Source organism: Mercurialis annua, linkage group LG7, assembly GCF_937616625.2.
Source record: "Mercurialis annua linkage group LG7, ddMerAnnu1.2, whole genome shotgun sequence".
In the NCBI taxonomy this organism is placed as follows: domain Eukaryota; kingdom Viridiplantae; phylum Streptophyta; class Magnoliopsida; order Malpighiales; family Euphorbiaceae; genus Mercurialis; species Mercurialis annua.
The window spans coordinates 38,231,342-38,281,809 of record NC_065576.1 but is presented as its reverse complement, the minus strand read 5'-3'; the positions used below and the strand labels follow the sequence as shown (position 1 = coordinate 38,281,809).

Here is a 50,468-nt window from a genome sequence, read left to right as displayed (position 1 = left end):
AAGTGCAAAAAAAATGCAATAACAACGAAAAAGGAAAACAATTCCCTAAAAGGAAACAGCCACTATATTGAGAAACATTTCTCTGGGAAAATAAAAATAAACAAACGAAAAATAAAACATATGGGAGACATCTCCCACAATAAACTCGAGGAACATTTCTTAGAGGCAAAAAGACAACAACAACAATAAAACAACATGAGAAGCGATAATTGGCGAAGTGAGTTAATTAATATAAATCGCACTGGTAAATAAAACTTAAAATAGATACAAGAAGTAAAATAGCAGTCCAATATTCCCTACAAAAAGAAAACTACAAAGCTATTACAAGAACAATCAACCATTGTTGGGCGTATTAAAAAACCCAAAACCTTCAGACAGGAAAAGCATGCTGGGAAAGCTAAATACCGCGAGGTAAAAGGAGAAGGGAAACCCAAAGACAAAGGAGGAAGGCATGGATGACTGCCAAGAGTGGAAGGAGCGGCAACAGAGGTAGAAATAGGAGCAACGACTTTAGGCACAGGATTATCTCGCTTCAGCAAACGAGCATCAACAGTAATGAAGGAAGTATCGCCACCCGGATGCAAAGTAAGGTATTTATCATGAATAGCCCTCCGATGAAATCTCAGTAATCAAGAGACGAGAAAAACAGAGTCTTCCATACTCTTATCCGCCGCAGCATGATCGGCTTCGAGACGAGCAAGCTCAGCTCGGAGATCAACGTTCTCCCGCCTCAACAAATCTTTGTCAACAGACGCCTCTTTCGCCTGAAGATCAGCAAAGGAGTGATCCGCCTGTTCTGCTGCCAGCTCACACTCCTTAGCAATAAAATGCTGCTGGGAAATACAAACACCGTTAACAGCAGTCAGCAGCGTCTGACACACAGAATCAAAAAGACCTTCATCCTCTAACTGTTGGTAAAAGGACTGAGGCTCCATCATCCCGATGAAATCACAAATCTGGCGAAAGATGCCCAGATCATGACAGTTACAACTAAAGGGAAGAATCAGGTGAGAACCCCTATGAGGAGCAGGGGGGAACAACAACTTCCTCTTTTCCATCTTCATCATCCTCCTGAAAAGACGAAGACGTAGCAGAGGGATCCAAGGTTGATCTGTGAAACTCAGCCAAAACTGGAGGAATGGAGGACGGAAGAGTCGAAACTACACCGAGCCCAAAAAAGAAAGAGGGCAGAACCATTGAGTGATTACTGGAAGGAGGAACCCCCGACGGAGATAAGGGAAGAGACAGAGCGACATACATGGAAGCACATATCTCTGATTTCTTCTTTGGAGGAAGGTCACTCTCACCGCTCTGAAAAAGCTTCCGAGAAACCGTGGCAGGATTGGTAGTAGCAGGCAAACTACCAGCACGCCCTATCAACGCAAAAGTGAAAAAGGACACAAACTAGCACATAGGAAAATAAGGACAAAAAGAAAACAATGGACATACCAACAGCAGGAGAAGCGCCCGACAATGAAGCAACAGCAGCAGATACAATAGGGAGAGGGGGCGCAGTACGACGCCACAAATATTCACTAATAAAATTAGTTAATTTCTAGGAGCCCTCAGTATAGATAGTCCCGAGCCGCCGCATAATAGAATTTTCATCCGCCGGGACCTCATAAGGATCACGTGGCTTAATATGGGAACGCCAAACAATAGGACCCAGAGACACAGTCACATGAGAGATGATGAATAACTAAGTCTTACATTGCCTCTTAATCGATTCTGGAAGATCATCAAACAACTTCAGACCAGAACGAAACTCCAAAGAAATAAAGGGCAAGTGTTTTTTTGGATAGGGAGAGTTTATTCAATAATGCACACGATAAAGAGTCAACCGCTCACCGTTAAGGTTATGAAGCGACTTCAAACAAATAAAGTGGCGGATGGCATTGGGATGCAACTGAGACAACGCGATATTCCAAGACTCTAGGAACTGGAGCAGCAACGGATCCAATAGAAATCGAACACTAGCCAAGAGTTGTTCTTCAAAAATAAAAGAAGAACCAAATGGCAGACGGGAATTGACAAACTATTCATCCACCAGAAGAGCCATAAGATAATCGTCTGGGATACCGTAAGTTTCCCGTAGTGAGACCAAAGATTCTTCAGTTAAAGAACAACGCCATTTCTTCAATGAGGAAACCGCCTTAGAATAACCGTCAGCCATAGTTAAGGAAGAAACAGATCGACAAACGGAGAGTAGAGCAAGAAGATGTAAGAAAAAAGAAAAACAACAGAGAGAATAAAAAGGGAATAACAGGACAAATCCGTCAAATTTTGAAAATAAAAGAAAAACGAAACGACGACAGGACACCAAAAGGTGCAAGACGCATTAAATGACGCATAACAGGCTGTCAGTTAGGCGCAAAAAAAGAGAAGAGGGCCGATCCGGCCCAAGAAAAGCCCGTTTCACATTACAGACATAAATATCTATGCAAAACCGGAATTAGAGGGGGGGGGGATTAATGATGAAATGAGCCTACAAAGCACTAAAATTGGCACAAAACTCACATTGACTAAGAAAAATAAGGGAAACCAGCGCGTCTATAAATAGACCAACCCCACACACATACAGGGGGCGGACATTCAGACACCTATTCATATGTTTAAGCCAAACGAAATACTATTAAGTATAATTCCATAAACTCTAACATCATCACATCTATCAATTATATCAAAAATATTGTTCGTATGTTTCTCAATTTGTTATATGTGCTAGTCATTTTTTAATGATTAAAATAGTTTGGTAATTTCTTTTAAATATTTTATGTATACATGCCACATTCACCACATAACAATTTAAAAACAATAAAAAATACATAAATAAATAAATAAAATAAAATAATAGAAGTATAAAAAATTATATATAAAATTGTTCGCCCGAAAATATTCCCGACTCGAATTTTTGAATTTATAAGTGGGATCGGTTTGAGCCTTAATGCTTTAACAAACTTGCGAAAAGATATTCACAGAGCTTTCTTGGTTAAAAGACTTAACCAAAATATCTAACGGTATTAATCTAGGAGTTAACAAACTCAAGCGAGATTAATGTCAAAACTACTCCTAAGTTAAAACAATCTGGAGATTGCGGGATAAAAAGCATTGAGCTTATTTTTTGATTGATTGATTTGTTGATACAAAATTATGAAAGCTCTAAGCTATTTATAGCTCTACAAAAATCAGGATTCCTAATCTAATTATAACTAATATTTCTAAAGAGAAATATTCCTAATGAGTTACAAACTCTTATTTAAAAATCAAAAAGCTAATCTAAAAGGCTCTGGTTGGGCCTGATTTTCTAAATAAGCCCATGTGATGCTCTGAACCATATTATTTTTGGTCCGGTGTAAACAAAAATATCCAAATAACAGTATTTAAATAGTTTGTTAGAATTTTAAATAAAAAGTATATAAAATATACAAAAAGTAAACGGTACATATAATAAATATACAAAAATATAAAGATAATAATATAAAAACAGCTACAATTAATTTCATATGAGACATCACTAAATACACAATACAACCGGAAAGAATAACATTTCATATCAAAATAAAAAGAAAAACAAACAAATCAAAAATATTACTAGTTTAACTACTTTTCTTTAAGAAAAGACTTATAAAATTTGACATCATCAACAACTAATAAAACAACTAATAGCTGAAACTAAACGCTAAATGCAGCAAGTGATCGGAAGAGGCGGTCAAGAAGCAACAATAAAAAAAGATGACCTAAGTAAGGGTAGATCAGATGACAACATGAGTAAATAGGAGAAAAGCGTTAGCAGTAGGTCGGAGGACAACATTAGTAGAAGATCAGAGGTACGAATCAGGCCACTGCCATTAACGACAATTAACATTACTTAAAAATTACAGTCCACGCAACAAAAAGAACAAATAATTATCGATGATAAAAATAATTGTGGAGTAAAAGTGGAACAGGTGAAAGAGTAGAGATGACAGAAAGAAAGGAATAAGAGAAAGAAAATAAAGGAGAAGGGAAAAAGAAAGAGAAAGAATAGAAAAAAATAATTCACTTGTTAGCTGCAAATGAAAAGAGTGGACCACGTGTTGGTTATAAATAAATAGTTTGACTACAAAGGAAAAGGAGAGCACATATATTGAGATTATTTTCAAAATGTACGTGCTCTCAAATAAATATATTCCAATATATAAATATAAATATATTTTTTTAATTTAACGAGTTCAATTTTTGAATCGTTGGTTTCAGTTTGAAATAGATGATTCATGGTTCAAAATATTTGGAACCGGTTGGAACCAACCTTCATACTGTTTCAGGTCGGTTTTCTTCCATTTTGAGGTTCGACCAGTTTCGGACTAGATTTGACCAGGCTAGTTCCGGGCCGGTTTACGGGCTGACCCCGCTCATGTCCAGTTCTGTGATTACCGATCTTGGGAGTATATATTTAAGCTATATTTTGAGTCTCACTTGAAGAGAATTGGTATTGCCAATCTAATCGATATTATTCTTGCTAACATTCCGTGCTTTAAACTGTTAGAAATAATGAAAGAAATACAAAATAATAGAAAAATGATGAACTTTTATTATTATTAATTGATGACGAAACATGACCTTTTATAAGCAATACATAACGAATAAAATCAAAATAAAATATCTCAATGGATCTTAACTTAGAAATAGTAGGACTAAATCAACTAGGTTTGACTAGTTTTTAATTCAAATAAATAACAACTATTTAATTTTTAATTATTTCAACATAAACACTATTTAATAGAATTATCACTTTTTTGGTCTTTGCAATAAATGGATTTGCATTCTGCTTCAATTTAATGTGCATCACCCCGCTCGACATAGCTTGCATACTTAATGTGTAGGTGTCATGAGATAGCTTACTGTGAACCCAATGGTCAGGCCTTATCATTACTGAGGGACAATATGTGATCATGTGTGAGTCGTGCCTCTTTGCATTGTCCCAAACTCTTTTTTTTTGCAGGAGTCTTTGAGACAAAGTACCATTTTTACAATTCATAGCAATTAGAAAAAAAAATAACATAGTATTAGATGTTGGTTTGAAACTAGAATGTAGTTATTTGAAATTCAGATACACTTGAAGTCGGACCATGACTTAGTCCATGGGCTAATTTAGATTTATTAAAATTACAACAACTGAGGACACAACAATAATTTCTTTCCCTTAGCCTCGCAGTCTTTCAAAGCATTTTATATACTAGTGACTGCTACATCCATTAGTTCTTCCTATAAAATTAAAGAGAACACATCATGATACTCAAATAGCTTAATTACTTGCAATCAAATTAGTTAAGAAATAAAAGGGGTAAAAGGCTTGCCTTCAAAGTAGTTTGACCGGGAGGTGGAAGTGGCTAGTATCATGGAAAATCCCAATGCAACTTTCAGAGTATCGCCTAATTACTTGCAATCAAATTAGTTAAGAAATAAAAGGGGTAAAAGGCTTGCCTTCAAAGTAGGTTGACCGGGAGGTGGAAGTGGCTAGTATCATGGAAAATCCCAATGCAACTTTCAGCGGAAGCACAAAGACCTTGAGAATCTAACAAGTCTATCTTAAAGAGTTTCAGATTCGTTGTAGCGTTTTTCAATTTCTCTGTATGTGTATTTTTGTCACGACCCAAATTATTAAGCCGAGACCGGCGCTAGGGAATGGGAGTGGTAGCTCCGAAACCCGTAGCAAGCCTAAAACCACTATTAATTTTTTTTGCATTTAAAATTATAATATCATATATAAACCTTTTTAGAAAACTCTTTTACATAATATAATTGAAGATATTAAAATATCATATTACAGTTTACATTCAAAACTAACTATTTGAAATCCAAATGTTTATCTAATACTGACATCTACTGACTACTGCAGCTCTAGGAACTCATGCTTGTGCAAGTCCAATGACTTCTGGCACAATGGAGATGGTTTGTCTGATCCGACTCTGCTTACCTGCAAACATCAGAGTGAGGGGTCAGTATTTGGGAAAATACTGAGTGAGTTTGCAAGTTACTTATAGTAGTATCAAAATATAGCGTTATACGCTTAATACATATATAAATTTATGATATAAGCAAACATTATTAATTTTAAAAGTGTGAGTCCAACTCACTAGATACGGGGACTTCCAGACTACACCGTAGCCGAGTGCTCACTCGTATCGAAATCATAAAGTGTGAGTCCAACTCACTGGTGGCCCAGCCACTGGTGGGCCCAGCCCACTAGATACGGGGACTTCCAGACTACACCGTAGCCGAGTTCACTCTCGTATCGAATTCATAACATATTATGCATAAACATATATTAACTCTTAATCATAAAGTCAGGTACTCTAGACTGACTCACCAATGATCATGTAGCCTATTGACACCCAATAGGTAGTTGGTCTCTTCGGACCGCACATAGACACTTATCTCCAAAATAACGAATACAACAACATTCATATAATCAAATCTATCAAACAAAACAGCTTATACGAGCAAATCATATAGACACGAGATATTTAATAACAATACTCATAATATAAGAAAATAACTTTTATACTAATAATACACGAAAGTAAATTTGCCACTCACAGTGACCGCTATCCAAAACTGCATTATTATAATCCCGCAAGCGTAAGCTCCATGCATTGTCCAATCACGTAACCACTCCGGCCCAATGGCTTGGTAGCTCGTCGATACGTCAGTTACTTAGTCGAGTTACCTGTTCGTTTAATCCATAAACGTAGGCTCAATATCAAAACCCTAAGTTATAAACTTAGATTAATATAATCGTAGTTCAAATACGACTTTTAACCTTAATCGTATTCTAATACTTAGTCGAGATACTTGTTATATCTCTTAATCGTATTCCAATACGTATGATACCTTCAAACTTTAGGGTTTAGTTTCATTCCGATGAAGTTTCAAGTAGTTTTCAGGACAATGCGCAGGTGCTGCCTGCGCACTGACACTGTTTAGTAAAACGACGATCTCTCCCAATTGAACCGTTGGATCGAGATAAAATTGGACAGAGGCGTTCCTAAGAGGCAAATCTATAAACTGACCGTAGGGTTTCTGAATCTGGCAACATTTGGGTAGTGTGCGAACGCACACAATGAGTGTGCGAACGCACACCCCAAAATTCAAGGAGTGTGCGATCGCACACTCAATGTGTGCGAACGCACACCCTTGACAGCCCCCGGAAAAGTCATTTTCCGGGCGCTGCGCCGCTTTCCGACACTCCCGACATGCTTACGCTTCATTTTAACACATAATCCAATCTATATCTCACCAAAAACGAGTATAGAAACGCGATTACAATTCGTTTAATTCGTTTAAACGAAATAATCCTAATTTACTAATTCTCACAATAAAAACGTCAAGCTTACCTCGATTTAAAGCTTAACGATGATAGAGAGTCGAATTCTGGACGAATCGATATAAAGAACTCGCGATTTGGACGAGAAACGGCGAAACCGCGACGGATCGAAAGGGATCGTCAAATCCCTCTGTAACCTTCCTTCTCCCTCTTCTGATCCTTTCTTTTCCTTATTCTTAAGGAATGAATATATATATATGATGGTTAATTGTCCCTTTTAATCCCTCATTTATTTAACTTAAACCAATTCTCTTTTAAACTTTCTAATTTAACCAAACGGTTAAATTATTCTTTTAACTCAATTACTTACGTATTATTTATATCCAAATAAATAATACTAATCTATAATTATTATTTCCCGTCAATAATCTTTTAATTACTATTATCGAGATTTATTTGGCTAATTTACATTTTGGCCCTTGAACTTTTCAAAAGTTACAATTTAGCCCAAAACGTATCCGCGTCCAAATTTTAAAAGGTCTCCGATTGACCCGAAACTTTTACCACATATACTATAAAACATTTCGCGGACCTTGGCGAAATAATTTCCATTTTAAGTCATAGTGGCTAAATTACCACTTTAGTCCATGTACCTCATTTCGAGCTTTTCTTGACATTTTTCTTTTCTAATTTCAATTCCAACTTTAGAACTGAAATATAATGTTAAGTCTTTGCTATAATCTCTTTCAAAGCCGATCTACTAAAACTTATTTATCTTATTTTTATCGGAAGACTTTCCGTTATCGTCACTCTGGCGACTCAAAACTGGACACGTGGTCCAATTAAATACTTAAATATTTTGGGGTATTACATTCTTCCCCCCTTATAAAAATTCGTCCTCGAATTTTCTTATTCTTTTCTTACTTTAATCCCATCTACATCTAGAATTCTTATTCATAATAGGAATACCGTGTTCGTCTTACTGACATTTGTCGGTGCATGAAATCATCATTTCAATTTCTGTACTTCTTACACTTTAACGTCAGTTATCACTGACAACCTTATCTTTGATCTTTTCTTCTTTATTCTATAACACAATCCTTGTGTTCGTCCTTTATCTAACATTCATTGCAATAAACTTTTATAATTGTAAATGAACTTTCAGCTTCTTACTGATGTCCAATAATAGTGCGTCTTAATGACGTCTTATTATCAAAGATGATAATCTTTGTCACTAGGCTTTCTCGTTTAGATGATCCGTTAATTTTCTCTATTTGGTCGTTGTCACGACTTGATCTTGTTTTCCGATATCGTCTAATCTTATCATCATTCCTTGTTCAGTGATATGGATACTCAAACAACTCGTGTTTCATTACTTATATAGTCTTTCTTTTCTCCGTCGTTTTCTTGATATTGTTCGTCTTTTGACTTTCAAAGATGCTTTTAGCATCTATTGTCATAAACTAACTCTTTCTTATCTGTATCTTCTTTCAAATTTTCAATCTTAGTTTGGATCTTAACTTCCAAATCCTTTCTCTTTATTATCACATAGCGTTAAGCTTACTCCTCATTACTATCCATGCTCTTTCCACTTCACTTGTTATTCCTACTTTTATTCATATCGTAGATGTACTTCTTGAAAATTTTCCTTTGACTTCTTGTCCTTAGTCAACCAATAGGATTCATAGTCTAAATGCTATGATCCTTTGGTGTTCTTCTTGCGTTCTTTATTTATGCTATTATCGGGTTTCTTCATTATCTTTCCTTGCATTCTATACTTTCCCCTTCAGCGTATCTTGCACCTCATGTACTACTTGCGTTTAATATTCACAACATCAATCATTAATAGAGAGTTGTGCCCTTCTTCATCTGAATTCCTCGATGTAATGCGCTCTCAGTCATATACGTATCGTCTTATCATATTTGTACTGTCATCATGGCCATCTGTAAAGCCGATCCTATGCTGATATCGTCCTTATCATGTCTCGCATATCTAACATTTCTTATTTCAGTACTCTGAACGTCGATCAATATTGTACTATTGTACCTTTATTGACATCTTAACTGTAAGTGGATTCGATCCTATGTCTTTGCCCTCTTTATCTTTCTTTATCTTTATATGTCTGCGACTATATAGAGTTCTATTCCTCTGATCTCCTTGTCAATTCTCCATATGACTTCTCTCTTTTTCTTTTCCTCGATCACTCTTATCGAGTCCCTTGTGTCATACGCAGGTTGTTCGTACTTTCCTTAACTCTAATTACCTTGACTGGTTTCTTCTTATCCATAATCTACTTTTACATCCTTATACTTTATCATACACGTTGCATACCTTTGGCATACTTTACTTTCATCTCCTATATCGATCACATTATACACTTTACTCTTTATTTGATTTAACTTGAAGTTCAAGGTTTAGCATTTCACAAGTATTCATTGCTTTTGTACCTTTCGCAGTCTACTATTTTATTTCGTAATCGATACCTTGAAGTGGAAGTTTCAACTCTTAATCCACTGATTGCAGTTCTTGTTATTTAACTCTTGATCTTTCTTATTATATACTTCACTTATTCATTTTCGTCATATCCTCTGATCTAAGTATCTTGATCTTTCACGATCATCTTAAATCAGAACTAATAGTAAAAAGAATTTTTCAAATCAGGTCACAACTTTGACCTATCACTGCTCTAATTGCTCGTCGCAACTACTCATGGATTGAACCTTTTATCGACATCTTGATTGACAATACTGTTTATCCTTTATCCGTTCGTTGTATACGAGCATCTTACTTTACCTTTCTAGTGGATCTAGCATACCGCTTGATCCATCAAACTCCTTCAGTCTTATATTATGTATACCATTATCAATCTCTATAGGTGTTCCTTCCTTCATGTTGATACTATCTTTATATCCATCGTCTTATCATTGGCACACCATTCCTTATATCAGTTGCTTTTACGGCTAACTGATTTATAATGACGTTGGGTACTGCGGCATTCCCGATGCCTGTACATTCCCACTTTATCGTGTTAGGTTCCCGTTGACCTTCATCACATTTCTGGCCTTTGTAGGCCAATTGGACTAGGTTGCATTCACCTTTGTCACCTCGATCTTCTTCTCGCGTCTCGTATACTTTTTGTGCAACAGCACGTGTTCGCGCAGTTCTTTGTTCATAGTATAGCGATTATATAAAGGAATACCAATAAATTCCTTAAAATATAATCCTTACAAATCATCACATGTAATCGATGTCCACGTACGTTGGACTCTAGGGACGTCTCCTTCCTTTAAGCCTGCTATGATTACGTCTCTTATTGGAAGTCTTCTGAGTGTTCTGACTCATCGTAGACTAGCCAATTGCCAAAACACATACTCGCGTTGTATATGTTAAACGCATATTACTATCGTAGCTATAAGCATCTATGTTGACCGGATTCAAGAAAATCAGTGTCCCCTAGATTTTCTTGATTACGTATCGCATCTTAAGTCTTGCGAGCATTCCACTCACATGGACTTAATCAAACATCAAGAGTATTAAAAACATAGCATACATATCATACATTGTTAATCAGATATGTTTTACTATCCGAACACATATCTATTATCCTAGTCATATACTAGTCTGTCTAATCAAGGCTAAGTTCATTAGCTAGAGGTACAAATCTTATGTTCTCACAACTATACGTATTCACTCGCCTCATAGCCTAGATCACAGCTTGCTCGCGAGCACTCTACTTCCTTTACAGAGTTCTGGTCTAGGTATACTCACATTAAAAACAAAACTCTTTGAAAACTCTTTCAAATAAAACGACTCATTTAAAAATTTCATTTAAATCTTAGCAAAATTGTGCACTAGGGTGATGACGTCTCTCATCCCCAAAGAGTTGCCACATCTCACCTCTTCGTCTGAACATAATGCATATGATGCATGTTCTATTAATGCATGAATTGATGTATGTAGTGATGCATTCCTATCAATGTCGTGGCAATTATCAATGGCTATTACGGGTCTAGGCACAATTATGCTTTTAGAATCGTTAAACAAATAACTTTTAAAAGTTATAAACTTCGAGTTTTGTAAGTTCTCTAGACCTTTAAACTCTGCTTCTGGAAAGTTCCTCAACTTCTTTAACTTTGTAGTCTTTCTTCTCACTCTTTCTAAAATTTCGATCGATCGAATCCAATAACATCTCTTCTGCTATTTGATGCTAAACACCTATATATCTAACATCAAATCACATTCACATCAATCATATTCTATTCATAGGAGGCAATACCTCTCCTAGAAACTTTATTTCAAAAAGCATATTATTCTTAATATCTTTCGTCTGACATCGATAGCGAAGCCAACCGATGTATCCTATATCCCTGACATCGATAGCAAAGCCAACCGATGTATCTTATCTGTCTGACATCGATAGCGAAGCCAACCGATGTATCTCATACGTCTGACATCGATAGCAAAGCCAACCGATGTATCGGATATGTCTGACATCGATAGCAAAGCCAACCGATGTATCCGATTCAATTCATACAAATCAATCTCATATCATGCAAGCACATCTTATTGAAAACAAAATTATACGTATATTTATCTCGTATATACGTGTCACGAAAGTCAACCAAACATTTCACAAGTTAATCTATTATACTTATCACAAAACACTTAACGTAAACAACTGGGATCAGACAAAGCTCAACTCTATAGCTGCAGTAGTTCCTAGATTACTTAACCGACAAACAAATCATAGCAGAGGTAACTGGACCAACTGCTCTGATACCACAATTGTCACGACCCAAATTATTAAGCCGAGACCGGCGCTAGGGAATGGGAGTGGTAGCTCCGAAACCCGTAGCAAGCCTAAAACCACTATTAATTTTTTTTGCATTTAAAATTATAATATCATATATAAACCTTTTTAGAAAACTCTTTTACATAATATAATTGAAGATATTAAAATATCATATTACAGTTTACATTCAAAACTAACTATTTGAAATCCAAATGTTTATCTAATACTGACATCTACTGACTACTGCAGCTCTAGGAACTCATGCTTGTGCAAGTCCAATGACTTCTGGCACAATGGAGATGGTTTGTCTGATCCGACTCTGCTTACCTGCAAACATCAGAGTGAGGGGTCAGTATTTGGGAAAATACTGAGTGAGTTTGCAAGTTACTTATAGTAGTATCAAAATATAGCGTTATACGCTTAATACATATATAAATTTATGATATAAGCAAACATTATTAATTTTAAAAGTGTGAGTCCAACTCACTAGATACGGGGACTTCCAGACTACACCGTAGCCGAGTGCTCACTCGTATCGAAATCATAAAGTGTGAGTCCAACTCACTGGTGGCCCAGCCACTGGTGGGCCCAGCCCACTAGATACGGGGACTTCCAGACTACACCGTAGCCGAGTTCACTCTCGTATCGAATTCATAACATATTATGCATAAACATATATTAACTCTTAATCATAAAGTCAGGTACTCTAGACTGACTCACCAATGATCATGTAGCCTATTGACACCCAATAGGTAGTTGGTCTCTTCGGACCGCACATAGACACTTATCTCCAAAATAACGAATACAACAACATTCATATAATCAAATCTATCAAACAAAACAGCTTATACGAGCAAATCATATAGACACGAGATATTTAATAACAATACTCATAATATAAGAAAATAACTTTTATACTAATAATACACGAAAGTAAATTTGCCACTCACAGTGACCGCTATCCAAAACTGCATTATTATAATCCCGCAAGCGTAAGCTCCATGCATTGTCCAATCACGTAACCACTCCGGCCCAATGGCTTGGTAGCTCGTCGATACGTCAGTTACTTAGTCGAGTTACCTGTTCGTTTAATCCATAAACGTAGGCTCAATATCAAAACCCTAAGTTATAAACTTAGATTAATATAATCGTAGTTCAAATACGACTTTTAACCTTAATCGTATTCTAATACTTAGTCGAGATACTTGTTATATCTCTTAATCGTATTCCAATACGTATGATACCTTCAAACTTTAGGGTTTAGTTTCATTCCGATGAAGTTTCAAGTAGTTTTCAGGACAATGCGCAGGTGCTGCCTGCGCACTGACACTGTTTAGTAAAACGACGATCTCTCCCAATTGAACCGTTGGATCGAGATAAAATTGGACAGAGGCGTTCCTAAGAGGCAAATCTATAAACTGACCGTAGGGTTTCTGAATCTGGCAACATTTGGGTAGTGTGCGAACGCACACAATGAGTGTGCGAACGCACACCCCAAAATTCAAGGAGTGTGCGATCGCACACTCAATGTGTGCGAACGCACACCCTTGACAGCCCCCGGAAAAGTCATTTTCCGGGCGCTGCGCCGCTTTCCGACACTCCCGACATGCTTACGCTTCATTTTAACACATAATCCAATCTATATCTCACCAAAAACGAGTATAGAAACGCGATTACAATTCGTTTAATTCGTTTAAACGAAATAATCCTAATTTACTAATTCTCACAATAAAAACGTCAAGCTTACCTCGATTTAAAGCTTAACGATGATAGAGAGTCGAATTCTGGACGAATCGATATAAAGAACTCGCGATTTGGACGAGAAACGGCGAAACCGCGACGGATCGAAAGGGATCGTCAAATCCCTCTGTAACCTTCCTTCTCCCTCTTCTGATCCTTTCTTTTCCTTATTCTTAAGGAATGAATATATATATATGATGGTTAATTGTCCCTTTTAATCCCTCATTTATTTAACTTAAACCAATTCTCTTTTAAACTTTCTAATTTAACCAAACGGTTAAATTATTCTTTTAACTCAATTACTTACGTATTATTTATATCCAAATAAATAATACTAATCTATAATTATTATTTCCCGTCAATAATCTTTTAATTACTATTATCGAGATTTATTTGGCTAATTTACATTTTGGCCCTTGAACTTTTCAAAAGTTACAATTTAGCCCAAAACGTATCCGCGTCCAAATTTTAAAAGGTCTCCGATTGACCCGAAACTTTTACCACATATACTATAAAACATTTCGCGGACCTTGGCGAAATAATTTCCATTTTAAGTCATAGTGGCTAAATTACCACTTTAGTCCATGTACCTCATTTCGAGCTTTTCTTGACATTTTTCTTTTCTAATTTCAATTCCAACTTTAGAACTGAAATATAATGTTAAGTCTTTGCTATAATCTCTTTCAAAGCCGATCTACTAAAACTTATTTATCTTATTTTTATCGGAAGACTTTCCGTTATCGTCACTCTGGCGACTCAAAACTGGACACGTGGTCCAATTAAATACTTAAATATTTTGGGGTATTACAATTTTTCTTATCCTATGAAATAAGAATCAAATTGGATAACAGTAAGATTATACTGAACAATCAACACGGCAATGGAACTAAAAAAGAGGATGAAAATTTTATAAGAATATTAAAAAAAACGAAAAAGTAGAGAAGATGTCATAAGAATAAGTGGGAAAACATTGACATTATCTCTTATTTTGCAGTTAACGTTACAATTAAAAAAATAGATCAAGCAATGGTCCAAAATAGACCTGTTCATGGGCCGAACTCGGACAGGACCCGCCAGACTTTTTCATTTTTTTATAGAAGTCAAACCCCAGCCCGAGCCCGGCTCGGGATTTGTGTTTCCTACTCAAATCCGGCCTTAAAATCATATATTTGCGAGCTCAGACCGGACTTAGGCGAGCTTACATGCAAAATATATAAAAATAAATGTCCGAATCCGCCCATAAAATAGCAGACTTTTTTCAGACTCGGACTCGTACTGGAATTAGAACAAAAAATAATTATTCAAGCCCGGCCTTAAAAAACTGGGGTTTGGACCGAATTTAGACGGGTCTGTGCGAATACTCAAGCCGATGAACAAGTAGTTTAGAGTGAGGGTGTTGTTATATTCAAATGGTATAATTTTTGCATGTGCAGTTAAGCAGGTAATAAAAAAAATTTATACTAAAATTTATTATATTAAAAAAATATTATGTTAGCTCTTCCTCGATAATTTCTATATCAACCCTCTTCAAACCAGATTCTATACATAAGAGCTTTCCTATTTGTTTTTCATTACTTTTAAAATTTATTTTCTCAAAAATCAGGGTAATTAATTCAGACCATCACTAAACTTTCCAAATTTTTTATTTCAGTTATTAAACTATTTTTTTTATTTTCGATCATTGAATTTTCATTTTTTTATTTTAATATTTCAGTACCAAAAACTTAGTTGGCAGCCGGAAATTGACATGTGGCCACTAAAATTTGCTAGTTTTACTTTGAAAATTTATCACATATACATAATTTCATTTTGAAAATGAGTTTTAGGTCAAATTATGCATAAATGGCAAGTTTTCAGGTAAAAAATAAATACTTCAGGCTGCCATCTAAGTATTTTTGGCCGAAAAATATCAAAGTGAAAAAATTTGAAAGTTCAGTGATTAAAAAAAAATAGTTTAATAACTGAAATGAAAAAAATCGAAAGTTCAATGATCTTCAGAATCAATTACCCAAAAATCATGACATTTATCTTTTTTTTAATAATTGAAAAAAATATTTATTGCTTAATGCTTATAGGATTTGAGTTATTTTTTATAGTTATAATTTATAGCTTGTTTTTGGTTTTTATTGATCGTCACTTGCGCATCGCAATTTTTATATTTAATTTTGACGCTGGGAGTTCGCCCCCGCCCCTTTCAGACCATAATTTGCATGTCTAAAAAGTGTATAGTAGCACTAATTAATCTCCATTAATTTTCTGCTAATAATTACAGTAGACCCTTTAATAGTTAATATGCAATAAATTAATAATTTTAATAATTAATAAAAATTGAAAGAAACAATTTCGTTCCACGTCAATAATTAATAATTCAATTATTTAATAATTAATAAAATTTAAAATAAATTTCATATAAATATTAATTATTAGAGAAATTTTTTAAAGAAATATATATATATATATATATATATATATATATATATATATATATAAATAATAGATTGATTTTATTTATATATGAGACATAAAAATATTGTTCAATACTTAACCTAATTTTTTACTATTAAAATAAAAAGCTTCTCATATGCTTAGTTGGAATCTCATTCTATAAATAAGGAATGTTAATAACTTGGTACAGCTAGACTAATTTTTTTAGAAACAAATTATGTGCAATTTTTTGCATATTCGTCATTTCTATTGTATTTGTCTCTTGCTATTACCACTATATCTTTCATAAGGTGTCATCGTTGATGATCTATTAGTATAATATTATCCTTGATATGTAGGGTGGAAGCTGAAATATTATTGAATTATTATTTTTTTATTTATTTTTATTCATTTGAAAAAATTTTAAGAAAAATTATTAGATGAGCAACTAAAAGTAAGTCAAACATCCCTAATATAAAAAAAATTATAAATTATTTTATTTCATGAATATAACTTCTTGATAATCATTTATTAATTTAATATCAATTTAATATTTTTTTTAAACTGAATAAAAAATTATTTATTTTGAATTGAGTGATTGTAAAATGTATTTAAGTGATTTTTTATAATATAACATTAATATTAGATCTACGAATGCAATGCTTTAAAATATATTTTATATTTTATATAATTTTTTCTGTACAAATTTAATAATTTAATAATTTTAATAATTAATAAATTTTTAATTCACTACGTATATTAATAATTGGAGAGTTAACTTTACTTATAGATTTATCTCAAATAATAGTAATAATTATATTGAAAACTATTTAAAATATAAAAAGAAATTATTATAATATTAATAATATTATTTGTAAAATACAGTTTTTTTTCTAACCACCCAAATTCCTTCTCCTTTTTCTTCTCTTATTTTTTATTTCCGCGTCTGTCTTTTCGTTTTCATCCTCTCTAAAAATGGACACCAGCCGGCGTCCTCCGTCTGAACCATCACGTCCCCCCGTCAACCGCAACGGGCGGATCCACCAACGGAAGCCAGTGGAGGACCGTTCTCCGTCGCCGACTCGAAAAGCATCGGACGCTCTTCCAGTACCGCTGTACCTGACAAATGCAATATTCTTCAGCTTATTCTTCTCCGTCGCCTATTACCTTCTCCACCGGTGGCGCGACAAGATCCGCAATTCCACTCCGCTTCACGTCGTTACGCTCTCCGAAATTATCGCCATTGTCTCTCTCATTGCCTCTTTCATTTACCTGCTCGGTTTTTTCGGAATCGATTTTGTCCAGTCATTCATCGCACGCGCTTCTCCTGACGCGTGGGACCTCGACGATTCCGATCCTAATTACCTCATCAACGAAGATCACCGCCTTCTTACTTGCCCGCCTGCCGCATTGCGCATTCCGGAGCCCGGAATTACGCATGCAGCCGCCTCCGAGGAAGACGAAGAGATTGTGAAGTCCGTAATCGATGGAACCATTCCGTCTTATTCGCTTGAATCGAAGCTGGGCGACTGCAAACGCGCTGCCACAGTGAGGCGGCTGGCCTTGCAGAGGATGATGGGGCGGTCGCTCGAGGGTTTGCCGCTAGAAGGATTCGATTATGAGTCGATTTTAGGGCAATGCTGCGAAATGCCAGTCGGGTACGTGCAGATTCCGGTCGGCATCGCGGGGCCGCTGTTGCTAGACGGGCGGGAGTACTCTGTTCCGATGGCGACTACAGAGGGTTGTTTGGTAGCGAGTACTAACAGAGGGTGTAAAGCGATCTACTTTTCGGGTGGGGCGACCAGCGTGCTGCTCAAGGATGGTATGACCAGAGCGCCTGTCGTTAGATTTGGGTCCGTCACAAGAGCTGCTGATTTGAAGTTTTTCTTGGAGAATCCTGACAATTTTGATACATTATCCGTCGTTTTTAATAGGTTTGTTTCTTTATATAGGAATTATTCAAAATGCTTCAGTTTTAGTAATTCTTTTGTTGATGTTGATGCATATTCGGACATTAAAAAGATGTAGTTTTATTTAAAATATTATTTGCTATTGAAAAGAAAGTCAGCAAACTGAATTAGGAGTTATAAATTATTGATGATTTGCAGGTCAAGCAGATTCGCAAAGCTTCAAGGTATTCGATGCTCTATTGCCGGTAAGAATCTATACATGAGATTCAGATGCGGCACTGGCGATGCTATGGGGATGAATATGGTCTCCAAAGGGGTTCAAAACGTTCTCGACTTTCTTCAAAATGATTTTCCTGATATGGATGTTATTGGCATCTCAGGTAAATTTCCAGTATTTGACTGTTTATTTAGCTTCGGAAGTTGGCCTGTCTTGCAGTTTTGGCCGATAACATAAACAGAAGCTGTCATATTCTTCTGGCCTTAAAATAAAGTTTGTCCAAATCTGAAAATGGAATATTCATCTTTTAATTTCCTTCCCATCGATGGACGGGGGAATTTCGTGAATGACGTTTCATGTTTATATACAGTTTCGACTTTAATGCAGAGCTTCAAAAATTTCCCCTTCTGGCATATTTTGCATTACCATTGTTCTTATCTTGGTTCCATCATATTTTTTTTCTCTTTTCTAGCTTTCTTTCTGTGGAAGTAGTTAGTTTCATTAATTTTTGTGTCACTGACCATGCGGAAAATATAGTTGGATGACTGTTTGAGCTCTCCTTTGTCCGGGATTTTTGCAAGTCTGTAGCTTGCTGACATGATTTCATCTTATTGTTTTCATTTTTTCTTGCTATTAAATATACTTAAGTTATAGATTGCACATGCATCAAGTGGTAGTGAGCCGTATAATTCTAAAGGGTGGAACTTTGTTGGAATTTTGGTAGCTGTATGAGGTGTATTCCATAAGATTTATGGCTTGATTGGTTTCTCAATCTGCTAGGAAACTTTTGTTCGGACAAAAAGCCTGCTGCTGTAAACTGGATTGAAGGACGTGGCAAGTCGGTTGTTTGTGAGGCAATTATCAAGGAAGAGGTAGTGAAGAAGGTGTTGAAAACTAATGTTGCTTCCCTTGTTGAACTCAACATGCTCAAGAATCTTGCTGGTTCTGCTGTTGCCGGTGCTTTGGGTGGATTTAATGCCCATGCAGGCAACATAGTCTCTGCAATCTTTATTGCTACCGGCCAGGATCCAGCACAGAATGTAGAGAGCTCTCACTGCATTACCATGATGGAAGCTGTCAATGATGGACAAGATCTTCACATTTCCGTGACCATGCCATCCATTGAGGTTATTGGCCTTAAGACCTTTTTTTACTGTAACTATGGTTTCTTTTTCCTTTTTATTTTGCCTGATAATATAAGGCTAATGGATTTGTGTCCTTTCAGGTGGGTACAATCGGGGGCGGAACTCAGCTTGCATCTCAGTCTGCTTGCCTTAATTTACTTGGTGTGAAGGGTGCAAATAGAGAGGCGCCAGGATCAAACTCAAGGCTCCTAGCTACCATTATAGCTGGCTCAGTTTTGGCTGGTGAGCTCTCCCTGATGTCCGCCATTGCAGCCGGGCAGCTTGTGAAGAGTCACATGAAGTACAACAGGTCCAGCAAAGATATCACTAAAGCTGCATTGTAAAGTGGGGCTGGCAATGGAAATGAGCTAGAAATAAATATGGAAATGAGTCCGAGGGAGAGAAGATTTGCTAGGAAACAAAAAATCTAGTTTGTTGGGTGGGCATGTGAGGTTGGTTAGCATTTGCAGCTGTAAAGTTTCTATAATATGCAATGTTTATTTAGGAATGAAGCATTGTAATGATGCTCTGTTTCTCCCTCTTCGGCTGCACTTTCATTTTCTACTCTCCCCCACTTGTGAGCAAAATGTAACCCCACCTAAATGTTGGGTGGATGTAAGTCGTGTTCTAGTTGTTAAGGTTCTATTTATATGCTCTGTTCATTGTTGTTTAGTTACCTAATTGTGTTTGTAGTTTGGGGACCAATAACTCTAGTTTTTCTAAATGCTTTGATTTCACTCCTTACTGTCGCATTGTACACCAGAATTATGATACTGAATATTATTATGTATTTGAGTTTGTGTTAACATTTAAATTATTTTCAAGTGCTGTATAAAATGAGTTGCATTTTACAACCTAAGTCCTAGGCATTTACTGCTGTTAAACACTGGAAATTTGAAGTAAATAGAAGCTCTGACATATCTCAAATGGGATCAAGATTTTCACTGAAGAGAAGCAAAGCACGTGAACGGGATCAAGATTTTCAGCGAAGAGAAGCAGATGATGTTTTAGATCTGAATTTGCATGAAAGTACGTGGTGATTTGTGTTCTTTTGTTATTTATAACTGTTTCTATTTTCTCACTTTTCTTTGTGCAGGAAAGAGCAGCAATTGCAGCTGCTTCGGATCCTTATTGATATGTTGTGAAACGAAAACGAATACCTGATCCACAGGTAGACTACTTCAGTTATTGTATCCAACTGATTCTTTTGCATTGTTTGTACACTTGGAAATTGGAACTGAACATTGACTGAATGAATTCATTTGCAGGAAACTGGATTGATATATGGTAACAAGAATAAACCAAGCAAACCTGCGGAATAATATAGCTGACTTCACTTGCTCTTCTTCGTAAGTTAAGTATATTGAATATCTTATCAGTATATATTTATGTTACAATGTAATTGTATCTTTTACAAGTCACAATAAAACATAATTTCTTTTTTTGGTTACTTTCAATGAGCCTATATTACTTCTTGACTACTTATGTTGATACATAGAATAAGGGCTTCTTTACGAGTCGAAGACATTGCGCAGATTGTGGGCTTCGTTTCCATTTCTTTAGAATTAATAATATTTTTGAATTACTCTAATGATGAAAATCAAGCATTGCATTATGAGGAGTTGTACCAAAATTACCAGAAAATGTCAATGCCCTAAATTTGCATTCAAAATTACACCTTATAACAATAAAATGTAGACTAGTCGGAATGTCGATTTCAAATGTTCCAATGACTACACACTTTATAAGTAAGAGATGATAAAAGGAACTCCCTATTCTGTTTATGTTTAATCAGAAAACAGCAAGACAGACGTAGGACGTGGCTAATAAGAAAAGAATGTTGGATATGTTAATATAGATAAACACTTTTCGTTTCATTCAAACTTTTTGAATAAGTGTGTCCTCTATAAGAGTTAAATATGTTTTATGTTAACATTTTAATTCCGCTTACCAAAGTGATATAGTTTGCTACTTAATATTGAGTTGTTCAGCTTCAAAATCTTTTTATGGAAGCGAACCGATGAATTCCCATGGTCTTCCTATGTTGCCACAATTTTATTGATTTTGGATACTGCATATCTGCATCTAGATTTTGTTTTATGAGTTCAGGTTTAATTTGTTTCTCTTTTTTTGTTTTAGCTCTGTATGTTCTGCCTTGGAGACTCTCTGTTACTGATTCAGATGTAAAGCGTTGGTTTCCTGTTCCTATGTTTACAGATTCGGATAGTTATTTTGAAATTTTAAGATTGAAACATCAGATCAGGTTTCTTAATTAGTAATGAAAAATAATAGAGAAATTTTACCCCTTATATCATTGGAATAGTCACCTCCTCTTAGATTATTGGAACAATCGTAATACTGCCAATTTGCTACAATGCTAGAAGATCTGTCATGAAATTGCAACTTGAGAAAATATTTCAGATTTCGGATAGTTCCTGGTGCTGTATTTTTGGGCAGGGGTAATTTAGATCATCAATGTTCATTGATTATGTTCCTACATTTTTTAATAGAAAGGACTATCTAATTGTCTTGTCAAGGAATTCAGTAATCGCTTGTTTTTCCATTTTGTTTTGCTTGAAATTTACACTCTATTAATGATCGTAACAAAGAACGATTTCCGAGTTCCTAGGACATGTATTGAATACTATTATAATGGAGAACTGATGAGTAGATATCATTTGGTTCTCCTATTCCAGTCTATTGTTGTTAGCGTTTGCTTAGAATGGGCGGTGCTGTAATGGCGTCTGCCTAATGAAGCAATTGTTATCGACAGTTCGCTCTGAGTGAGGTTTACCGCTCACTGTTTGAGCATACAATTAAGCTTTAGGCTAGTCATCGGCAACTTTTCAAGAAGGTAGGATCTTAGTGAGGAGAAACATATTCAATTACAGCATGTGAAGGGCATAATCACATGTCTAAGTGATGTTCAATCATGTGAACCATTTGGAAGTGTTCCTCTGATCTCTGTCATTTTTTTATTAACTTTAATTAAAAAGCTTAATTTTAATCAAAAGATTAACTAAATTAATGTAGCATAGTAATTTTATTTTTATATTATCTATGACTTATTTAAATAAAATTATACATCATATAAGTAATTTCTAAGATTTATAATTTTATTTAAATATTTGATAAAATTAAATGATTATCAACTGTCTAATAAAGACATCGAATTAAAGCTTTTTACACTAATAGTGGTTAGAAGTTCAAAAGAAATTCAAAAAACAAACTAAAATCGTTGATCAGGATCTGGCATGGGATCGATGGTGATCCTGATCGAATAGTACCTTTGATAAGTATGATCGAATATTACTCAGGCATCATCGCTTTGAAAGTTATTATCAATTTTCGACGTCTTTTAGCTGGTGGTTTAGGTGATCGTATCATAAAAGTATACATTATAAAAGTATTAACTTATTTAAATAAAATTATATATCATAAAAGTAATTTTGCTGGTGGTTTAGGTGATCGTATCATTTTAGCTGAACAATCTGCAAAACATACTGCATATTACTCGAACATCTTTCTGTCGCTGCTTCAGAATTGACTTAATAGAAATTATATCTATTTCAAAAATAATGTATAGTATTTAGAAGTCAAACCGCTCGTATTGATCCTAATAACAACCAAATTAAACACTTAATATCATAGAAAGGTAAGATTAATTTAGCAGAAAAACAGGTCAGAAACCGAAAAGGATCCAGATCTTGCAGGCGCAAGAGGAAAATAGAAATAAACACACAGATATTACAAGAACTCCTTCTAACCGTTTACACTGCAATCATTTCCATCCAAGTGCCTCAACTGGTAACTACTACTTCATCGGAGAGGTTTTTGCTCGCCGAAAATGAGGAAAGTGATCCTTAAATGCATCAACGTCGATGATATCAACAACACATCTACAGTACCACACTTCTACCTTTAACAGAATGCTCCCAGTTAGCATACATAATTTTAACAAACATGCGAACACCTATATACACCACAATCTCCATGAAAAGAAACATTACGTAAGTCAGGAAAAGAGCTTAAGACTCCTTTTCTCTCATGGGGATATGACTTCTGAAATCTCCATTTCTGGATATCACGCTCTTGACACATTTTGATTCAGTGCATTAGTTTTGTCACCGCTGTTCAGCCCGTACTGCAATGCAAAATGAATGAGCACCATAAGATATACAATTCCCAAACAAAACTTGACACACATAAGCTAATTGAACAGGGATGAGAATGATACTTCATTTCATACAAATGGAATAAATAATAGTCATTGATAAACTAACTTAACAAGAGCGCAAAACCAGGTCGTTGAAACTTTTAGCTAGTATTGATACAAAGACTAGATAACCCCGTACTGATGGCTGTGCAAGCCGCAACTTTCCCCCTAAACTTGTATACAACACAAAATAAGTACTTATGAAAGGCCACACAGCCTAAAATAGTAGGGAAGAGGGTGATGTAGGGAATGGGATTGAGTGGTGGAGAAATTGACCAAAATAAAATTGAACTAAAGTGGAAATTAAGCTGCTGACATTATCTAGCCACTTGATTAGACAGTCAAACAATATCACATCTTTCACATGTTAAATAGTTATAGCGAGATTGAATACAGTGATAAAGTTGTCTCAGTTATGGCCAAACAAATTTTCAAAGAAGCTCATGTCAAAGTCAGTATAACCTCTTTTTTCAGCTAAACCACCAGCAAAAATCAGTCGCCTTCAACATGAGATCCAATCCATGTTGAAATTCATGCTTTATCAGCTTGTATAGCTTATAGGAGGTGGTCACAGAGATGTTTACTTCTAGTATCAGAAACAAGTTCAAGCAAGTAAATAGGAGGAAGAAAATGACAGCGATAGGGAGTGATTAAGAATGAGAAGGCCAAGTGAGATCAAAAATCAAAAGTGAATGATAAAAAAGGCTAAAGTGAGATCCAATGCAACAAATAATATTGTTGCTCAAGACATCCCTGATAAAAGCATGAATTGATGAATTGATGAAGTTATAGAGTTCAAAGGCTCAAATTTAGTGTATTTCCACAATTGAGATGACAATACTTCTTTGATTGCCTTCTTGAAATTCCATCTGATGAGTGCTGAGGCAGAACGAATTGCACAAACATTTCATGAAAACAGCCAAATTGTATTCTATAGGAAAAGGTGTCAGCTGAAACGTGAGGTTGTGCCATTTTCTTTCAACACTCGGGATCTATTATGCCATTGTTTATTCCCAATAATAAGTTTACCAAATAAATCAATTTCAGTAACATAATCAATTTTCAATTAAGATCAACAAAAATCAAAAACAGAATTGTGGGATTTTCATAGTTTTATAATTTAATATTTATATATACGCTCAAATAACGATCATTCAATTTATGAATTATGAGGTAGCAAATAATACCTTCTCTCGCATCCGTGAGCTCCAGATGTCTGAGTGAATCCCTGACCCTGAGGTTTGACCTGATTGATTTAGAAGCGGTTCCCAAGACCTACCTCTAGCACTCTCATAATCATCCTCAAATTCTGAATCTGATCTACGAGTTGAACTCATTGCTCGCAATACTATCGCAAGTAATAGAGATAGTGCCTGAAAGCAGGAAAACGTTGGACAGCAATTAGGTAGTGATGTATCAAAGGTCTTTAGAGAAAAACACATAAAAACATTCATCTAAACTTGAGAAACGACTTGATAATTTTCTTTTACAAGCATTGTAATGAGAATAGATGGAAAATGATTGTGCGTTGAACTCTCCAAAACTGATCAAGGAAAAAATTAAGTCTCCTTAACAGAACAAGGTCTTGTAACGCATGACCAATTATACTAATCTTCAAGTTAATGACATTGCCATTTATGGATTTTTGTCCTCAAAGATAAAGGGAACATACAATTCCACATATCAAAAGCATCAATATCACATCTACTTCAATTGACTTTTAATTATCACTGTCTCAAATCCTAGGGCATTGGAAGCAGTGGTTAATCAAACAGCTTCTCTTAGCAGTCCATCCAACTTAACAGGTACACAAAGTTTTTAGAAAATACAGCACCATATAAAGCCTCAAACCTCTGTCACAGCATCAAAAAAATTTAGGAGCTTATTTTGTGTTATAGAAGTACATAGCAAACAAGAGAAAAAAGGCTATCAAAAAATTTAGGAGCTTATTTTGTGTTATAGAAGTACATAGCAAACAAGAGAAAAAAGGCTATCAAGTCGTTCAAAGCATTTTCAATCCAAGGTAAATTCAGGCATGAATAAGATTGTCCAGTGTGGTAAACAACTTTTTAGGAACACAAATTACCAAATTATTGGTTGAACAAAAGATCAAGTATCATTTGTTAAGTCATATTATCATATACCTGTATTACGATCACTGTAATGCCAACCCATTTACATATATCCACATTTTCTTCAATAAAAGACCGAAGGCTTTCGAGTTCGCCAGTCGGATCAATAGGAAGATCCTGTTAAAGTGAGAATATATAAGTTTACAGATGACACAAATAGTGAATGATTCAAGCTTAAAGAACATCACCTTCTCCCAACGGCGATCAATAGCAATAAAAGCCACCAATGCTGATTCTAGCAGAATGAGCAATATTTTCAGTATAGTGTACTATTATTTACGAGGTTAAGGAAGATGACAAGAAGAGATTAAACCGAAAGCAGACCAAACAAGAGTTAAAATCAAGCAATGCAATTTTTTTATTTCTACTCTTGTCCTCCCAGAGGATAAAAGAAATGACTAAAAAAGAAAAGGAACTAATATATCATCAGTTCAATTGTTGAGAATTCATCATGTTTCATATCCAGGTTAAATTCCAAATACAAGAGATCCTATAATCTGATATAACTGTCTCAATTTGTTCGCTTACTAATAACCAAGGAGAAAATAGAGAAGAAAACAATTCTAAATCTTCTCCAATTTTGCTTACTCCTTCAGCTAATGCAATTATTGTGCTAAGATCCAATTGCATGAACTTTTCCACTAACTAATATAATACTAATATCATAAAATAATTTAAAGAGATGCACTTAATTGAGAATCAAGAATAACTGTAGATTGAGTTACTAGTCAAAACAAACCAAAGACAAATAAATAAAGATAGAAGCTGAAATATGCAGGATACAAAGCACAGGCAACAGCCGTTAATAGCCTCAGCTGCAATGCAACCGATGAGAGTAACACTACACAATATGACGCCCACTCCCATAAACGAATAAATAAACCTGCCATCCAAAGAAAAACAATACATTAACACTTACATAATAAGGGTCCCTCTAGTTCCACATTTTAGCCCTATAAACCCAGAATCATAACAAACCAAACACCCAACAAAAAATTTAAACTCTAATTTCATCAAAGAAAATTGCCAAAACAGTATTGAATTTCAATATGCATAATAACTCATTTGGACCTTTTGCTCTTTATAAATTGAACATCCTTAATTCACTCATGCATAAACAAGTAAAGGCACAATAGACTTAACACATCATTTGAAAATTTTAAAGAACGTACGTACGTAATTTAATTTCATTCTATTAAAACCATTCATTTCTACCAATGGGTTATAGCTCAAATGGTATAAGCGCTAAGAGATTGCTAGGTCGTGAATTCAATTCCTCTCACAGGCGCTCGCTCCCCTCCCCGATGATAAAAGAAACTATTCATTTTTTCTTTCTGAGAATAACTCTCGTCCTGGGTTTGAAAACCATAAGAGGAAATGAAATGAACTGCTACAAATAAAATAATTTTGTTTCCAAACAAGGCCTCACACAAAACAAAATTACCATGTTTAAAGTTTCCTAGTATTAAAAGAAAAAATCCTGAAGCATTGATTAAAACAACCGATTAATTTATTACCAAATTAAGCTAAATAGCCAATTTAACCTTGACTTTAAAACCCTTAAATTACCATGGAGCTGGAAGCTTGGCAGAATATAAATCAAGACCGAGACCATCATCATCGTCACCCAACCGAAAAGCCACGTCAGCAAAGAGATTAAGCGGTCGAAGAGAGTGAGAGTCAAAAGAATAAGGAGACGGAGCTATTGGCGCCGGCGGAGATGGAGGCGGCGGAGCTCGATGGTTCCATTGATTAAGCATCCATGCTGAGTATAATATAATTGAAATTCCTATGAATGCTTGAAGGAAATTGAAGAATTTAAGCAAGAATGCTAATGATATGTGACAGCAATTGCGTTTCATTTTTGCAATTTGATTGAATAAACAAAATTCAAAACCCTAATTCCCCAAATTCAAAAAAGAGGATTTGTCCTTAAGCTAAATGAGAAATAGAGATAACGTTCAAAAAACAGAAGAAATATGGAGATGATGATTGTTGTTTTTCATTTTGGCTTTATTTTTTTATTATTTTTATCTTCTAAGATAATGTTTTCTAAATTATTTTCTGTAATTACTAGTACTATTTGTTTTGCTTTTTTGTTTTTATATATATAATTTTTCTGGTCTAGGTGTAAATAGGGGGTCTAAATGAACCGAGTCAAGCCGAGTTTTGGAATGTTTATGTTAGGCTCGTTTAGTGAACAAGGTGTTAATGTTCGGTTCATGTTCGGTCGAGTTTTAAATGAAATGTTCATATTCGGTTCGTTTAAATTTTATAGTATTCATATTCAGTTCGTGATAAACTCGTGTTCGTTCGTTTAACCGCTAAACGAACAAACTCGCGAACGAGCTCACAAATAAGCTCGTGAACGAGCTCACAAATAAACTCGTGAACGAGCTCGATAAGTAGTAAACATTCTCGTTCGCGAGTTCCTTAGTTTAACAGCTAAACGAACAAACACAAATACGAATTAAATAAATTATAAATAAATAATATTTAAAAATTTAGTATATTTTTATTTATTAATTTAGGATTATTGTTTTACTTTTATATTTTAGTTTATCTTTTTTAATTTTAGGGTTATGAGTTTTCTTATATCAAAACTACGTAGTTTTGATAGAATATATCAAAACCACATAGTTTTATTTACTCTATGTAATTTTTGGATTATATAAAATAATTATATAAATTAATTTAAATATGAATTTTTCGCGAACACATAAACGAGTATCCAAGCGAGTTTGTTCGTGAATTATATACGAGCTTGTTCACATGCTCTTATTCGAGCTTGTTCACGAGTTTACTCACGAACTACTAATTGAGTTGTTCGTGAACGTAAACGAGCCGAACACAACTATATTCATCTTCGACTCGTTTATATTAACGAACATAAAATTAAACTCGAGCTCGGTTCGTCTAGAATACGAATGAGCACAAACCAAGCTCTTATCGAGACGAACACAGCTAGGTTTGTTTACAACTCTAGGCGTAATAGAAAAAACTTCAAATCTTTGCACTAAATTTTTAATTTTTATAATAATTTTAATTTGATAATTTTATTTGAATTTTATCAATTTTTTAACTAATTTAATTTTTTTCAATCTTTTATTTCAGTATAATACCTATCTATTTTATTTTATTTTTCTGATTATTTTTAATTTGAAACTTGTTTTTTTTTTTTGCTTCAACTGTTGAAATTTAGAGGATTTAAAATTAGACTTTAATGTTATTTTTAAATTTTTAGGTTATAATTTAAATTTTGAAAGTATGAAAAAATAAATTTTGGTAAGTTAGTAACAAAATTAAATTGAGTATTAAAATAATTAAATGGAATTACAACATAAAAACAAAAATTAGAAAAGTATTATAAAGATCCAAAAAAAAATCAATTCAAATTGCTAACACGCATAAATATTTGTATATTCTTTACAAATAAGCTTTATTTATTTAGTTTAAAAAAAACTTTATTTATTTATTTTTTGATAATCTCATAAAATGTCCTGATTGAGTTTCAAATATAAAATGACACCTTTAAACCTTCAATATTTAGATTAATCCGCATTCGAGCCGGATAGGTCTCTTGCGGGAGAGAAAGCTCTAGCCTTAAGTTTTAAATGGCTGCATATATAAAAATAGTTCGAACCCGCAACCTCACTTAAGTCAGAAAAATGTTTTATCAATTCATTTACGTCTTGAGATTAGTAAACTTTTTATTTTTGAGTGAAATGTAAGTAGTCTATTTTATTCCTTCGCATTATGTAAAAAAAAACTCGCAATTTATATAAAGAACGCTTAGTATTTTTTTTATCATTAAAGCCCTTAATATTTTTAAAAAGAAAAAAAATGGCAAATATGTTTTTGATATATATAAGAGAAAAATTGAAAACTAGCCAAATTGGCCATAATATTGTAAAAAATACGAATGTTTTTATTTTTTTGGAATCAACAAATTTAAAACTTTCAAAATTATTTTTCTACGTGATTCCTCAAACTTCCAAAATTTGCAAATGCTATTTAAAAATGGGTTAATATCATAAAAATTCAACAACTTTACACATTTTTTCATTTTAATCATGCAGTTTAAATTTTCTCATTTTCGTGCACGAACTACCACTCAAATTCATGCACGATGCTAAGGTGTCACGACTCCATTGGTATAATTCGCTGGGATGGAGGTTATTTTACACCAATGAATAAGTGTCATCTCAGCACCGTGCATGAATTTGAAAAAAAGTGGTAGTTCGTGCATGAAAATGAGAAAATTTAAACTTCGTGATTAAAATGAAAAAACGTGTAAAGTTCGTGATTCTTTTTTTTTTAACATTAACACTTTAAAAAACAGCTAAATAGTCGAATAAACATGAAGAAGTCTAGTTGCAGAAGAAAACTACTCACTCTAATTACCTAATGCTCTATTTCCAATTAATTTCATACAAAATTTGATCATATTAAGTATGTTATTTTTATAAAATAAAAGTCTTAGAGAAGGATCAGCAATATTACTTTTTTTTTTAATAATAAAGTAGTCATTTTATTAAGCCAAACCAGTAGTAAATACAAACGAAAAAAATGCTGAAAAGTTGTAAAACCATTCCCACTGACCTAACATAGAATGGGAGGCTCGCATTAATAAATGCGCATCTCCATCCACAGACCGTCTTATAAAAATAAAACATAGCTATAGAGTTACTCGTTAACAATATTACTTTAATATATTGTACAAATAAAACCTAAATAATTTAATATTGAGGTTGATTTAAGAGAATATATATCTAGAGATGTAGGATTATGATCTAAAATAATGAGCTATCTACAAGATTTGAGAGCTTAAATTTGAGTAAAGAATTTGTCCTGTTTTTGAATTTGTAGTTCGAAGTTAAATAAAATGCTTTCTATTTTTTTTATGTCATTTAAGAATAAAATTATATAATATGAACAAATTCAAAGCCTATAATTTAATTTTGTTGTACATTTACCTAAAAAAAGATATTTTTTTAATTAATTTAAAATAAAAAGAATTGTTCTTAATTGATCTAATAATATAAAATATTGTCCTTAATTGATCAAAATGATTAAAAGTGAATTATGTAACTCTGAGTCAAAAGTTTGGAGACTGAAATTACCATTTATTCGATTAAATTTGTTAATTTTATTTTATTAAAATCTCTATACAACTTCCTTGAAAGATAGATGCAGCTCCAAAATATAAATTTGTTGTTAGTTTGATGAATGCCAGAATTGGTTAGAATATAGATTCCGAAAATTAAAATATTATATTATAATAATGTTAATTTTGTTAATAATTATTAATGAGATATTTTTAATTTATATATTTTTTGTTAGAAGTATTTTATATATTATACATTTTTATATTTTAAATTTGGACCCCTAAAAGAAAAGTCTGTGTCCTTCACTGCATGTATACCATGTATTTCTTATTAGCGTTTCATGTATTTCTAATCTCAAATATAACATTAATATTGTGAAATAGTATCAAAAACACAAAAAATGGACGGCGTTAAACAGACGTGTACATTGTTAAATAAAAATGTTAACGAAAGGGTCATTTTTTTATACACTTTTTAAGATACTATGGTCATTTTTGAGATCTGGAATACATGAGGTGCCAACAAGATACATGGTATATATGAGAGTTATTTTCGTACCTTTTCCCTAAATTAAATAATAAATTAGAATATTAAAAATATAACATTATATTTATAACAAGTACTATATTATATTTACAAAAATTGGAAGACCTTTTGGATGTAAAGTGATTTTGATAGGTGAATATTTATTTTTATATAGGCTTGTACAATACAAAATCATGAAAGTGCATAATTTTTCTAATTAACATCCAGCAGGAACTACTCCAGTAATTACAGGCTTGACATTAGAACATTGAGATTTTGTGGTACCTCCACCAATCAATTTAATATCAATGTTACTGAGCTTCACATTCTCACAAGGAATTCCTTTGCTACAAATTAGTTGAACTGCAATTGGCGTTGTAGAAGTGCCTCTTATATTCTTAAAACTCACATCACTTATCTTAACTTTTGAATGGCCCTGAAAATATAACACAAGAACACAAATCAACACAAATGAAAGCATAATAAATCTGATGTCAATTGAAATCGGCTTCGGCTAGAAATTGAGTTATGTTCGATCCGCATTCATTTAAGGAAAAAGAGTAATTTATCTCTCTAAATTTTGTCTACATGATCAAATGAGCTCCTAACGTCTCAATATGTTTAAATATGCCCATAACGTCTTAAAAAATGAGCAACCATGTCCCGATTTTGACTCATAAATGAGACGTTGGGAACTGGTTGTCAAAATTAGAGTGCCTGGTTGTTCACTTTTAAGACGTTAGGGGCATATTTGAATATTTTCGGACGTTAAAAACTTACTTGACCCTCGAGTCAAATATTAGGGGCATAAATAACCCTTTTTCCCTAATTTAATTAGTAACTTACATTTTTGTTGCACCGGTTCCATGGACAATACATTTGATCAATGAGAATAGGATTTGATACATTCTTCATGATAATGTCTTCAAACCGCAAATTAGAAGCCATGCCATTTTCTAAAGCTGGCCAAGATTTGATCCTGAGACCATTATCAGTATTAAAAATGGTGCTATTTGAAATAATGACGCCCGAAACCGGTCCTTCATTTGGATATTTTCCTAAACTTCCGATACTGATGCCATGTCCAGGTCCACATCTCACTCCTTTCACTGTTATTTGCTGGCTGGCATCGCCGATGGAGATACAGTCGTCACCGGTACTAAATGAACTGTCGAGAATCTTGACTCCGTTACAACGTCCGATATGAATTCCGTCTGTATTAAGACTATGCCCTGGTGCCACTACGTTAAATCGTTGGAAGGTAATGTTTTTGCAACCCATGACGTTGACGTGAAAATTCTTGCTATCGAGTGATGTTACGTCTTCGATTACGGCATTATCGATGAAATTGAACCTCAAACTCTGAAGATGTAAAAAAAATATTTTATTGGGTTAAAAGTTTGAGTAGTACCACGTTTATATTTTAATTTGATATCCAAACTTTTATTTGTATAAAAATAGCACCCAAATTTCAATATTAGTCTAAAATCTTTAAAACTGACCAACACAATGTCATATTTTAATTTATAGATGCTTTAAATGATCGTCAAATCAAATCGAAAAGTGAGATGTCGAATCACCAGCAATAAAATTTAAACTTATGATAACTTTCGTAGGAATTGAAGTTTGAAACCACGTTTTGTTAATATCAACAAACAAACAAACAATTTTAAAGAAAGAATTTGAGTGGAGAATTAAAGACTTACTATGGGAAGGGCCTTGCATCCTTTTTTCTCCATGCAATTATATTTTTTCCATGTCATTTCGCCTTGTCCGTCAAAAGTTCCACCGCCGGTTACTTTAAAATGATCGATGTGACTGAAAGCAATCCAAAAATCGCCTTTGAGCTCGTTAGGATCGACCGGTGCTTCGACTGTTCCTTCGACACGAAGCACCATTGAACCCTTACAAGGACCGGAAATATCCACTTGACGTAACGCGTATTTGCCTTTCGGAATCAAAACTGTGCTTACACCCGCTGAGTCACATGCTGCATCCCATGCATGCACTTAATAAAGCCTTGCTAATATCGGCTTCTCCGTCAGCTTTCGCACCGTATTTCGTAACATCAAACGTACCATTAGCCTGCAATACTTGAAGGGTTGAACTAAATAAAAGCAACATTATTGATAATGTTAAGCCATTGATCCCCATCATCATCTTCCTAATCAAATTTTATAAACTTGTTTCTCTTAATTTTTTTTCCGTTTTGGTTTTGGATACTTAAAATTCTCACTTGTTGATATGCATGAATTACTTTCTTATAATTAAGTTCTTGATTTATAGAGCTTCAATCAATTATTTTAGGTTACTAACTTCGATCATCTTTTTTTACATCCACTGAATTCCATTTTATTTTTCTAAATTTAGAATCTCTATCAATTGATACATATAGTTTAATTTACACTGCATAATATAATTAATTGTCACTCATTTTAGCAAGTAACATATATATATAGCTGCATCTAACAGAAAGTAATGGAACTTGCATCACTCAATTGCTTGTGGTGTGCTTAATTAGGTTTTGTTTTTTAGAAATGCGTTATAAGAAAGTTAAATAGTACTAGTTATTTGCATAATAATCATTTTTTTAATGAATATAATAAATTATTTATTGGAGTACTTTTTTCCCATAAAAAATACAGGAGATTCGATGGTAAAGCTATTGGACAACCTTGATTTATTTGTTATTCACAACTAGAGGAACTTCTTACATTTCTTATTTCATGAGCGTAATTCTCTTCATAGGTTATTATTAGTATTTTTTATAAATAATTATAATAAATGTTATTACAAAATTATTATTGTACCTTATTTATTTAAGCAGTTTTAAAGTTTTTACTAAATTAAATATCAAATCTATATATATAACTGTTAAACTTTATTATTTATTTAGTCGTCTTAAAATTTTAGTGCTTTAGATTAACTATGTTTATATTTCAGTTAAAAGATTAATAATTTTGCATCAATTTTGCAAATTTAAGAGATGATTTGCATTACTAAATTTAGTAAAGATTACAATTAAGTAAGAAAAATTGGCTAAATTGGATGATAGAATAATATGTAATATTTCTGAATCCTGCTAGCTTTGGTATTGAGGAATGGGCTGGAAAAAAACCTGATCTATGTTTTAATTTTGGCTTAATTATTTAAAAAAATCCCACCTTATAACATTTTTTTGTTTATACCCTGACCTAGGAAAAAATTCATTTGTACTCTTTTTTTAATTTTTCGTTTTCAACTCTACCCTTAAGTACTAAATTAAACTTTTCTTATTTAGAAAAAAGATTAAAACAGTCCTTCATTTTTTAACATATATTCTAATTAGACTTTAATATTATTAATAATACAAAAATACTTTCTTTTTTATAAAATTAACTTACAATAATTATTTAATTTAAATTAACTATAAATAATTTTTAAACACAAAACCGTAAAATTATATATTTTTACTATAAAAAAAAAGACGGATTCCCCGTCCGGAGGAGGAGCCATGGAGGAGGAGCACAGATCTGGAGGAGCAGATCTGTGTACTCCTAGGAGGAGCAGATCGCTCCTCCTTCCATGAGAAGGAGGAGCGATCTGCTCCCCCTTCTGTCAAGGAGGAGCAGATCGCTCCTCCTTCACATGGAAGGAGGAGCGATCTGCTCCCCCTTCTGTCAAGGAGGAGCAGATCGCTCCTCCTTCCATGTGAAGGAGGAGCGATCTGCTCCCCCTTCTTTCAAGGAGGAGCGATCTGCTCCTCCTCCACTGTGAAGATATGTGCTCCTCCTCCATGGAGGAGGAGCCCTCCTCCATAGAGGAGGAGCTGCTCCTCCTTTCGAGGGACCCGAAAAAAATAAAAGATAAAATTGTAAAAAAATTCATAGCGGCGTATCAATTGGAAGAGTACGGTGTTTGTCGGAAATATTTTTTAATTTATTTAGTTTTTAAACAAAAAAATGTTATAAGGTGGGGTTTTTTTAAGTAATTAGGCCTTTAATTTTTAGGGGGTAGTTGGTTTAATTTTTCGATAGAGCTTTTAACTTTTTCTTTTCAAAAAGCTCCACTGAAGTATTTGATGAGATTTTTTTAAGTGTTTTTGGAGTTTTTTGAACCTCCAACAGCTGCTGTTGGAAAAGCTCCATTTTGAAGCTTTTTGCTAACAACTGATAGTTGTTTCAATATTTTTAATTATTTAGACAAAATTATCCCTATAAGAATATAACGTTTTTTTTATATGTAAAATTATTTAAATTATTTTTAAATACTCTAATAATTTTTAAATTATATAAAATTATTTTATTTATATAGAACAACTATAAAATTAATATATTTTTAAAAATAAATCATAAATTTATCAGAAAAATATTTAAATAGGTTTAAACTAAATATTGCTTCTTATAAAAAATAATTATTAATATTTTTATTAAATACTATTTTATATAATATACTTATAATTTAATACATAAAAATAAAAATTAGATGCCCTTTAAGGTCATTTTATATATAAACAGCAACAACTAATCAAATCTTATCAAACACGTATAGTCTATCAGCTATCAGCTACCACCCAATAGCAAACAGCTACAAAAAAAAACAGCTGAACCAAACAGGCCTTTAGTTCCACTCCGATGTTGTAATTTGTTTTCAGTTTTATCCTATTTCAGATATTTAATTTTTAATTGCACCCTGAATTTGAAAAACTAAATAATTTTATTATTATAAGGATCAAAATATGTAAAACAACTACATAAGGATTATTTCATATCTTTTTTATTTAGATAAATTTCAACAAGTCCTTAAACTTAAAAAAATTTCAAATAAATCCTAAATAAAGCATTAACTATAATTAATTATTAAATTTCAATACATCCCACTTCGCTTTCATCGGACCCGTCATCACCGGACCCATCGACCAAACTCCGCTCGTCACTAGGGGTGAGCAAGAACCGAACCAAACAAAAAAATATAACCGAACCAAACTTCGCTGTTTGGTTCGGTTTTTCGGTGAAAGCGGTTTGGTTCGGTTTCTAATTTAAGTAAAGTTTGGTGTTCGGTGTTCGGTTTGATTTGGGTGTTTTGAAAACCGAACCGACTGAAAAACCGAATTAACCGAACTTTGATATAAAAAATATATATATTTTTAAAAATAATATACATATATACTTATATTTATATGTTTTTTGTCTTTATATCTTAATTATTGTTGATATATGAGTTAATAATTGTTATTTATACATATATGGAAGTTTATTAGACCCTAATTATTTAATATTTCAATTAATTTTGATATAAAAAAATTTAAAAAATAAAAAATGGTGAAATTCGGTTTTAACCGAACCAAACCGTATCGAACCGAAATTTTCGGTTTGGTTTGGTTCGGTTTTTTCACCTCCAAACTAAAAGTTTGGTTCGGTTTGGTTTGGGAATTTTTCAAACCGAAAACTGAAAAAACCGAAAAAAATTCCAACCGAACCGAAACGAACCGACCGATGCTCACCCCTACTCGTCACCCACCATCGGCAAATCATCCACCGTTGCACCCCCACCAAAAACCACCGAACAAATTCTTTTTTTTTAATTCTTTTTTTAAGATCGGCCCGGAGTTCCTCCTATTCCGAGGAACAACAGTTCCTCGCCTTTGAGGAGCATTCGCTGTTGAGGAGCAAATCTGCTCCTCGACGAGGAGCTGCCAGAGGAGGAGGAGCTCCTCTTCTCCCGGCAAGTAAAAAAAAAATTATTTCTATTTAATTAATTTGAAGTTAATTTTTTTGATTTTATGGAGAAGATCGTTTTTTTGTGTGATTTATAACATTAAAAAAATTAGATTATTTGATCAATATGAAGGATCTATTTTGAATATTATCCAAATAAAAAGAGTTCAATTTAATGTTTCAGGATGCAATTGAAAACCAAAAATCTGAAATAGGGTAAATTAAAAATAATTACAACATCAGAGTGGAATTAAAAATCAAAATAAAGGTTAAGATTTTTTCAACCAATTAGCCTGAGAAATATGGTGACCTTGAGGAACAAATAATTAGGTGGTTGCTCATCCTTCAAGAGAAAATATACCATGCGTTGGTCCAATTGGTTTAACAAATTCATTGATTTTACTTTATTTTTATAGTATATCAGTACGCAACCCTCACATTGCTTCGCAGTTATCTGTTTTCTAGCTATAATAAACAACAATAATTAAAATAAATATTTGAATGCATTTAAAAAAGAAAAATATACTATCTTACAAAAAAATAAAAAAAAAATATTATCTCATATAGATAAAAATAAAAATACATTTTTATAAATAATACTACTAATAATAAATAATAAGTGAAAAATTCTCGAACATACTTCTGTGAGCTCTCATTCTCATATAATAAAAATAACTAAATAGATTTTTGGTTTATTGTTGTTTTCTCTCGCTTCCTCTTTTCAGGCTTTTATTTATTTATTTTCACTTCCCTTTCACCTATTGTGTTTGGATTCAGATATTTTGTGATGAATACAAGCTATATTTTGCTCTATTTTTATGAAAAAAATTCTTTTAAAGGTCATGTTTTGTTTAATACTACTGGGGTCAATGTCAGTTTAAAATTCAATTTTTTTGCCTGATTTTTATTATGTTTGTAAGCTAAAAAAATCTACACCTGAAACTATTTTCTACTTTTCTTTAAATTTCTTTAGTTTTTTTAGTGACTAATTGCAGCGATTTTAGCATTGTGCTCGGTCAGAATGGTTCTGTTACCTAATCACAAGTGTAAATGGATCAAAATCGACCTCCTTAAAGTTGTTTTGCTGTAAACTCTAATTTTAATTAATATTTATATTTATTAATTTTTAGTTTTCCAATAAGAAAAGGGTCAAACAAGTTCCTACGTTTAGTCTATGGGTCAAGTAGACCCTCAACATTCGGAAAGAGCCAAATAAGTTTCTAATGTCTTTAAATTGTATCATCTAAACCCTCCGTAGGGATCATCGAGGACCCTAACTGTCACGACCCAATTTCATGGATCGTGACCGGCGCTAGGGTATGAGTATGGTCGTTCCAATACCCGTAGCAAGTCTTACGGAAAACAATCAAGCATATAAACCTGTAGAAACTTTGCTCGGGGGCAACCGACACTCCAACCTAAGTCTAGCAATTTATATCACAGTTCTAATATAAATAAGTTAAATATCTGAAATACTCAACTGAACCGAGTCTCAACAGCATGCCTTATATATAATAAGATAAATCCAGAGTATACATGCCTTAAAGTAAAAATAAAACAATCCGACCAATCCGACAATCCAAAGTACGATAATCAATATAAATACTAGTTCTACTGCGGTTTAAGAGTTTAAAACAATAGACTAGTTTTATTGACATAAAAACCTCCAAAAATCAAGAATTGAAGATAACCAAGCTTTCAAATTATAAACCTGGAAAAATTGAAAAACCAACGGGGTCAGATATAATGAGATGAGTTCGCAATACTATTTACATTTATTAAGTTTAAAACCATTAAATCAAAACCTTTTTGTCACGACCCGATTCTCGGCATCGAGACCGGCGCTAGGGAATGGGAGTGGTTGCTCCGAAACCCGTAGCAAGCCTTAAAAGTACATTAAAAATCACTTAAAATTTTTCGCGGAATTCAAATCATTTTCGAACATTTTAAAATCGCAGTATAAAACGTTCTCATACAAATTACCATTTAAAACATGCACATAACTTTTTTCTCTTTAATTATTGCATTTTAGTTTCAAAACCATTTCTCTATGGTTTATCATGCATCTCAAGTGCATACTATCTTACTATGGTAATTACTGCATTTCACTATGCAGGCCATTTCTCTATGGACTTAACCGCATTTCATTATGCAGACCATTTCATTATGGATTTAACTGCATTTCATTATGCAGATGCGCTCGCCGCATTTTATACTCGTGCAGTCGCTCGGACTTTCGCACAGCATTCACATATTACATTATATCAGAGTTTAAGCGTTATAATAAAATATAAAGCATAAATAAGTCCAACGACTATTAAGGTATCACCGTTCATTATTCTAGCTACTGCAACTCTAGACACATAAAGGAAAGTCATTCTCACTTATACAAGCCAGGGATTTCCGGAACAAGAAACTGGAAATCCACACGTCAAACTACTCGCCTGTAAAAATATTAAATTCAACGGGGTCAGTTATAAAAACTGGTGAATGCGTACAACATGTACTAATAAACATTAATATGAAAGCAATGCATTCCAGATTACCGATTCATATGAAACCCTAAACCATGATTCATGTTCCTATATGCTTTCAAAACAGGAAACATAAATATTACACATCATTTCGTCATATTCGGGTTAACCTTTTTATGGCCGTATTTATTCATTTCTTTTTGTACTCTAGCCCGTCAAATCTGATCATTCATATTTTACGTATGTGAAGGTCTTTAGACTCTTTCACCATACAACAGATTTCGGCAGTACATATATACCGTCGCCATTTTCACTTTTTTTAAAAGGTTCAACCTCTCAGATCTCGGCAGTTTCTCTTTACTGCCTTTGGTCGTCTATATTCCGTTGCCTCTGAAGATCTGTTCACACAGAGTCTAGGCCGTCGCCTGACTTTCCAGGCCGTCGCCAGGATTCACACAGTATATTCACATGCAACCCATTCTAAATGCAATACCGGTGATCACACAGCACTATTGCCGCCCAATAGTAAGCACGTTTCAATGAATCTAAATCGGTTTCAACACTATGAATAGTTCATGCGATTTAAATTCAAATAAAATAAAGCATTTGCAAATCATGTAAAGCAGTTCGCAAATATTTTTAATACTAATATTTAGCAGTATAAGTTGTAAACACACTCACAGTACTCGCTTATTCCAATTATAAAAATACCACCCGTCGATTATTCAAAACCTTTGCTCGCCGGTTTCCGCGACAAAACTCGCTGGATCTAATTTAGAGATTAAACATTAATAAATGTAATAACTCTAAATTCTAGGATATACTCTAGACCGACTCAACCATATAACCACATAATCACAAACCAAATTTGATTCCGACTATCTATTTCCGCGTCATCGTATTTCTATACGATACACCACGTAGCTTATTTATTTTCAATAAATAAACATAGAATTATAATTCCATATAATTCTATCACACATTCAATTCACATAATTTTCTAAAATACACCTTTAGAAAATCTCAACAAATATACCACATTTCAAAAATAACCAAAAATATTTTTCCGTAAAATATTTTTGACCCGGGGCTCGGCCCCCCCTTATTTTCTGCCAAAAACATTTCGGCACTAACTACTGCCAAATGAGTTTAGGACTGAGCCAACATGCTCTATCCCCTCTACTCATACTCCGGTCACCGTATTCCGGTGGTTTTGGCCGGAAAACTCAAAAACGCTAAAAACGCTTAAAAGATCCATTTTAAGCCATTTTTATACCGAAATTCATCAAAATCAGTTTCAAATACATTTTTAATTTTTATCTTGTAAAAACAGCAGCCCAATATTTTTAAAATAATATTTTCCATTATTTTAACCATTAAAACCGAAATAACAATTAATAATCAAAACCGATTATTAATCCTTCAAAACACTACACAAAAATCATTTAAACTCCACACATAATTATCAAACACATTTCATAAATTTTTCATAAATATTTTCTGCCCAGAATTTAAAATGACAGTTTTACCCTTTTTAGAACAATTTTTGGCCGAATAGAGTTATTAAAAGTTAAACCCGATTATTAAACCGCTAAAAATTAACCATCAACCATTTAATTAACATCAACCAAAAATATAACTCATCCATGAACAAAATTATTTCCAGAATTTAAAAATCCCTTTATTTACCATTTTTAAGCTATTTTTAAGCTTTAAAACAATTAAAAACCGAAACCCAACTAATTAAATTAACACCCGAATAAATTAACATTTTTAATCCACAAAAATTTAACTTTAAAGCATATATAAATATCATCATTTAGATCAGCCCAGAAATTTAAATAAATAATTTAATTTTCACGGAAAAATTATTTTTAAACCGAAACCCATTAAACTAGTAATTAAAACCAACTAATTATCCATCAAACATCAAATTTAAACCATCCTAAGCATGTTTCTAGACCTCAACCAACATCAGTAAATAAAAACTAAGATTTGAGCTTGAAATTATACCTCAAACGAACATGCAAATATAGATTAATGATCTACGTAAGCTCCTCGTCAATTTCCGTTAAGAAAATTTTGAGAGAAAATCAAAGGATAAATTTTTGTGTTTTGAGCTTGAATGGTTCGGCACCCACACTCAAATGGAGAAGATGAAATAGAGACTTGGGCACCAAGTTTAGCTTAGGAAAATATCTAGATATTATTTGGTTGTTCAATTATTTACAAGTTTGCCATTATGGCATTCTTGTAAATAATTCGAACTCTAGGGGCAAAATAATTTCAACTTTACCAAGTATTCAAAAACATTAAATCATATCATATGGGCTGTTTTTAAAATATTTTTGGGCTTTTAAAAATATTTAAAATAATTATTTTTACGGTTTTTAGTGAAAAATCACAAAATTCACTTTTAACACGTAAAATTGCCAAAAATCACATTTTTACCCTTATAAATTCATCACGTGAATTTATTCACTATTTTCGAGGTCCTAATTAATTAAAATTGGACACTAGCGAAAATAAACACTAATAATTCTACGGGGTATTACATTCACCCCTCCTTATAAGAAATTCGTCCTCGAATTTCAAAACAACCTATTATCTTGAGCAAACAAGTGGGGATATCGTTTCCGCATATCCGCCTCCGTTTCCCACGTACATTCCTCAATTGTACGGCTCCTCCAGAGCACTTTTACCATAGGTATCTCCTTACTACGGAGTTTCCTAATCTGGGTATCAACAATTTCTACGGGTTCCTCCTCATAAGATAGTTCCTCGTCTATCTCAACCTCCTGAGGTTGAATAAGTCTATGAGGGTCAGGAATATACTTCCTAAGCATCGACACGTGAAACACTGGATGTACCTGCGACATCTCAGACGGTAATGCTAACTTATAAGCTACCGCTCCTATTCGCTCAATAACCTCATAAGGTCCTGCATACCTCGGCGCTAGCTTTCCTTTCTTTCCAAATCGGATTACACCTTTCATAGGTGATATTTTAAGAAACACAAAATCTCCGACTTGAAATTCTATATCCTTTCTCCTCACATCAGCATAGCTCTTTTGCCGACTAAATGCAGTTTCTAAACGTTGCTTAATCAACGGCACTTTCTCAGACGTAATCTGAACTATTTCAGCTCCTGTCAACTTTCTTTCTCCAACTTCTTCCCAACAAATTGGAGATCTACACTTACGTCCATACAACGCCTCATACGGTGCCATCTCAATACTGGAATGATAACTATTGTTATATGAAAACTCTACTAACGGTAGATACTCATCCCAATGGCCTCCAAAATCTAAAACACACATTCTTAACATATCCTCCAAAGTCTGGATAGTCCTTTCAGACTGTCCATCTGTTTGGGGATGAAACGCCGTACTAAAATCTAAGCGCGTTCCTAAAGCCTCTTGCAGACTTTGCCAAAATCGGGATGTAAAAACTGATCCTCGATCTGACACAATTGACACAGGAACTCCATGTAAACTGACCACTTTGTCAATATAAATCTGTGCCAACTTTGCTGCCGTATAGGTAACCTTGATCGGAATGAAATGAGCCGACTTTGTCATTCGATCAACGATAACCCATATCGAATCAAAACCATGTTGCGACTTAGGCAATCCAACGACAAAATCCATGGTTATTCTTTCCCATTTCCATTCTGGTATTGGTAATTGTTGCAAAAATCCAAATGGTCTCTGATGTTCCAACTTCACCTGTTGGCATATCGGACACTTAGCAACAAATTCTGCTATATCCCTTTTCATACCATTCCACCAATACATCTGCTTAACATCGTGATACATCTTGGTAGAACCAGGATGAACACTATACTTAGATCCATGTGCCTCCATCATAATTCTCTGTTTCAATTCCTCTACATTTGGTACGCACACCCTTGTACCAAATTTCAGAATACCACCTTTCCAATTATACTCAGAGTTCATCCCCTTTTGAACTTCTGCAATAACATGCTTTAGTTGAGGATCCGTTGTCTGAAGTTCCTTAATCTGATCATTCAATGTAGGTTTAATCGTCATTTGAGCTAACAAACTTCCCAAATACGAAACCTCTAATTGAACTCCTTGATCAAACAACGAATGCACTTCTCTAATCATTCGTCTCTTCTCAACTAAAGTAACATGAGCTAAACTTCCTGCTGATTTTCTGCTCAACGCATCAGCTACTACGTTAGCTTTGCCAGGATGATACTGTATCGTACAGTCATAATCCTTTAGCAACTCCATCCACCTCCTCTGCCTGAGATTCAACTCTCTCTGATCAAATATGTATTTCAGACTCTTGTGATCAGTGAATATTTCGCATTTTGCTCCATATAGGTAATGTCTCCAAATCTTTAATGCGAATATTACTGCTGCTAATTCTAGATCATGGGTTGGATAATTAACTTCATGCTTTTTCAACTGGCGAGAAGCATAAGCTATAACTCGTCCATGTTGCATCAGTACACATCCTAACCCGATCCTAGAAGCATCACAATAGACTGTAAGTCCATCACTACCTTCTGGTAATGCCAGAACTGGAGCTGTCGTCAAACACTCCTTCAGCTTCTGGAAACTCACTTCACATTGATCATTCCAAATGAACTTCGCGTTCTTCTGAGTTAGCTTAGTTAATGGTGCAGACAACTTAGAAAAGTCTTGCACAAACCGTCTATAATAACCAGCTAAACCCAAGAAACTACGAATTTCTGTCACTGAACTTGGCCTTTTCCAATCCATCACAGCTTCAATCTTTTTAGGATCCACCTTAATCCCACTTTGAGATACTACATGTCCCAAAAATGCTACCTCTTCTAACCAAAACTCACACTTCGAGAATTTGGCATAAAGCTGATGATCTCTCAAAGTTTGTAACACAATCCTTAAGTGTTGCGCATGCTCCTCCTCTGTGCGCGAATAAATCAAGATATCATCTATGAACACTATCACGAATTGATCTAGAAACGGTTTAAAAATCCGATTCATCAAATCCATGAAAGCCGCTGGTGCATTTGTCAATCCAAATGACATCACCAAAAATTCATAATGACCGTATCTTGTTCTGAATGCAGTCTTTGGAATATCATCATTTCTGATCTTCAACTGATGATAACCAGACCTCAGATCAATCTTTGAAAAGTACCTCGCTCCTTGCAATTGATCGAATAAATCGTCAATTCTGGGTAAAGGATACTTATTCTTGATTGTGACCTTATTGAGTTGTCTGTAATCTATACAGAGTCTCATTGATCCATCCTTCTTCTTAACAAACAACACAGGTGCTCCCCAAGGTGAGACACTTGGTCGTATAAATCCACGATCAATCAATTCTTCTAATTGATCCTTCAACTCCTTTAGTTCTGCTGGTGCCATACGATACGGAGGTATCGATATTGGACTTGTACCAGGAACTAGATCAATACAGAATTCAATCTCTCGATCTGGTGGTAATCCAGGTAACTCTTCTGGAAACACATCAGAATACTCCGAAACTACTGGTACATCATTCACATTTCCAACTTCCTTCTGAACATCTCGTACCAGAGCTAAAAATCCTTGACATCCTTTACTTAACATCTTTCTCGCTTTCAAAGCCGAGACTAAACTCTTTGGGGTTTCCAACTTCTCTCCCCGAATAGAGATAAGTTCAGTTCCAGGTACATGGAACGTCACTATCTTCTTTCTACAATCCACATTTGCATAATGTTGCGACAACCAATCCATTCCTAGGATGACGTCGAATTCTAAAACATTAAGCAACAACAAATCCGCAAGCAATTCTCGCTCTCCAATTAACACAGGACACGACGGATACACTACAGTAACGTCTATGCTTTCGCCTACAGGTGTGGCTACTAACAATGGGTTTTGCAAAATCACAGGTTGAATTCCTAATTTTAATGCAAAACTTGACGATACAAATGAATGCGTAGCACCGGGATCAAATAAAATTGATGCATCATGCGAAGATATTGAAAATATACCTTGCACTACCGCATTCGACGCATTCGCCTCTTGAGGATTGATCGCAAAAACTCTAGCCTGCCCTCCGCTAGCAGTTGCTCCAGATCCTCGTCCGCCTATGGTCCTTCCTCCACCACGATTACCAAAACCATATCCTCTTCCACGTTGTCCATTAAACACATTCTGGTTCTGTGCCTGCCCAGACACTGCAGGATATACAGGTCTAGGTTGTTGAAACACTGGTTGAACAACACTAGCACTTGAACCTTGTGGTCCAGACATAGGACATTCTCTTGAGAAATGACCTTGCTGTCCACATGTGTAACAACCTCTAGTTGCCCAATAGCATGCTCCAAAATGCTTCTTCCCACAAGTATTACATAGTGGTACTGTTCCTCCTGAACTTCGTCCACTAGAACTTGATCCAGACATACTGAACCTCCTATCTTTCTTTCCCTTCTTAAATCCTTTACGATATGGTCCAGTGAACCTATTCGTATTCGAACTAGCAGTTCCTTCTCTTACGAGCTCACCAGAAACATTGATCTTTCCAAATTGGATCAAAGTACTTTCCATCTGACGTGCACTATCGATGATTTGCACCAAATCCTTACTAACATCAGATAGCAATCCAATATATTCGGGTCCTAGCCCCTTAATGAACCTTGAATTCACCCTATCTCTATCCAACATCAGATCAGGTGTGAATCGACTTAATCTTGTGAACTCCGTCACATACTCCTGCACCGTCTTTCCTATCTTATTCAAATTCAACAACTTCTCTCGATGATTCTCCGTTACTGAAAACGGCAGAAAGAAATTCTTAAATCGAGTGACAAATTCATTCCAAGTCATCTCTCCCATACTTGGTTGAATATGCCTTTGAAACCAATCCTTCGCAGATCCTTTTACTGACATCTCCACCATCAGTATAGTCTGTCTTTCACTAGCATTAAGACGTCTAGCATTCATCTCTACTTCCTCTAAGAAATCTAACGCATCGTTCGATCCATCAAACTTCATGGGCTTGAGCCTCATGTAAGCCATAACGAGATCACGATCAACATTAGCACCAACTCTCTGCTGTTGGTAATCCAACTGCTCTCTGTGCATATTCTGCACTTCCACTTGATTCGTTTGCATGGCTGCTATGCCAGCTAAAAATTGTTCGAAATCAAAGCCCGGAATATTAAAATTAGGCCCACGGCCTCTACCACGACCTCGACCACGTCCACGTCCACGACCACGACCTTCGCCTGCTGCGGGTATCGCATCGTTATGAACGGACTCCTCATCATGAACATTCTCCTCTTGAATGTTTTCCTCATGCTGATCAGCCATTCTGATCAAAGCACGTCATCTATTAAGAATCTATCTAAGCGTTCTAATCGTATACTATCAGGCTCTACTTACTCCTAACAAGCATACAGACTCGATCCTAGAGCACAGCTGGGAATATTTAAAACAAATGATGACTTAACGAATGACATGACCGAAAATCCTATATGTTGCAGTAGACTCTATACCAATTTCCTAGGTTCACATTCCATACGGTATATTACAATGATACCACCTTTACTATCAACCACTTTTCGACTATCATTCAGTCGGTGGAAATGATACCAACTTTCATTACTCCTTTCATATATTAGTAATGGTTTAAGACTATAAACCATCACTTTGATATCAAACTCGACAATGGCCCGTTTTTCGACCATTGCTCTGATACCACCTTTATCACGACCCGATTCTCGGCATCGAGACCGGCGCTAGGGAATGGGAGTGGTTGCTCCGAAACCCGTAGCAAGCCTTAAAAGTACATTAAAAATCACTTAAAATTTTTCGCGGAATTCAAATCATTTTCGAACATTTTAAAATCGCAGTATAAAACGTTCTCATACAAATTACCATTTAAAACATGCACATAACTTTTTTCTCTTTAATTATTGCATTTTAGTTTCAAAACCATTTCTCTATGGTTTATCATGCATCTCAAGTGCATACTATCTTACTATGGTAATTACTGCATTTCACTATGCAGGCCATTTCTCTATGGACTTAACCGCATTTCATTATGCAGACCATTTCATTATGGATTTAACTGCATTTCATTATGCAGATGCGCTCGCCGCATTTTATACTCGTGCAGTCGCTCGGACTTTCGCACAGCATTCACATATTACATTATATCAGAGTTTAAGCGTTATAATAAAATATAAAGCATAAATAAGTCCAACGACTATTAAGGTATCACCGTTCATTATTCTAGCTACTGCAACTCTAGACACATAAAGGAAAGTCATTCTCACTTATACAAGCCAGGGATTTCCGGAACAAGAAACTGGAAATCCACACGTCAAACTACTCGCCTGTAAAAATATTAAATTCAACGGGGTCAGTTATAAAAACTGGTGAATGCGTACAACATGTACTAATAAACATTAATATGAAAGCAATGCATTCCAGATTACCGATTCATATGAAACCCTAAACCATGATTCATGTTCCTATATGCTTTCAAAACAGGAAACATAAATATTACACATCATTTCGTCATATTCGGGTTAACCTTTTTATGGCCGTATTTATTCATTTCTTTTTGTACTCTAGCCCGTCAAATCTGATCATTCATATTTTACGTATGTGAAGGTCTTTAGACTCTTTCACCATACAACAGATTTCGGCAGTACATATATACCGTCGCCATTTTCACTTTTTTTAAAAGGTTCAACCTCTCAGATCTCGGCAGTTTCTCTTTACTGCCTTTGGTCGTCTATATTCCGTTGCCTCTGAAGATCTGTTCACACAGAGTCTAGGCCGTCGCCTGACTTTCCAGGCCGTCGCCAGGATTCACACAGTATATTCACATGCAACCCATTCTAAATGCAATACCGGTGATCACACAGCACTATTGCCGCCCAATAGTAAGCACGTTTCAATGAATCTAAATCGGTTTCAACACTATGAATAGTTCATGCGATTTAAATTCAAATAAAATAAAGCATTTGCAAATCATGTAAAGCAGTTCGCAAATATTTTTAATACTAATATTTAGCAGTATAAGTTGTAAACACACTCACAGTACTCGCTTATTCCAATTATAAAAATACCACCCGTCGATTATTCAAAACCTTTGCTCGCCGGTTTCCGCGACAAAACTCGCTGGATCTAATTTAGAGATTAAACATTAATAAATGTAATAACTCTAAATTCTAGGATATACTCTAGACCGACTCAACCATATAACCACATAATCACAAACCAAATTTGATTCCGACTATCTATTTCCGCGTCATCGTATTTCTATACGATACACCACGTAGCTTATTTATTTTCAATAAATAAACATAGAATTATAATTCCATATAATTCTATCACACATTCAATTCACATAATTTTCTAAAATACACCTTTAGAAAATCTCAACAAATATACCACATTTCAAAAATAACCAAAAATATTTTTCCGTAAAATATTTTTGACCCGGGGCTCGGCCCCCCCTTATTTTCTGCCAAAAACATTTCGGCACTAACTACTGCCAAATGAGTTTAGGACTGAGCCAACATGCTCTATCCCCTCTACTCATACTCCGGTCACCGTATTCCGGTGGTTTTGGCCGGAAAACTCAAAAACGCTAAAAACGCTTAAAAGATCCATTTTAAGCCATTTTTATACCGAAATTCATCAAAATCAGTTTCAAATACATTTTTAATTTTTATCTTGTAAAAACAGCAGCCCAATATTTTTAAAATAATATTTTCCATTATTTTAACCATTAAAACCGAAATAACAATTAATAATCAAAACCGATTATTAATCCTTCAAAACACTACACAAAAATCATTTAAACTCCACACATAATTATCAAACACATTTCATAAATTTTTCATAAATATTTTCTGCCCAGAATTTAAAATGACAGTTTTACCCTTTTTAGAACAATTTTTGGCCGAATAGAGTTATTAAAAGTTAAACCCGATTATTAAACCGCTAAAAATTAACCATCAACCATTTAATTAACATCAACCAAAAATATAACTCATCCATGAACAAAATTATTTCCAGAATTTAAAAATCCCTTTATTTACCATTTTTAAGCTATTTTTAAGCTTTAAAACAATTAAAAACCGAAACCCAACTAATTAAATTAACACCCGAATAAATTAACATTTTTAATCCACAAAAATTTAACTTTAAAGCATATATAAATATCATCATTTAGATCAGCCCAGAAATTTAAATAAATAATTTAATTTTCACGGAAAAATTATTTTTAAACCGAAACCCATTAAACTAGTAATTAAAACCAACTAATTATCCATCAAACATCAAATTTAAACCATCCTAAGCATGTTTCTAGACCTCAACCAACATCAGTAAATAAAAACTAAGATTTGAGCTTGAAATTATACCTCAAACGAACATGCAAATATAGATTAATGATCTACGTAAGCTCCTCGTCAATTTCCGTTAAGAAAATTTTGAGAGAAAATCAAAGGATAAATTTTTGTGTTTTGAGCTTGAATGGTTCGGCACCCACACTCAAATGGAGAAGATGAAATAGAGACTTGGGCACCAAGTTTAGCTTAGGAAAATATCTAGATATTATTTGGTTGTTCAATTATTTACAAGTTTGCCATTATGGCATTCTTGTAAATAATTCGAACTCTAGGGGCAAAATAATTTCAACTTTACCAAGTATTCAAAAACATTAAATCATATCATATGGGCTGTTTTTAAAATATTTTTGGGCTTTTAAAAATATTTAAAATAATTATTTTTACGGTTTTTAGTGAAAAATCACAAAATTCACTTTTAACACGTA

The 50,468-nt window shown here is 34.1% G+C and overlaps 2 protein-coding genes, 2 long non-coding RNA genes and 1 pseudogene across 4 annotated transcripts; 1 reads left to right on the top strand and 4 right to left on the bottom strand.

Moving 5' to 3' along the window:
• The first annotated feature begins 17,182 nt into the window (after positions 1 to 17,182).
• LOC126655495 (3-hydroxy-3-methylglutaryl-coenzyme A reductase 1) lies at positions 17,183 to 20,328 on the top strand. The gene is made up of 4 exons (XM_050349708.2): positions 17,183 to 18,197; positions 18,372 to 18,553; positions 19,171 to 19,517; positions 19,616 to 20,328. The coding sequence occupies exons 1-4, from the start codon at positions 17,239 to 17,241 to the stop codon at positions 19,856 to 19,858; spliced, it is 1,731 nt and encodes a 576-aa protein (XP_050205665.1). The 5' UTR covers positions 17,183 to 17,238; the 3' UTR covers positions 19,859 to 20,328.
• A 2,806-nt stretch (positions 20,329 to 23,134) lies between these two features.
• LOC126656568 (tetraspanin-18) lies at positions 23,135 to 27,860 on the bottom strand. Its single transcript, XM_050351163.2, has 6 exons — positions 27,432 to 27,860; positions 26,646 to 26,745; positions 26,051 to 26,131; positions 25,875 to 25,979; positions 24,918 to 25,103; positions 23,135 to 23,658 (listed from the first exon to the last, which is right to left on the bottom strand). Exons 1-6 carry the CDS (start codon positions 27,722 to 27,724, stop codon positions 23,599 to 23,601), a joined length of 825 nt encoding a protein of 274 aa, XP_050207120.1. The 5' UTR covers positions 27,725 to 27,860; the 3' UTR covers positions 23,135 to 23,598.
• Positions 27,861 to 31,712: 3,852 nt separating this feature from the next.
• LOC126654935 (polygalacturonase-like) lies at positions 31,713 to 33,649 on the bottom strand (annotated as a pseudogene).
• Positions 33,650 to 39,350: 5,701 nt separating this feature from the next.
• LOC130014793 (uncharacterized) lies at positions 39,351 to 41,848 on the bottom strand. Its single transcript, XR_008789513.1, has 2 exons — positions 41,679 to 41,848; positions 39,351 to 40,434 (listed from the first exon to the last, which is right to left on the bottom strand). It is a non-coding gene; the product is annotated as an uncharacterized LOC130014793 (long non-coding RNA).
• Positions 41,849 to 47,727: 5,879 nt separating this feature from the next.
• On the bottom strand, positions 47,728 to 50,225 carry LOC130014792 (uncharacterized). The gene is made up of 2 exons (XR_008789510.1): positions 50,056 to 50,225; positions 47,728 to 48,811 (listed from the first exon to the last, which is right to left on the bottom strand). It is a non-coding gene; the product is annotated as an uncharacterized LOC130014792 (long non-coding RNA).
• Between the last annotated feature and the right edge of the window lie 243 nt (positions 50,226 to 50,468).

Coding starts and splice junctions, on each gene's coding strand:
- LOC126656568 (XM_050351163.2), bottom strand. CDS start 27,724: ATGAAACGCAATTGCTGTCACATATCATTAGCATTCTTGCTTAAATTC. Junction 26,746..27,431: donor GCCAAGCTTCCAGCTCCATG/GTAATTTAAGGG, acceptor TTTGGATGGCAG/GTTTATTTATTCGTTTATGG. Junction 25,980..26,050: donor TTGATCGCCGTTGGGAGAAG/GTGATGTTCTTT, acceptor TCACTTTAACAG/GATCTTCCTATTGATCCGAC.
- LOC126655495 (XM_050349708.2), top strand. CDS start 17,239: ATGGACACCAGCCGGCGTCCTCCGTCTGAACCATCACGTCCCCCCGTC. Junction 18,554..19,170: donor GGATGTTATTGGCATCTCAG/GTAAATTTCCAG, acceptor TCAATCTGCTAG/GAAACTTTTGTTCGGACAAA. Junction 19,518..19,615: donor TGACCATGCCATCCATTGAG/GTTATTGGCCTT, acceptor GTGTCCTTTCAG/GTGGGTACAATCGGGGGCGG.